This window comes from Urocitellus parryii, chromosome 9, assembly GCF_045843805.1.
Source record: "Urocitellus parryii isolate mUroPar1 chromosome 9, mUroPar1.hap1, whole genome shotgun sequence".
Classification (NCBI taxonomy): domain Eukaryota; kingdom Metazoa; phylum Chordata; class Mammalia; order Rodentia; family Sciuridae; genus Urocitellus; species Urocitellus parryii.
In genome coordinates this window covers 20,282,572-20,353,856 of record NC_135539.1, presented here as the reverse complement: position 1 = coordinate 20,353,856, position 71,285 = coordinate 20,282,572, and the positions used below count along the sequence as shown (strand labels likewise).

General features: G+C 43.7%; 2 protein-coding genes across 4 annotated transcripts; both read left to right on the top strand.

Moving 5' to 3' along the window:
- Window positions 1–32,570: 32,570 nt before the first annotated feature.
- LOC144256870 (sulfotransferase 1A1-like) lies at window positions 32,571–36,461 on the top strand. Of its 2 annotated transcripts, none has more exons than XM_077802602.1 (8): window positions 32,571–32,640; window positions 34,002–34,150; window positions 34,246–34,371; window positions 34,452–34,549; window positions 35,179–35,305; window positions 35,393–35,487; window positions 35,992–36,172; window positions 36,293–36,461. In XM_077802602.1, the coding sequence occupies exons 2-8, from the start codon at window positions 34,003–34,005 to the stop codon at window positions 36,403–36,405; spliced, it is 888 nt and encodes a 295-aa protein (XP_077658728.1). In that variant the 5' UTR covers window positions 32,571–32,640; window position 34,002; the 3' UTR covers window positions 36,406–36,461. The 2 variants fall into 2 exon arrangements, with proteins under 2 accessions (XP_077658728.1, XP_077658727.1); XM_077802601.1 differs by having other exon boundaries at window positions 32,572–32,640; window positions 33,967–34,150.
- A 3,613-nt stretch (window positions 36,462–40,074) lies between these two features.
- LOC144256872 (sulfotransferase 1A1-like) lies at window positions 40,075–66,756 on the top strand. 2 transcript variants are annotated; one of them, XM_077802610.1, is made up of 9 exons: window positions 40,075–40,151; window positions 62,853–62,933; window positions 64,293–64,441; window positions 64,537–64,662; window positions 64,743–64,840; window positions 65,470–65,596; window positions 65,684–65,778; window positions 66,283–66,463; window positions 66,587–66,756. In XM_077802610.1, the coding sequence occupies exons 3-9, from the start codon at window positions 64,294–64,296 to the stop codon at window positions 66,697–66,699; spliced, it is 888 nt and encodes a 295-aa protein (XP_077658736.1). In that variant the 5' UTR covers window positions 40,075–40,151; window positions 62,853–62,933; window position 64,293; the 3' UTR covers window positions 66,700–66,756. The 2 variants fall into 2 exon arrangements, with proteins under 2 accessions (XP_077658736.1, XP_077658735.1); XM_077802609.1 differs by lacking the exon at window positions 40,075–40,151 and adding an exon at window positions 41,090–41,176.
- Window positions 66,757–71,285: the final 4,529 nt, after the last annotated feature.

Genomic DNA, 71,285 nt, shown 5'->3' with positions numbered 1-71,285 from the left:
TTCTGTTTGACTGCTGAGTTACTGTTTACTCCTGTAAATTTATTTGATGCTTGGGAGGAAAGGTATTAGAAGGGAAGGGAAGAAGTCACTAAAGAGAATGAGAGTAAGCAGGTAGAATTCAAGGAAGGGGGAATAAGAAAATTGAAAAGAAATGAAAAGACAAAAGAAGAAAAAAAATAGGAAATAAAAAAGAAAAAAAATTTAAAATAATAAAGATTAAAAAAATAAAAATTAAAATTAGAAGAAAAAAAATTAAAAAAAAATTTAAAAAACAACAAGAAAGAAATATGAAAATGAAAAAAAACCCAAATCAAAAAAAAAGAAAAACAAACAAACAAACAAACAAACAAAAAACTAATAAATGCAGTCTTAGAGTTTGATTAACTTCTCTTCCAGTAGGTGGAGCTGTGCCCACCAGGCCAAGCTTCTCCTGTCAATACACGGGAACCAATCACTGTGCAGCAGTTCCTCCTCGCAGACTGGGCAAGTCTCCAATCCTTAGTGCCTAGGGCCTCCTCTTGTGTCTAGTCACTTCCCCACTTTTCCTCTAGCCAGGCCCCTCTCACTGGTGACGCTCACCACAATACTGGCTACACGCCAGGTCTGCTGCTCCCGGGAGCCCTGTTTTCATGAACTCCTGGGCACACTCTCCCTGTTTGCCATTCCCTCAGACCCTAAATTTGTAGAGCTTGGGGCTGAGAATCTTCAGCGAATTTTACTTGCCCTCCGGTAGCCACGCCCCCGGTAGCTGGAGTAAGAGACCTCAGTTGTCAGCACTGGTGGGAGCGGTAGCCGGGAATTCTGCACCGCGCGTCCCACGCCACGTCTGATTCCCTCGGTCTGGCTATCACTCTCACGGGAAAGCTGGAAGGGGCCCTTACGGGAGAGCTGGGAGGGGCCCTTAAGGTTTCCCGGATGTGTGGAGAGGGAAGGCTAGGGGATTACACACCTGTAGCTGCAGGTTTCAATGAAGTTATCTCCTCCACCACAGTCTGGTGACATCAGTTCTCTGCCATGGTGGTATCTCTTGCAAATGGCGACAGTTTGTTTCCCTTTGCCGGGTGACCAATGCAATGGGTGGGTCCTTACTGTCTCTCCCAAGCCCGGTTTCAAACCTGTGGCCACTACCTATGAAAGCTCGGTTGGCATTTACCTCCAAAGGATCAGAAGGGCTGACCAGTTGTTTCAGCAGGATGAATTAGTGCTGAGTCACAGCTGTTTGTCTGTGAGAAGCAGGCGAAGGGGAGTTTGAATTCAGCCGATCTGGGCTCAGTGTGTGTTCTGAGAGGCCCAGACTGTTCGCCCCAGATCCACGTCAGCTCAGCATTGCCTAGTGATCCTGAGCAAACATAATTTAGACTGTTTACGACTCCCTATGCCCACACAGCTGAAGAGGTCAGAGACTTGATCTCTCCGTGCCCACTGCCATGTTCTGTTCTTGAATTAACCTGTGAGTCACTTGAAGTTTTTCCCCTTTTAAGTGCCATTGAACAACACAGACAGGATTATCAGACAGTCAATTATTTTTTTCCTGCTATTTTCTGGGCTGGAGAAGAAATCAATGCCCCTACTGAAAAGACTGATTAGGTGAATATCTCAATCCATATCATCCTTGTTGAGGGGTCTGCGGCATAGGTGAACACCTCTTTCTTGTTGATCTTTTCCCCAAGCCCTCAGTGGGAATAAATCCTTGATTAAGTATTTGAGAAGTAACCACTTAATTAGGACTCATTAATAAAACTCCCATACTGCTAAATGTATCATGGTGCCATAAATTCACTGGCAAACTCTCAAGGACATGAGGTTTAAAAAGTCCATGTTGCCATCTTTATCTTCCCATCGGAGATACTAGGTACTCTGGGCAGGTTGAGAAGTGTGACCAATACTTTTTAAGTTAGCAGGAGCTGTATGTAATGCCCATCCTTTAGGCCAGTAGCTTGTTGAGATTATTGAAACATCTACACCAGTGTCAATGACCCATTTAAAGGTTTTTTTTTTTTTTTTTTTTTTTTTTGAGATCCAGTAGGGTCACTCATTGATTAACTAGTTGAGCTAAGGCTGCTCTGTATGAGGACCTGAAACTTTTATCACCTTGGGGCTCATCCAGCAAAACATTTCCTGTTGAATAATAAGGCAAAAGAAGAATTTGAGCTATGGTATTTTCTGAAGAAAGTTGAACAATTGAACTGTTTGAGCAATAACTTTAATTTCTCCCAGTAAATCACACCAAGTAATACTTAAAATTCTCTTAAAGTTATGCTGCATCTGTGCCATATGAGTCTGGCTGTGTCAGAGAGCAAAGGGCCCAAAACCCCTATGGGAATGGCCTGTTGCCCCATTTCTATGGACAGTATGAATTTGGAGGTGAGGAAGAGGTCCATGCCCATGGCTCCAGTCATGGCCCAGTAAAGATCTGGAATGAAGAGACATAAGGCTGGGGTGGAGTGAATGGCTGCTCCAGAATGGATGCCAGTGCCCTCATTATTTGATGGGGCTGGGGCTGGCCCAGCTTCCTGTTTACCAACTGCAGAAGGAATATCCAACCATTCACATCCATTTTCAATCTGCATTCCCTCACCCAATGCCTGCCTCATTGGCAGCATAGACAAATTCCTGGTTTATCTCTTTGTCCTGGTGGCTATCTGCAATCTCTGGCCATGTATCCTGGTTTGCCACAGTTAAAACACTGCCTTTTTGAATTTTTCCCTTTCAAAGGAGATTTTAAATGCTTCCTTTAGGGCTGCAGCTATCACCATGTCCTGCAAACACACAACTCAGCCTTTGTCTGAACAAAGGCAAATGAAATCTGACTCCGATCCTTTCTTTCCATGAGACTTTTTTTTTTATTAGCCTCCTGGAAGGTTTTATTAGCATTTTCAAAAGCCAGCTGTTTAACTAAAATCTCAGCAGCATTAGGGTCACCAATCATGCAATTTGCGGGTTGATAGAAATGTGCTACAAAATCAGAAAATAATTCATCCAGGCCCTGCTGAATCTGAGAAATGTCCAAAGTTTTGTCTCCTTTAGTGGTTAATTCTCTCTGTGCCCTTTTTGCATGTGCATGTCACACACACACACACACACACACACACACACACACACACACGTACTTATTTGTGAATAAGTTTGTAAGTAAAAATTTAGCTGTTGTCCTAATTCAGTACATTGTCCACTCTAGTCAGTATCTCCAGAGTAAAATCAACCCCGTGTTTTCTGTTAGTTTCTGGATGCTCAGCACAAAATTCCATCCAATTAGAGTTCCATTACAGATAATCTCCACCTGAAAGGCAGGCCTTAGCCAGTGTGATCCAATCATTAGGTAGTGAAGTCCCATTAGTTAGTTTCTAACAAATTGTAGGAGCGGGGATGTTGGGCAGTGAACAGAATAAGCAGTTCAGCTCTATTGGAGTTTTAAAAGGAAAAGGTAAATGTGCCCTAATTTGTCACTTAGGATCATTCAGATCAGATTGTTCAAAGATAGGTTATAGCTGAAAGCCAGCCATATCTTCTCCTGTTGCCCTTGCAGACTGAAGCCCTGCTGGAGTGGAGAAACCTTAGTAACACTGAATTTTAATTTTGTCCAAGGTGTGTGGTGATGTACAGGAGTAGAAATACTCATATTTATATTAGAGAGCTCACAAGATTATTCTATTTTTTCCTCTGATTCCTCCTCAGAATCTTCCCTAAATTCCCATTCAGCTTCCCTTCCCCCATCATTCAGAATTTCTCCATCTGACTCAATTGTCTCCTGCCCCTCCTCCTCCTCCTCCTTTTCTCACCACCCCCATCTCTGCATAGAGATACTAGGGAAGGTGGGGGTGGACAGGTAGAGCGGGCATACCTTTAACAGCATTTTAAAAACTAGCAATTAGATTAGCAGCTGGCCACTTCACATTGTCTCTATCTGGATCCAAACAATTTCATATTAAATTCACATTTTTTCTGAGTTATTGGTCATGCACCTGAATGTTTTGCCTTAGTCATACCAAGTGTGCAATTCTCTGCCAAGCCTCTCCCTTATATGCAAATCAAGATATGACTCTTCAGGAAATCACAGACAAGTTTCTATGATTCTAAGAATTGCATCAGTTGCACTTTCTTTACCAAGTTTCCTCATACTGCATTGAGGAAATGCTCTCTCTCTTTAGAATTAAAATTTCCCATGTTTAACATTGAGCTATTAAAAACTCATTCCTCTCCCCTTTTCTTTAAACTCCCTAACACATGTGTCTATTTGAGGAGTGTACAAACACCTGAAAATTCTCTGAGTTCCTAGCAGTGGTGTCCTGTTCAGGCACCTATTCTCACTGCTTACAGCACCTCAAATTCACAGTCATCAAATGCAGGTGGTGGGTTTGATTGTGAAAGTTATAAGAAATTGTAAGAAATAAAGACAAAAGTCATGAAAATAGGTAAAAAGCGGGGCCCAGTGGTCAGGCAGATGGGCTTGACCTCTAACAAAGAGGGAGAGTCCAACGTGCTTTATTATGAGGCAAAAAACATCAAAAGGACTCACTGTGAGAAAAACTTCTTGAAGGAAACAAAAGTGAAATCTAGCAGGAATGGGGTAACTGGAGCCTATCTACTTGTGCAATATCTTCTCTAGCTCTAGGCAGCTGGCACTTCAAGGCTATTGAGAAAATCCAAATTTCTTTAACCCCAGGGCAGCAGGAATTTGAATTCAAAGCTATTGAACCAATAAATTCCAAGCCAGGCACGGAATTTACCCCACTAACAATGTCCACCTGTAGATGGGCCTTTCTCTTAGCACCATTGCATTGAAAGATTCCCAAAAGTGGTGTCTCTCTTTCCAAGTCTATGGAGTTCAAAGCAATGATTCATCTGCTGCTCTTGACATAAATACTTTCAGTTCACATGACATAAAAGTTCAATTTAAATTAGGTAAACAGATGAAGTAAGTATGTCTTTAAAATCACTAACTCACAAGTTTTTCTCAGTGTTCAGATAATTAAGAGTGTTGCTTTCTATAAAATGTCTAGAAAATATCCATTTATTCTAGAATTTTTCTTTAACAAGAAAGAGATGGCTAGTACTTTTCACTACACCTGTCTTATGTTTTGGTTTTTACAATTAAAAATGAGAAAATTAGGTTTAACATCAATGGAATTAATCATAAATGTTAAGGAGACATCTGATTAATTTATAAAGTTAAAGTGCTAAAACAAACTGCTAAATATACAATCAAGTATTCTTAACTTCTTGAATTCCACTAGGTAATATAGTTAAACATTATGTATATTTTCATAAATGGGTAAATAGAAAAAGATTTAAGATTCCTTTGTGTCTGTATCTTCATTAAAACAAAGTTACTAAGATTTAAGATTCTATCAAACATATTTTATATATGAAGAGTATAAGAGGTTTCAGTTGGGTTTCAATTAAAGTATCATAAAAACATAAAAATGTTTCATCTTATTAAAGTGGAGAAATTTGTCTAAATTTAGATATTTCATAAGGGTTGTTTCAGAAGGTGAATTAAAAAAAGGATCAATAGCTAGGAAAGAGATATAAGAAGGTTGGAGGTATGGAAATATATTTGAGTATGGAAAGTAGAAGAAAAATATTTCTGGATGAGTAAGTTTTTGTGTGGTAAAGTAAAAGTTGTGGAATGTTTAAGTTGCAGGAGGTTTATAGAGGGTAAATTTCAAAAGGCTTGTGTGTAACTATATTGGTTATATGTGATTAGCACAATCAATTAAAGCTATTCAATGTTTTCCCCTAAGGTCAAATATTAATGTATAAACCAAAGTTTAATCCTCTATGGATTGAAGTAACAATGATTTCTTAACATATTAATCCAATCTTATCTATCAAGATAATCTCTTGTGTCTCTTAAGTTTTATTCTTTAGAGGAACTAGTCTAAAATAAATTAAGGTTTGTACAATCCTGGTTAAATGGCAAATGTTATTGTAGAGTATTACATTACATTACTGAGTTTAAATTTTTATTTAAAAGCTAAACTTGGTTAATCTTAAAACATCAGTGTAATTGTGATGCTATCACTGGCTTCTTCATAGGTATAATAAATGAATTTATATCATCCAAGTATACAAGTCTTTAAAGTATAAAGTTTAGAAGTACATTTTACCAAGCTGGTGTTCTTCAAAGTAAAGTTTTGGGATTATTAAAAAAATTATGTTTCTTGGGGCCGGGTTGTGGCTCAGTGGTAGAGTGATTGCCTAGCTTGCATGAGGCACTGGGTTCAATCCTCAGCACCACATATACATAAAATAAAGATATTCTGTCCACCTAAAACTAAAAAATAAATATCAAAAAATTATGGTTTTTTGGTTCATAGCTATTATACAATATCAAAATGTTTTTACTTTTGTTAATCTCATCTTGTATTTTTCTTGTAAACTTTAACTGTTATCTTTTAGTACCTTACAGAAGTATAACAGTCAATACAGGATGTAAGGCTAACTTCTAGTACTAATACATACCCCAATTAAACAAAAGGGTAAATAACTATAAAGTTATAGACATTAAAGGTAGAACCCAGTACTCTTACTTTGAGGCTGGTGAATCTGTCTTCCTGCATGTTTAAGACCAAAACTTAGAGACTAAAGTTAAGGAAATAAAAGGACCAAGAAAAAAATTAGCCAATATTTTGCTCTTGCCCTCTGAGTCATCTTGCACCCAGGGAACAAAGGGACTTCTCTAAGGGTTTTGCAACTCTGGGCCACATGACCTCCTGGTCAGGGAGATCAATGACACCCTAGAGAACAGAAAGCTGACCAGTGCACATGTTGCAGAGGAGAAGGAGCCATCCTTGATGCTTCCAAGGGAAGCCACATGGCAGATGGCACTAAAGAAGCTAAGAAGCTGCTCTCAAGTTCCCAAGAGTGACTCCTCAAGGGAACTTAGCTGACTCTTAATAATATACAGTGTTGAACCCACAATACAAAGAAAAGACCACCAACTCCAATTTTTAAACCAAATTAAAACAAGCTTATATTATGTACACAAGACAGATGGCCAGTGACTGCCTCACCCAAATGCAGGGCCAGATGACAGCATCTGGTAAGGGCAAAGTGGGTTTTATAATAAAAGTTACAAAGGCGAGTGTCTTGGGAACTTATAGTTAACAGGGTTCTGGCAAGCATAATACAAGGGCAGATAGCAGATTAATGATCTACATGGCTTGATATCTCAAGGTAGGAAGTAAACTCAGATTTCAACATCAGAATTAATGAGGATCAGCTGGCATTTCAGGGAGGGTTTTTATCTGGTCAGGGAAAGCCATGCAGGAATCTCAAGCAAATTTTTAAAATATCAAAGTATGGTCAGGCCAAATAGAAATCTTATTATTTTACAGTAAAACAGAAATGAAGTTTTCATGACTTTGTGATGAGATGGCTTCCAATCTTAAGATGGAATTAGGCTGGGTTCATCAATAGGAACAAGGTCAATTAGACAAGTTTAGTCTTAAACAAGTTATTATCAAAACAGAGTCATACCTGGGCATTTAAAAGAGAAGACTATAGTTCTTTTAATGTAATTCAAGATGTACACTTGTGTTTTATCTCCACCAAGAGTAAACAAATAAGACTGGAGGCAATAAAAGAGGGATTCTTAGACAAAATAACTATCAAAAGAGACTATCAGAGTCAAAATTTTTTTTAGTCAATAGTCAATTTATGGCCTACAAATCTTGCTAACCTCCTACACAGGTAATCTTGATCTGTGTTTGCTAGTAAGATTATCTAGCCCTAAGTAACAGAATAAAGGGATCTCTACTAAACACAGAGATTATGCCAATGAAAAGGTATTTTGTAAAAATCAGATGACACTAGATAGTTTAACTACATCTGTGACATTATAAAAACTAAGTGTTGTGTTGACATTCCTGATAACTTTGGCAATGTAACCAACATTCTTAAAGATTTACAGTCCCAAATAGAGGCCATGTTCTCAAGGCCTTATCTTGGGAAAATCTTCTCAGCTCTGTTACCTCCTGGGGAGAGAGTATCGGTTTCTATGATCATCACAATATTCATTGACATGTTCCAGATGCCACAATATTTATTTTGTATTAATAATATTCTAGTACTCATGTATTTTTTCTCTCATAGAAGCACCCACCTCTCAGATGACTTTACAACCTGTTGCTTCTAAGCCAGACTTTTGTCACAGACCCCTCAACTGACTCTAAACATTCCCAAGGGGGAAGCCCAAACTGTTTTCCCCAGGTCACCCCCTCTCAGCTCAAAGGAGCCAGAGTGGTCATCACTCATTTTCCCTTATACCACTAAGAGTTATGTCCTCAGAGGGAGGATTGAGGGTGGCGGTGGTGCAAGAGAACAGTCAGTATAGGTAATAAAGAATTGGTTCTGATCAGAAAGATGGAGGCTGATTCTAGAGGAAAGAAATGAAATGCTAATATCTCCTAAGCCCTTCCTCCCTCCTCCAATCTGTTGCCAAGGCTACCTGCCTCTATGGAATTGTTCTTCCCTGTAGGATAGTAAAAGTTGTTAATAAGCCCTCCTGGGGCTCCTTTCCTGCTCGTTTGGGCAGAAAGAAGGCTTCTTTCCCACCTTTTGGCCACCTTTTTGTCACTAGTCACATAAACAAGGGGAGAAGGAGGGTATGAGAACAAAGGAAACCTAAAACCTATAAATGGGGTGGAGGGCTGGGGTTGTGGCCTAGCAGTAGAGTGCTTGCCTACCTTGTGTGAGGCCCTGGGTTCAATCCTCAGCACCACATAAAAGAAAATACAGATTTTGTGTCCATCTACAACTAAAAAAAGTAAATATTTAAAAAATGGGTGGAATACCTATAAGATCCTTGCTTAGTGTCTGGATGGCCATCCTGAGTGACAACTGCCATCTTAAGAAAAAGTTTCACTTTCCCACCCAAGGGCCTTTCTGAGAAAGGCTCACCACTCCCTCATACCAACCCCACCCTTAACTGCCAGCATTAGGACCTGCCGCCTGCCCCATAAAAGTCTTAGAACCCAAGCCTGTTTTGCCTCTCTCTGTCTGTGGAGAGATGGCCTTTATATGTCAGCTCTGACAAATAAACTCCCATGTGTATCTCTGCTTGGTCTCTGTCTTTCATTTCTTGCTCACCCATCTCCCAATTCCTTGTGTTCCTTTCAATATGCCCCTTCATTGGACACCCAGCTCTAGGTCCCCTTCTCTGTGGAGAAATCTATCTCTGTTTTATTCTTTAAGTAAAACTTGCTTTATTCACTTGCCTCAGCATTCCTCGGGTGTTCAATCTTCAGCACCTGGGGAAATGGGAATCTGCCCTGATTGATTGTCATCACTATCATAACTAGCTGTAAACTAACTATTCATCCTGGGGAGACCTTCAGAGCCTTTCCCTGTCTAATCTGGACCTCACCATGTACACAGAGGGGAGTTACTTTATGGAACAAGGAGAATGCAAGGCTGGATATGCCATGATGACTTTACATGATATTTTAGAGGTACAATCTTTGTCCCCAGGCACAGGTGCACAGCGTGCAGCATTGATAGCCCTAAGGAGAGCACTTGAGACCAGCAAACAACAGAGAGATAATGTTTACATGGTCTCTAAATATGCCTACCTAATCCTGCATGCAAATGCAGCAATTTGGAAAGAGAGTGTATTTCAAACAGCTATGGAAATGTCCATAAAAAACTATGAACAGATCTTAAGACTGTTAGAAACTGTTAATTTACCTAAAGAGGTAGCAGTAATCCACTGCCAAGGGCATCAAAAAGGAATAGATGAGATATCAGAAGGCAATAGATGAGCAGATATACAGGCCAAAGAGGCTGCTAAGGGAACTATACATCAGTCAACGACATTAGCCCCTCTACTATGAACAGGCCTTCCCCCAGAGGTAAGACCTCAATATTCCCAGGAGGAGACATAACAGGCCTTACCTATGGGAAACAGTCTCTTGCCTTCTGGGTGGATTCAGATGGAAGAAAATATCCTTTTCTTACCTGCTAACTGTCAATGGAAGATTTTACACACCCTACATCAATATTTCCATTTGGGAGAAGAAAACACTCTCAAATTAACTCAGGGGATATTTGAAGGAAAAATATACCAAAGACAATCCATCAAGTATTCAAAGCCTGTGAGTGATGCCAGAGAAATAACCCACTTAACTCAACCAAAAGCCTGCAGGAATACAAAAGGCAGGACAATTTCTTAGGGAGGACTGGCAACTTGATTTTACCCACAGGTGTAACAGTGGTCAATTCCAATATCTATTGGTTAGGGTAGATACTTCTACTGGATGGACTGAGGCCTGCCCCTCCCAAACTGAACAGGAAGGAGAAGTAGTAAAAGCCATGTTACAGGAAATAATTCTCTGATGTGGACACATCATTGTCACAGCCTCCAGAGTGACAATGGGGCAACTTTCAAGGCAACTGTCACTCAGGGAATATCTAAAATCCTAGGCATGAAATACCATGTCCATTTTGTGTGGAGACCTCAAAATCCTCAGGAAAGGTAGAAAAGGTTAATAATATTTTAAAGAGACATCTGAGAAAACTCACTCAAGAAACCCACTATTCGTGGCCTAAGCCCCCTCACTCAGAATCAGAAACACCCCAAGAAAACCAGCCCAGTTTTATTCTCATGTAAAAGTGCATTCCTAAAGAATGATATTTTTAAAAAATATTTTCTTAGTTGTAAATGAGCTTTATTTATTCATATGAAGTGCTGAGACTTGAACCCAGTGCCTCACACATGCTAGGCAAGTGCTCTACCACTGAGCCACTGTCCCAGCCCAAGAATGATATTCTTAAAGATCAGGGAACTGCAGATCTGATGGCTCATGTCACAAAGCTGGCCAAGTTTCAAGCTGAAATCTATAGATATCCTATATCTGAGCCACTTACTTCTTTATCTTTGTGTGAAGGATCTATGTTAGGGTCAAGATTATACCTTCAAATTCCCCCAATTCAGACCCTATTTGGAAGACACTTTTCCCTGTAATTTTATCTATCTCCTCTGCAGTGAAAGTGTTTAAACAGAGAACTGGATCCACCACTCTCAGGTAAAATTCTGGCATCCTGGATCAACTCCCAGAGAAACTTGTCCTTCCCAAGGAACTGAGGAATGATACTCATACACTCTACTAGAAGACCTGAAATATCTCTTCCACAAAGACAATGGTGATATGTGAACTTTTCCCCCCATCTCTTTCTTTATTATTTTAGACACATTTACTGAAATTAACTGTTTTCTAGATTGGGCTCAAAAGTATGCCACTAGGTTGATGAAAGATAATTGCTGGATATGTGGACTATTACAACCTTTTTCGGAACTTCTGAACTACGTTGGTGGGTACCCCTCTTACAATGAAGTGACTGGATAAAATTACAATCCCTAATGTTATAACAAAAAGAAGAGAGACACTCTTTACAAACTACTACTCATACTGATATTAAATTATGGCCTGTAAATGAGATTTTACCACAGCCAGGTTATGGAAAAAAACAAACAAACTTTAGAACAAACCAATCTTCAGGCCATTACAACTGTTAAATCACATTTAAGTCCATCCACCTTTCACTTTCCACCCTCACTGCCAATATGTCAAAGGTATATGGATGGTTACTGTCATATTTGGGATGAATATATGTGACTCGCACCCACCATAGGAAATCTCAACCAAAAAGCCTCACTCTGTTGGGAACAAAGTAACCACAACTATGATAAATGACCTAATGCTACTTGGGAATTAGGATGGACTCCGGAGTCACTAAGCCAACATATTGTGATTTTACAGGCCAATGGTTGGTTTGGGACTTAAGGGGTTCTCTAGATCTGAAATTAGATGGCCAGCATTCAAGGGGACCCAATGGATGTGTGGAATTCATTTATGGCCCCAGATTCTCCTAGGCTTCATAGGGAGATGTACTATTGGGTAGCCCTGGATGTTAGGGAGATGGACACTAAGTACAGGACAGCAGGCAAATCTCCCCAATCCAGAAATAGGTGGGGACCATCTGTTTTTCATTGGTATGATCATTTAGCTTCACTGTTTATTCCACAGATTGGCTTAGAAGATGTAATGTGGCACATGGAAACCCTAACCAGTTATACTAAAGCTGCCACCCATGAGTTTGAGGAAAGTATTTCTCTCCTTAACATAGTGTAGCACTTGCCCAGTTTCTGTTCTGGCTACTAAAAGGCTCAAGGTTACTCCAGTTAACCTGGGTTAATTGGGCTGTGCAAAATAACCACACAAGAGACACAAATACCTTTTTCTTTGGGGTTGCTGTGATGGTTCCTCTGACCTTAAGGGTCCGCAGGAAGAGAGAGAGCGTGAGAGCACGTGCTGACCCCTTTTATTGAGGAGAAACTATTCAAATGAGCCAAGGGGTCCGGCTTCAGGGGGCTGAGTCTATCTTCATGATGTCCTCTGTCAGCAGATTGACTGGGTAGGCCATACCCAAGGGCACAGTAAGAGAAGGGGACACACACAAGGCACTTCCATGGAAGATTCTATTCTAAACAGGGCAAGGGGTTATATTACAAAGCAACAGGTGAGCATAGCTTCACCCATGGGGCTGTAGCAAGACACACCCATGCACGAGACACCGTCCCTCAAATCCAAGAAGGGTGGGGAAAGCTCTGCCACATTTCTGTGACTGAGCACCTCAGCATCCAGCCAAGGAGTGTGACTCAGTCATGTGAAGGGTTGGTCTCCCACAAGCATTTAAGAGGAAAGCCATCTTACAAAACTGAATGGCTTTGTATGTCCTCACTATAGCCCAAAGTGGCACTTGTGCCATTATTAGAACTGAACGCTGTATTTACATTCCCAATGATTCTGGCAATGCAACTAACATCCTTAAAGATTTTCATTCCCAGATAGAGGCCATGTCCTCACCAGCCTTGTCCTGGGAACAACTTCTTAGTTCCTGGTTCTATAGTAGCTCTTGGTGGAAGACATTGTTAATCTGTCTTCACTATCATGCTCATTGGCATGTTCACATGCTGCAGCATTTATTTTTGCATTAATTCATTTCAGTACTCATATCTTATTTTACTCACAGATTACTTGATTCTAAAATGAGCTCAATCTGTTGCTTCCAAACCAGACTTTTACTGGTGTCCTAAAAAGGACCTGATTCCTAAAAGGGAAACCTGAACTGTTAGTCCCAGGTCTCCCCCTCTCAGCTCAAAGCCACCAGAGCAGTCATGTCCATTTCCCCTTACAGCAGCAAGGGTTCCCTACAATTTGAGTAGGGGGTGAAGCAAGAACAAAGGACAGGCAGTTAGTGTAGATAGGTGACTGGGCCAGGAGGATGGAAGCTGATTCAAAGGGAATTGAATGTTAATACCTTCAGGGCACTTCCCCCTTCACCTCACAGTGGCCAAGGTCACCTGCAGGAAATCTTTTTTTTTTTTTTTTGGTTCTGGGAATTGAAATGGGGCACTCAACCACTGAGCCACATCCCCATCCCTATTTTGTATTTTATTTAGAGACAGGATCTCACTGAGTTGCTTAGCACCTCACTGTTGCTGAGGCTGGCTTTGAACTCATGATCCTCTTGCCTCAGTCTCCCCAGCCACTGGGATTACAGGCACACGCCACTGTGCCTGACAGGAAATCTTAATGAGTATTCCCTGGGTGGCTCCCTTTCTGCCTTTCTGGTTAGACAATGGAAAATGGGGAGAGGTACCCCTGGATCATTCCCTTCATGCCTTTTGGTCCCATGAGCAGGGTAGAAGGGAGGGGCATGAGAAGTAAGAAATCTGGAAACTGTGGGAGGACAAGATTCATGCACTTCAATGGATACCCACTCTGGGTCTCCTGCTCCCTTGGGAGCAGTCTGTTTGTTCTGTCCTTTTAAATAAAATTTCTGCACTTGCCTTGACATTTCTCAGATGTTCAAACTTCAACAAGGGGGAACAGGACTTGGACTTCCAAAAATGGTCTCACCTTCTCTAAGACATCTTAACAGCCTCTCTATAGTTCTTCCTTGTTCTGGTTTCCTCTATTTATTCATTTAATTATTTTTGAAGTACTAGGATTGAAGCCAAGGGCCCTCTCCTGCTGCCATGCATCCCCAGCCTTTTTAGTTTTAAATTTTGAGAAAGAGTTTGGCCAGGCTGGCCTAGAACATACAATCGTCTTACCCTGAGATCCCACGTTACAGGGATGTGATACCAGGCCTGGCCCCAAAGAGTCCTTAATTCTTATTGTTGTTCCCCACATCATAAATTTTATTATTTTGTCATCAGTCTCTCTACTATTGGCTGTGGCCATCACAGACAATTAACTGTTCAGTCACTCAGGGAAATTCTCAGGGAGTTAGAAATAAAACACAGACACACAATTTTGCTTTAAACCAAGCCCTGGGATGGCTCCTCTTGCTCTCTTCCTCAAACTCCCCAGCTGGGGAACTTGAATCTATATGAGAGGCTATTGAGAGAGATCAAGCATGCTTTGGAGTGGGCTTTTATTGGGGAACTCTAAATTCTAGGGAAAATCCCATTCAATGAAAGTCAAGAGGGGAAGTGTTGCAAGGACAGATGAGGTGATTGGGTCCCTGGGGTTGTGGAAAGACACACCTCTACATAAAGACACTGTCCCTCGAACCCAAGAAGGGCAGGGCAGTCTAGCAGCATGGCTGCAACCTGATGCCTCAATCACCCAGCCGGGGAGTGAGTCAGTCATATGCGAGGTTGGTCTCCCACATATTCCCCCTCCTTTCTTTGAAAAAGCAGGTGATGATTTACTCTCTCAAGTGCCCAAATTCTTGCTTTGAAGGCTCGCCATCCTATAATTATAACACAAAAGAGAATTAACAGCAGAGAGAACAATGCAAAAATATGCCATGCAGAGTGTTTAAGAATGTTTCTGGGGTTAAAGCCATTTAATTCTTTTAATATTTGACTAGCTAAAGAAGAAGGACCTGAAAAATCAGCTTTATTATTCTGTATATCCTGAATATGATGATGGAGCTCCAAAAGATCCAAGCTGTTATTATTATTTTGCAAAATACCCAATAAAAAGTTTTTAACCTCCTCCCAATCCCATAGGGAGGTATTGTATTTGGCAGCTGTAACACACACATGTTTATAACTCATATGACATTTAAGTATTTTTTTAAACTTTAAAGCTGAAAGCTCATTACCTATATTTATGACAGTTGCCTCTAAGGCATTTAGCTTAGTCTCAATCCTTTCATCAATATTTATTTGATTCTGAAGAGCCTTGGAAATATTCTGAGCCAAATTATTAAGAAAATTAGCATGTTGAATATTTTGAGATATAGCCACCGAAGCTGTGACTGTTGAAGCAATAAAGGAAACCAAGGCAACAACTCCTACTATTATCCAATGGCACATTTAGGTCTTGCTAGCTGGGCATGTATTTGTTGTAAAACTTGTAAACCAGCATCAGTGTACCATGGCTCTGAAATATTAGCTGGCAATAAGACAAAAGAGGGCTGATGAAGTACCAGCACTCCTTTTCCTCTATTATATCTGGTAACATAATTAGTTAGATTACATTTGTTACATGTTACAATATATCTATCATTTACCCATTTAACTGTTACATTTCCAACAATTAACATAAAGAGATTGAACACAGGCTAATAAGCCATAGCAAGAACCTTCCTTACAGCTCTTGCCAACAAATTCTAGTAAAGACTTGTCTGTAAAATGTAAAAATTCTGAGGCAGGAATTAAGTGCCAAACATCTTTTTGTATACCACCTCCACCGCAGGTCAAAATATTGCTAACAAATCCTTCAGGGGTCATAACAGTACTTTTGCATAATTGTCTTTTATCAATTTCTGGAGACCAGTCTTGTATATACCCGCTATTTTTAGACACCTTATAGTGTACTGGAAAAGTATTTACACAATCTATCCATCTAGGAAAAGTGTCAATTTTAATTGCAGAACTGTTAGGATGGTGAGGTATTTGTGGAGGTTCTGCAGAAATGACTGGTTTGTTATGAGAAAGTCCCATTTTAATAATTGATCTAGTATAAGGTTTTAAGTCTCCATTAATAGCATGATTAATTCGTCTAGGTCTCCCAATTGCTGTCATTTCCTCAAATGATACTTTTAGACAATCAGCATGTTTATCATGGGACCAACACAAAGGTAATTGGGCACTGTAGCCAGAATAATTAAATCCAGTCACATGATTGGGAGTAATATGAGTGTCTGTAAATCCTCCCCTCATAAATGAGTCATTAGTAAATACTGGGATGGATTCTCTGGTCCACACAGCTGGGTGTACTAAAGGTGGATCTGGAAAATATGTCCAGTAAGTGTCTACTTGACTCCCTTTTACCTGACAGCCCATTAGGGCTATTACTGCTGCAAGCATCATCATTGGGGTCTTATCTCTCCCAAGGAGTCGAATCATTCATGTAGCTTGTGCTGTTAGTTTTCTTAGGTCCTTCCATGAGATCTGCTTTTCCACTGGATCTTCTTGAGTCATCTTCTTTTGAGATCTCTTCCTGTTGAGGGAAGGCTTCTCTGGGTTGATCTTCAGTTGTTTGAATCTTGGTTCTGTTTCCTCCATGTCTGATTGCATGTCCAGGCACCCAAATAGGATGAAAAGCACCTTCTGGAAAAATACAAGCATGACCTCTGCCCCACATAATCACTGGATCTTGTTCTTTCCATTGACCAGTCTGTAAGTCTTTCCACCAAACTTGGCCTAAGGGGCCTGTTGTTGTGGAAAACATATGTCGCTCAGTTGCAGTGTGACCTTCTGAGTCACAATTTAAAAAATTTAGAACAGAGCATGATTGAGGTTACTTTGGGGAGTCATAGTCTTATCTTCCCTTATTAGTTTTTGTAATTGCAGCTTAATAGGTAAATGAGCTCATTCCATAATGGCTTGATCTTGGGGGTTATAAGGAATACCTACTTTATGGTCAATCTGAAACTCTTGGCAAAATTGTTGAAAAGAAGAGCTTACATAAGCCAGTGCATTATCCATTTTAATCTGCAAAGGATATCTTAATACTGCAAAAGCAGCTAAATAGTGAGAAATAACATGCTGAGCATTTTATTTTGTATGAGCTGTAGCAAAGATAAATCTAGAATAAGTATCTACTATTACATGGACATAACACTGTTTACCAAATTGAGGAATGTGAGTTATGTCCATTTGCCATAATTAATTTGGTTTTAATCCACTGCAAAGATGGAGTATGTATAACACACTGATGGCAAAGATGGAGTGTGTATAACACACTGATGGCAAAGATGGAGTGTGTATAACACACTTGGGGCAGTGACTTACAGTTTGACGAGCTTGTTCTCTGGTAATATTAATTTTTCAATGTAAACTAGAAGCATTTTGATGATGTAAAGAATATGTGGCTTGTAAACAATCATGTGAAGACATTTGCTGATAAACAGCTACTAGTTTATCAATTTTATCATTACCTGATGTCAGAGGCCCTGAAAGATTAGGATAAGCCCATATGTGGCCTATAAAACATGTGTGCTTTCACATTTGCACCACCCTTTGCAGGATACAGAATAAGTTAAATAACTTTTGTGATGATGTATATCCAATAACTGAAGTTTCAATATTTTTGGTAACTCCGACTGCATCTAAACTATCAGAATAAATATTAATAGGCTCACTTGTGAAATAGTTTAAAGCACAAATGAGAGCTTGTAGTTCTGCTCATTGAGCAGAAGCATACAAGGTTTGTATTACCTCTGTATGAACATGACTATAAAAACCTGCTTTACCTGAACTTGAGCCATCAGTGAACACTGTTAGAGCACCATCTATTGGTTGTGCACGTACAATCCTTGGAAAAATAAGTGGCATTATTAATGCAAATTGAATAATTTTATCATGAGGATAGTGACTTTCTATCTGACCAGGAAAATCAGCAAAAGCTATTTTCCATAAATTAGAAGCTTGGAAAAGCCAATTACTCTGCTTAGCAGAAAATGGAATGATTATAATATCAGGTTCTGATCCGACCAGTTGTAAAACTCTTGTTCTCCCCTTTATTACTAATTGAGTAATAGAATCATGAAAAGGAATTAATGTCTTTTGGGGAGAGTGGGCTAAATGAATCCACTCAACAACTCCCAATGTTTGCCATATCGCTCCTGTAGGGGCATGAGCAATTGGAAATATTAATAAATATACCAGCTCTTGAGAATTAATTCTAGTAAGCTGTGTATTCTTAATCACAATTTCAACCTTTTTTTAAAAGCTGCTCTAGCCTCTGTTGTCAGCTGATGAGAAGAAGTTGGAGAAGGATCTCCTTGCAATTTCTGGAATAAAAAACTTAAGTCAGAAGTAGTTAGCTTTAAGGATGGCCTTAGCCAATTAATATCTCCTAATAATTTTTGAAAATCATTAAGGATGTGTAACTCCTTAACTCTTATCTGTAAGTTTTGAGGACAAATTGTACCTCCTTCAGATACATGGCCCAAACATTGAAAAGGGGGCATCTTTTGTACCTTTTGAGGTGCAATGCACAAACCCATTGCTGTAAGTAAAGTCTCTAATTGGGCAAAACTTTTTGAAAGTACATCTGGATTAGCATGAGATAGTAATATATCATCCATGAGATGAATAATATATGCATCATATTTGCCCGAGCCACAAAATTTTGACATAAAGTTGGACTATTATGCACTCCCTGAGGCAATACTTTCCAGAAATATCTTTTAACTGATTCTTTAAAATTAATTGCTGGGACACTGAAAGCAAATTTCTCACAATCCTCAGGATGTAATTTTATAGAACAAAGAAATATTTTAGATCTATTACCATTAAGCTATAGTCAAAAGGAATATCTGTGGGAGAAGGAAGTCCAGACTATAATGCTCCCATAGGCTGAATTGCATGATTTATCACCTTTGCATCCTGTAATAAACTCCAACTACCTGACTTTTTCTTAATAACAAAAATGGGTGTGTTCCAATGGCTAAGTGGTGGTTCTATATCACCAGCTTGAAACTGTTCCTCAACCAACATATGAACTATTTTAAGCTTCTCCTCTGATAGGAGCCATTGAGAAACCCATATTGTCTCTCCTGGGAACCAAGTGATCTTTTCTGCTGTCTTGGGTCAGGGAGACTCTCAAGGCCCCTGCTAAAAATTTTGGTCAGGAACATTTGCTGATCTCTCTCAAGGAGACTGGTTTATAAGTAGATGTTCATCCTGTAAACTCCTTTCACTATCCTAGGAAGAAACCCTTGATTAAATTCCTCAAGTAACCTCATAGAATTTGGAGTTATTAATAATAATCCTAATTTGCTTAGTACATCCCTTCCCCATAAGTTTACTGCTAAAGAATCTAACACATATGGCTTAAAAACTACACTATTTCCATCTTTGTCCTCCCAGCAAAGATACTGGGCACTCCGGGCAGGCTGTGAAATCTGTCCTGTTCCTTCTAAATTGGCTGGCGCTATATGTAAAGTCCAGGTTTGGGGCCAAAATCAGAGAGACAAGACTGACTGATCAGTTGTGTCTACAACTCCTTCGAATTTTTTATGATTAATTTTAAATTCCAGTAGGGGGCGCTCCTGTTCCACCGCACAACCAGCACGCTGGCTTCATACAAGAGGTTCGTAGCATAGAAGTTAACTAGTGAGATCAAAATAAACACACAAAACTCAATTTACCTTTTTCTTTGACCAGGTCTGAGACGGCCCTCCCTCTGGCTCTTGCCTCGAGCCACCTGTTGGGGCAGTGAGGTTTACACAGGACTAGCAGGAGAGAGAGAGAGATAGAGAGATAGAGAGATAGAGAGATAGAGAGAGAGAGAGAGAGAGAGAGAGAGAGAGAATGCCTTTTATTGGGGAACAAGAAATTCAGGGAAAATTCCATCCAATGAAGATCGAGGGGTACAGCATTCCAAGGTCAGGGTCAGTGATTGGTCTCAGGGTCAATGGTCAGTCACACCCCCACACAGAAGGGCTCTCGCACCTAGAGAGGGTGGGGATTAGTTTGACACAGTTTAGCCAGAATGCCTCACACCCAATCAGGGAGATGCCCAATCACATGCGAGAATGGCTTCCCACATATTCCCCCTTTTTTCTCTTAAAAATCAGGTGGTGGATCACTCTTTTGAGTTTCTGCATTCTTGTTCCAAAGACTCGCCATCCTATAATTACAACACAAAAAAGAATTAACAGCAAAGAGATCAATCCAATAATGTTCCAGGCCGAATGTATAAGAATATTTCCAGGGTTAAATCCATTTAACTCCTTCAATATTTGATTAGCCAAAGAAGAAGGATCTGAAAAATCAGCTCTATTATTTTGAATGTCTTGGATATAGTGATGAAGTTCCAAAAGACCCAAGCTATTATTATAATTTTGACAAATACCTAACAAATGGTTTTCAACCTTCTCCCAATCCCAGAGAGAAGCATTGTACTTGGCAGCTGTAACACACACATATTTATAATTTGCATGGCATTTAAGCCTTTCTTTAAATTTTAAAGCCGAAAGTTCATTACTTATGTCTATAACAGTCACCTCTAAGGTGTTTAATTTAGTCTCAATCCTTTCATCAATATTTATTTGATTATGCAGATCCTTGGAAGTATTTTGAGCTAAATTATTAAGAAATTTTGCATGTTGAATATTTTGAGACAATGTCAGAGATGCAGAAACAGTGGATGCAATGAAGGAAACTAATGCCAAAACACCAACAATTATAATTCCAATAGCACGATTAGATCTTGCTAGCTGGGCATGAATTTGCTGCAAGACTTGTAAACCAGCATCAGCATACCATGGCTCTGAAATATTAGCAGGTAATAAAACAGAAGAGGGCTGATGAAGTATCAGCACTCCTTTTCTCTCCATTATACCTAGTAATACAATTGGTTAGGTTACATTTGTTACATGTGACAAATATCTGTCATCTATCCATTTAATTTTTACATTTCCAATAATTAAAACATAAGGAGATTGGACTCAGGTTCGTAAGCCATAGCAAGATCCCTCCTTACAGTTCTTGGCAACAAATTTTGGTAAAGGCTTGCCTATAAAATGTAAGAATTCTGAGGCAGCAATTAAGCGCCAAACATCTTTTTGAATACCACCCTCACTGTCAAAATATTACTAACAAATCCTGCAGGTGCCATAGCAGAATCTTTTCGTAATTGTCTCTTATCAATTTTTGGAGACCAGTCTAAAATACCCATTATCTTAAGACTATCTTTTGTTGTACAGGAAAAGTATTTACACAATCCATCCATCTAGGAAAGGTGCCAATATCAATTGTAGAACTATTTGAACAGTGGGGTATCCATGGATGTTTTGAAGAAATGACTGGTTTGTTATGGGAAAGTCCCATCTTAATTACTGATCTAGTATAAGGATTTAAGTCTCCATAATTAGAATAATTAGTCAGTCTAGGTCTACCAATCGCTGTTTTTTCCTCAAATGATACTTTCAGACAGCCAGCATGTTTATCGTGGGACCAACACAAAGGTAATTGGGCACTGTAGCCAGAATAATTAAATCTAGTCACATGATTGGGAGTAATATGAGTATCTGTAAATCCTCCCATCATGAATGAGTCATTAGTAAACACTGGAATAGATTCTCCAGTCCACACAGCTGGGTATACCAGGGGTGGATCTGGGAAATATGTCCAGTAAATGTCTGCTTGGTTCCCCTTTACCTGACAGCCCAGCAGGGCAATTACTGTCACTACCATCAAGACTGGGGTCCTGTTCTTTCCTAGGAGTCGAATTATTCGGGAAGCCTGTGTTATTAGCTTCTTCACGTCTTCCCATGAAATCAGCATTTTAGCTGGGTCAGTCTGGTTTCTCTTCATCTTTTTCTGATATCTCTTCCTTTTCACTCGGGGTTTCTCCAGGTTGATCTTCAGTCGCTTGAATCTTGGTTCTATCTCTTCCATGTCTGATTGCGCATTCAGGCACCCAGATAGAATGAAAAACACCTTCTGGGAAGATACAAGCATGACCTCTGCCCCACATAATCACTGGGTCTGGGCCTTTCCATTGACCAGTCTGTAAATCTTTCCACAAAACTTTGCCTAAAGGACCTGTTACTGTGGGAGACATTTGTCTCTCAGCCGCAGAGTGACCTTCTATGTCACAGTTTGAAAAATTTAAAATGAACAAAGCATGATTGAGGCCATTTTGGGGAGTCATAAACCTATTCTCCCCTTTTAATTTTTGTAATTGAAGCTTAATAGATAAATGATCTCGTTCCACAACGGCTTGACCTTGAGGGTTATAAGGAATTCCTGTTTTATGATTAATTTGAAACTCTTGGCAAAATTGTTGAAAAGAGAGCTTACATAAGCTGGTGCATTATCTGTTTTAATCTGTATAGGGCACCCTAACACAGCAAAGTCTGCTAGGCAATGAGAAATTACATGTTGAGTATTTTCCTTTGTACATGTTGTGGCAAAAATAAATCTGGAATATGTATCAACTATGACATGTACATAACATTGCTTACCAAATTGAGGAATATGAGTTACATCCATTTGCCATATTTGATTTGGTTTTAACCCACAGGGATTTACCCCTGATGGTGGAGATGGAGTGTGAATAACACACTTAGGGCATTGACTTACAAATTGACGAGCTTGTTCTCTGGTAATATTAAATTTTTTATGTAAGCTAGAAGCATTTTGATGATGCAAAGAATGGGAAGCTTGTGTACAGTCATATGAAGACATCTGTTGACAAATAGTTACTAATTTATCAATCTTGTCATTACCTGAAACTAAAGGTCCTGGAAGATTAGTGTGAGCCCGTATGTGTCCTATGAAACATGGATATTTTCGCATTTGTACTGCCTTTTGTAAATTATGCAATAATTCAAATAACTCTTGTGATGAAGTATACCCAATAACTGAAGTTTCAATATTTTTTGTAACTCCAACTGCATATAAGCTGTCAGAAAAATATTAATAGGCTCATTTGCAAAGTAATTTAAGGCACAAATCAGAACTTGAAGCTCTGCTCTTTGGGCAGAAGTATATGAAGTTTGCATTACCTCTGTGTGAACACGATTATAAAAACCTGCTTTACCTGCGCTTGAACCATCAGTGAACACTAATAGAGCTTAATCAAAAGGTTGGCATGCACAATCTTTGGAAAAATAAGTGATGTTAATGATATAAATTAAATAATCTTATCACGAGGGTAATGAGTATCTATCTGGCCAGGAAAATCAGCAAAAGTTATCTGCCATAAGCTAGAAGTCTGAAAAAGCCAATTATTTTGTTGAACAGAAAATGAAATAATTATGATATCAGGCTCAGATCCAATAAATTGTAAAATCCTTGTTCTACCTTTAATGACTAATTGAGCAATAGAGTCATGAAAAGGAATCAGTGTTTTTTGAGGTGAGTGGGATAAATAAATCCACTCAATAACTCCCAATCTTTGCCATATGGCTCCTGTTGGGGTATGCTCAGTTGGAAATATTAATAAATACACTATTTCTCTAGGATCAACTCTAGTAAGTTGTGCACTTTTAATTGCATTTTCAACCCTTTTTAAGGCTGTTCTAGCCTCTAAGGTCAGCTGACGTGGAGAGGTTGGAGAAGGATTTCCTTGTAATATCTGAAATAAAGGACTTAATTCAGAAGTAGTTAGTTTTAAGGATGGCCTCAGCCAATTAATATCTCCTAATAGTTTTTCAAAATCATTAAGGGTTTGTACGGAAACTGTTTGTTCTGCTCTGGTAAAATAAAAATGGCGTCCCCCATGGTCGGCCCGATGACATCAAATTGTGCAACCATCATCTACTTCCTCATTCTCGGGCGGGGGGGGGGGGGGGGGGGGAGGGCTGACGGGAAGTCTGTGTTCCAGCCAGGCCGAAATGATGACAAGAAAGCAGGCTCATCCGCGCCATCTTGATTGGCCAAGTGGGGTTGAGTTCTGCAATATCTATTATCAACAGTAGATGGAGCCCTGAACTTAAAATGATGAGTGCGACATTCTCTTGCAAAATGATTGTTTTTGCCACAGAGATGACATTTTCCGCGGGGTTTTCATACCAATTCCTGCGTTTGTAGGGTTTGTTTCAGGGCCATGGCTAGCGTTACTGTCTGCAAATGAGTGGAATCAATCTCAGAACACAAGCGGATAAACTCAGAAAGTGTTCCTTTTTTACCATGTGGTCTGAGAACATCCTGACAATATTTATTCGCATTTTCAAATGCCAATTGCTTAACAATAAACTCGTAAGCTCCTGGGTCTCCAATAGACCTATTTGCTGTCTGATATAAACGTGCTACAAAATCAGAATAAGGCTCACTGGCACCTTGTTTGACTCTGGTAAGAACTAAATTGGACTGGTCCTTGGAGATTATTTGTTTCCAGGCACGTTGAGCAGAGTCAGTTATCTGATCACACACTGCAAATTCATAATTTAACTGTCTTTCCAAATCAGCAAACTCACCCGTTCCTAAAAAAATTTCTACTGGGGTCTGCAAATTTTGTCTTCTATTCTTTTCTGCTTGTTCAGTACAAAATCAGCCCAATAAGACCGCCAAAGTAAAAAATCTCCGCCACTCAAACAAGATCTGGCTAATGAAATCCAATCACTCCGTGGAAGTGGTTGTGAGGATATGGTATCAATCAAATTTTGTACAAAAGTGAATTTGGACCATAAGTCTCACAAGCACTCTTCAATTCCTTAATAGTCTTAAATGGAATTACAGCATGAACTCGAACCCTTTGGTCCTGGTCATTAAACTGCTCAAAAACTGGGAAAAGTTGAAAACCGCTAATGTCCTCTCCGGCCTCCTGTGCTTTCTTAATACCTCCCTGGAACGGGGTAAGAAAAGTCATTGTTAATTCAGAGTACCTGTTAAATTTTCTCCTTTTAGCAGATAATGGCCGAATTCTAATAGCCTGGGCAGGCGGTGTTAAATGCAATCTGTTAAAATTTCTCTGTAATTCCTGAATTCCAATGTCTGATTCCTCTTACTCAGACTGAGACTCCTGGGAAGAATCTCCACTGTCGCCAGTTTGAAATTGGGCTTCTAAGCCACGTGGTAGAGAAGGGCTTTGTGCCACTCTAGGAATTACTTCTGGATTTTCCTCTCTAGGAGGATTGTCTATCTCTTCCGGAGGACTCTCTATGACTGGGGATGATTCCTCTCTATGACCCTGACTTCCTCTGGGCTATTCTGATCTTGTTCCTGCAAGGTCAAAGTCACAGTCCTAACTTTCGGTTTAGCCCTGAGAGCTTTTGTTTTTTAAAGGGCTCAAGGGAAAAAAAATTAACTTAGCCTCAGGCAGATTTTCCATTTGAATAGACTTAATAGCTCTCTGAATGCCTTTCAATAGATCTTCAGGGGGCCAGGAAATATGGCTCATGTATTAAAAAAGACAAATTTCTAAGGCTGTCCAAGTTTTTTGAATATTTTCGATGCCTCCAGGTAATTCATTAGAAAGGCAATTTTTTTGTAATTTCCTCTCTAATTTCTCCCAAGTATGTAAATTTGGGGATTCTTGGTCACAAAACCAAGGGCAAAATTCACCTACAACCTTTAAGAATTGTAATAACTAAGTCTTTTTTATCTGTTTTCCTTTGTGATTAATTATAGTGTCTAGAATAGTCAAATACATCTCCATATCAGTAGAAGTAGAATTTCCCATTTTAATTAATTTAACGTCTCATTCCTTCAGTACCTCCAGGTACTTTTGTGACCCCAAATTGTCACCAATTCCTTTATCTTTTTATCGTTCTCCCACTCAATCTAATTGAACTAAAATGCCCCACATTGGGCGCCAATCCTGCCGTGTGACCAGCACACTGGCTTCATACAAGAGGTTCGTAGCATAACTAGTGAGATCAAAATAAACATACAAAACTCAATTTACCTTTTCCTTTGACCAGGTCTGAGATGGCCCTCCCTCTGGCTCCTGCCTTGAGCCACCCAGTGGGGCAGCAAGGTTTACACAGGACTAGCAGGAGAGAGAGAGAGAGAGAGAGAGAGCATGCCAGGGAGTGGCCTTTTATTGGGGAACAAGAAATTCAGGGGAAAATTCCATCCAATGAAGGTCGAAGGGGACAGCATTCCAAGGTCAGGGTCAGTGATTGGTCTCAGGGTCAATGGTCAGTCACACCCCCACACAGAAGGGCTCTGGAACCTAGAGAGGGTGGGGATTAGTTCAACACAGTTTAGCCAGAATGCCTCACACCCAATCAAGGAGGTGCCCAATTACATATGAGAATGTCTTCCCACATCCAGTGGCCTAGGAGTTGAGGTTTTATTGGTGGAATTACTATGAGCTATGGCATTCTTAGTAGAAAGCCGGATGGCATAGTCCAATTTTACAGTAACTGTTATTTCTCCTCTAAAATAAAAATCAATAATTCCCGGTAATACTTGGATTGCCTCTTTTAAATTGTTACGTTTCAAAATTAATCCTATACTTCCTGCAGGCATTGGCCCATAAACTCTGGTAGGAATCTAACTCGGTCCCATTTCAGGTGTTAAATCAATCACCATTGTTGGTCGTGAGAGTATGGCCTGGGAGCACCTTGCTGGTAAAAATGGCAGCTTGCCATGGCTGGCTCTGATGATATCAAGACCTGTGACCTCTCTCCCTTCCCCTCATTTCCGTGCCTGGGGAGAGGCCCCCCTGAGAAGTTTTTTGATTTGCTATTAGCAGGAAGTGAAGACCAAGATGGAGGAAGGACAAAGCCATATTGATCTATCTCTTTCCATGTCACTTGGCCTCTCACCCTGTAATGGCACGGGCACATACCGGGAAAGGCCCTTGACTTGTGGTGCTGAGACACAGTCTCGCACAAAATGACCATTTCTCCCACAATTAAAATACGGCCCGCGGGATTGGCATACCTGCAGCTGCAGATGAAATGCTTGCTTTAAAGCGGCGGTGAGTTTAAAACCTTGTAATTGAGTTGGGCCAACATCTGAACAAAGGCAAATGAATTCTGAAACTGTCCCTTTTTTCCCATGGGACCTGAGGACATCCTGATAAAGTTTATTTGCATTTTCAAATGCTAGCTATTAACAATAAATTCACAAGCAACTGGGTTTCCTATTGATCTATTAGCCGTGTGATATAGGCGGTCCAAAATGTCTGAATATAGCTCCTCGGCACCTTGTTTTATGTTAGTTAAAACTAAACTGGACTAGTCCCAGGAATTAATTGGTTGCCATGTGCATTTGGAGCATGTGGTTATCTGGTCATAAACTGCAAATTCATAATTCAACTGTTTATCCAAGTTCGGATATTCACCCTTCCCCATAAGCATTTTGTCAATATTTTGCCTTCCGTTTCTTTCTGCTTGCTCCATACAAAAATCTAACCAATATGATTTCCCAAGGAGGAAGTCTCCACCACTCAAACAGGACCATGCGATAGACGCCCAATCACTGGCTGGGAGGGGTTGATGACATACTGACTCAAGCAAGCCTTGTACAAATGGTGAATTAGGGCCATAAACATCACAAGCATTTTTTAACTCCTTTACAGTTTTGAAGGGAATAACAGCATGTACACGAACATGCTGATCTTGCTTGTTACCTATTCAAAGGGGGAAAAACAGAAACCTGGTAATATCTTCTCCCACTTCCTGCGCTCTCCTGAACCCACGTTGTAATGGTGTAAGGAAAGTCATTGTGAGTTCAGAGTACCTATTAAAATTTGTTCTCCCAACTGGAAGTGGCAAAATCTGTATAGCTGGCGCAGGTCCCACTAGACATAATCTATTAAAATTTCCTGATAATTCCAGGATTTTATTGTCTGATTGGCCTCCCTCTGTCTGGGATTCCTCATCACTATCTTGATTTCACTTCCCAAAGGTTGAGGGGGACTGTCTATTCTGTAGGGACCTCCTCTTGGCTTTCCTGGGTAGGGCATTTCTCTAAGTGACTAATCTGGTCTAGTTCAGTTGAGGCTAACCACTCAGCCTTTGGTCTTGCCCTGAGGTTTTCCACCTGATGGGTGATTTGAATGGAATTTGATACTGTTCTCAGCCTCTTTAAAAGAAGAGAGATTCTTTTTTGAAGAATTAACCTCAGCAGTTTTTCAAATTCTATAGATTTGATGACTCTTTGAAACCCTTTCAGCAGGTACTCTGGGGGGTACAGACTTTGATCTAAGTCATCAAAAAAGGTATATTTCTAATGCATTCCAAACTTTCTGAATATTATCTTTTGTACTTTTAGATAATTTGGCAGAGAGACAGGCTTTATATAATTTTCTTCCTAATCTCTTCCAAGTACATAAATCTGGTAATTCTTGTTCACAAAAACTTGCTGTTTTTAGAAACTGTGATAGCTGGCTTTTTTAAAAACTTGTTTTCATTTCTGATTAATTAGAGTCTCCAATATAGTCAAATACATGTCCTTATCTGTTGAAACTGAATTTCCCATTATTAATCTTTAACTTCCTTGGCTGAAAACTGTCTGCTACCTCCATGACCCTACAAAAATTTCATGGCCTAATAAATCTTTTTTTTTCCTCTTTTATTTTTTTATTAGTTGCTCAAAACATTACAGTGATCTTGACATATCATACATTTGATTCAAAAGGGGTATGAATTCTTATTTTTCCACATGTACAGATTGCATGATCATATTGGTTATACAGCCACGTTTATACATACAGCCATACTAGTGCCTGTTGTATTCTGCTGCCCTTCCTATCCTCCCCTCCCCCCCCCCATCACCTCTCTCTACCCCCATCTATTGTAACACATTTCTCCCTCTCTCTCTTTTTTTCTTCCCCCTCACACCATCTTCTATGTAATTTTGCATAACAATGAGGGTCTTCTTCCATCTTCCCTGCAATTCCCCTTCTCTCTGTCATTCCCTCCCACCTCTCCCTGTTTAATGGTAATCTTCTCATGCTCTTCCTCCCTGCTCTGTTTTGAGTCTCCCCCTTCATATCAAAGAAGACATTTGGCATTTGTTTGTTAGGGATTGGCTAGCTTCACTTAGCATAATCTGCTCTAATGTCATCCATTTCCCTGAAAAAGCCATGATCTTGTTATTTTTTAGTGCTGAGTAAAATTCCATTGTGTATACATGCCACTTTTTTTTATCCATTCATCTATTGAAGAGCATCTGGGTTGGTTCCACAGTCTAGCTATTGTGAATTGTGCTGCTATGAACATTGATGTAGCTGTGTCCCTGTAGTATGCTCTTTTAAGGTCTTTTGGGTATAGTCCAAGAAGGGGAATAGCTGGGTCAATGGTGGTTCCATTCCCAGCATTCCAAGGAATCTCCATACTGCTTTCCAAATTGGCTGTACCAATTTGCAGTCCCACCAGCAATGTGCAAGTGTACCCTTTTCGCCACATCCTTACCAGCACTTGTTATTGTTTGACTTCATAATGGCTGCCTTTCTTACTGGAGTGAGATGGTATCTTAGGGTGGTTTTAATTTGCATTTCTCTGATTGCTGGAGATGGTGAGCCTTTTTTCATGTATTTGTTAATTGATTGTATATCCTCCTCTGAGAAGTTCAGATCCTTGGCCCATTTGTTGATTGGGTTATTTGTTTTCTTGTTATTTAATTTTTTGAGTTTTTTGTATGCTCTGGAGATTAGAGCTCTATCTGAATTGTGAGGGGTAAAAATTTGTTCCCAGGATGTAGGCTCCCTATTTATGTCTCTTATTGTTTCTCTTACTGAAAAAAAAGTTTTTAGTTTGAATACGTCACTCAGGGAAATTCTCAGGGAGTTAGAAATAAAACACAGACACACAATTTTGCTTTAAACCCAAGCTCTGGGATGGCTGCTCTTGCTCTCTGCCTCAACCTTCCCAGTGGGGGAGATTGGATCTACATGGGAGAGGAGAGAGAGAGAGAGAGAGAGAGAGAGAGAGAGCGAGAGAGAGAGCGCACTCTTTGGAGTGGGCTTTTATTGGGGAACTCTAAATTCTCAGAAAAATCCTGTCCAACGAAGGTCAAGTAGGGCAATGTTTTAAGGTCAAGTGAGGTGACTGGATCCCTGGGGTTGTGGAGAGGCATGCCTCTACATGAAGACACCATCTCTGGACCCAAGTGAAAGGGTAAAGTTTCTAAGCTGGAAAGCTTGAATGTAAAAGATTAGGTATTATTTAGTTCCTCTGTTACACCCAGAACTTGGAATTCCTGAAATAGTTAAAACAACGCCCTACTGGCCATTTAGCCTAGGGCCCTGAGCAGTTTTCACAGGGCCCGACCAATCAGTTTGAATGTGTAACCCGCTTACCAATCACCCCTGCCCTACCTGTTCCCGCCAATCACGTCTCAGAGTTGTTGTTCAATTTCCCCACGCCTCATGATGATTTGTTCTGATGTATGCAAAGCCCACCGCCCTCTCCAAAAAGTGTACTTAAGCTCCACCTGACCTCCGTTCTGGGCTCTGAGCAGCTCTCCCTTCTTAAGTGGGCACAGAGTCCCAGCACGCTGGAACGGATCCCTAATAAACTCCCCCCCCTGCGATTGCATGAAGTGAGTCTGTTGTGTGGTCTCTCCCCTCCGACGCTTCGCTGCACCCCAACACAAGAATGGCAGGGCAGTCTAGCAGTATGGCTGCTGTCTGATGCCTCAATTGCCCAGCCAGGGAGTGACTCTGTGTCATGGGAGGTTGGTCTCCCACATTCCACTCTTCACATTCAATTCCAGGAGGGCAGTTCTTGTTTGCACTTTTAGAATAGAGTCCACCTCAGGGCAGAGGTTCAATCAATGCAGAATTGACATGGAAGCCTGGCTTCCACTGAGCTCTCAGGAAGTGTAAATAACATATTTCCTGCCATCCTTTCCTTATCTGCCACCACTGACTATCCCCTGTGTTGCCACATCCTGGCTGTCCCCTAAAGACTCATGTGATCTGCCTGGCAGAGGAGTTCCTGAGAAAGAGCCAGGGCAGCTTCTGCCCCTGAGGGCCAATGTCCTAGGTGAATGCTATCCTCTTTCTAGTCTTGCCTAACTCTGGAGAGAGGGTGCCCAGTGGTCCAGTCCCGGCTGGGGCAGCTGAATCTTTGGCACCCAGAGCAAGGGCTGCAGGGAGCTTGACAAGCTGACTCTGTATCATTTGCTACCAAGAGCACCCTTGGCAGCTATGAGAACTCACTGTTGTGGGAGTCAATTGGCTGTGCCAGGTGGGCACTGAGGAAGATGGCTTGGAACTAGAAGAGGTGAGAGGTTATTTTGGCCACACCCTCCCTACCCACATTCATCCCCTAGGCTGCCTTTGACCATGCTCCTATCTCCACAGGAATACTGGACAGACACGCAGGAAACCTCAGCCTCCCCATCCCTACCCTGTGACTTTTCTCAACATCTTTTATTTTTGGTACTGGGTATTGAACCTAGGGGCACTCAACCACTAAGTCACATCCCCAGAACATTTTATATTTTATTTAGAGACAGCATCTCACTAAGTTGTGTTACCACTGTTGACCGGTGACGAGTTCTTGCTCCCCGATGTTGAAGAATAACACCAAAGAAGCACGCCGAGGCAAGGTCAGAGTAGAGATTAGAAATTTATTAAAGGACAGAAGAAAAGACTTCTCCCGGAGGAAGAAGGGGACCCAGAAGGTGGAATCCGTGGAAGTGCAGTTGTCTCCCCTTTTTATAGTTCTTTCAGTGATGGAATGTAGGTTGGAAGGCCCGAGGGGTAGACACAGGTGGGCCAAGGAAGTAGTCTGAGCAGGAAGGACTTCATTATCACTTCTTGGTGATGGGCTATCTCCAAATCTGCTGGGGGCTATTCATTAATACTTCTTCCAGGTGGACTTTGGCCTAGGGCCTCTTCAGGACTTCATTAACATTCCATGAGTTGTCCTGTTTTCCTTGAGTCATTCCCAGCATGGCCTCCATTTTAGATTTCACTCGGTATTAGACCCGATTTACCTAACTACACTGACTACCTAACTTTAAATCTGGCTTCAGTTGCTTAGGGCCTTACTAAGTTGCTGAGGCTGTCTTTGAACTCGAAATCCTCCTGACTCAGCCTCCTGAGACACTGGATTACAGGTGTGTGCCACCATACCCAGTCCTACAACTTTTCTTTACTACTCCCCTCCACCACAGATGGGACAGTTTTTATTTGAGTGCAATGAAAAAAGTTTTGTGTCAAGGGAAACTTTGGTATTGCAGGGAGACCACTGTCAATGGGACAGAAATGGGAGGAGAGACCACTGGCCCAAACATGTGGCCAGCCTCTCGCCTACCTGGAAGCCCCCTCTGCCTTGCTTTGTCCAGCTTGGCACTGAGGACACATTATTCTAGGGAGGCTCAAGAGACTCCCACCTTCAGTGTCCAGCTAGAATTTGATTGTAATCCAAATAGATAAAGGCAGAGAAGGTGGGGAGCTCTCCCTCCTTGTGACCCTGTAATCTTCCTGTCCAGCCTCCTCAGCCCAGGGAAAGAAAAGCACCTGTGGGCTGTGCTCCACCAGCCATGAGCCACGATCCTTGAGGTCCTACAGGAGCCATGAAGCAGGGTCTACTCCAAGGCTAGTAGGCTCTGGCATCCTTGTCTTTCCCATCCCATGCTGCCTCAAAACAGCCCTCCTTGCTCTGCTCCGCCCCCAGTCCTTTGGCACCGCCCACTCAGCACTCTGGACTTGCCCTGGTTTTCAGAATCTGCAGATCCCAGAATACCAGAGGCTGCTCTGGCCTGAGCCCTTGGTGTCCAGACACTTGCCTGGAGCCAGCAGAAAGGTGAGCTGACCTGCACCCCATCTTTCCCCCCTCTGCTCTCCCTCTTTGACATGGTCCATTAGAAAAAGCTGTGTGTTGCCTCTCCTGAAGGCATGCATGTAGGGAGCACTTCAGGAACCCCATTACAGCTGAGAACACATGTGACCCCCGGGCTCTTTCTCCTTATTTCACTCCTTTGGTTTTCTATGTGAAACCCATGTGTTGAGTTTTATGAAAGGTGTGTGTCTGGGCCTGAAGCAGGGGCACAGTGACATCCCCACTTCTCAAACCCTACCCTTTTTTGAGGGCACCATTTCCAGTGCTGCCTCCTCATCCCTTCCACTTTGGACCTAAAACCTCTGCTCAGAGAACAGAGCCACACTCCCCACTCCACACGTACATATACCTCCTGCATGCCCACAAGACCAGGACCTTGAGAGGCCAGGTGAATGCCAGAGTTGGGGTGGCTGGGCCAGACCCCCGTTGTCCTGCCCAGCTCCTGATTCCAACGTCTTCCAAGTGCTCCTAATGCTTGAACAGGTCCCTTGTCTGGGACTAGTACCCTTTCTGTTCATTCCCTAGGCACACCCCCATCTCAAAAGGACAAATCCAGCCTGTCTGGGTCCCCTCTTCTCTTCTGCTGAGTCATCAGAATTTTGCTCATTCACATGCAAATGTGGCTTCCCAGCAAGTTCCCCTGCTCAATTGTCATGTTAGTCTTGGAGCCCAGAGGGAGCTGGACTGGACAAATGGGATTTGTGCTGAAGCTGGCCTAGTGTGTTTCTGGATGTAAAGGGCCCCTGGAGCTCTGGAAGGGAATCAGCTCAGAGAGGAGCCCCTTGAGTGTAGGCTGTGACATGAGCACAAGTTAGTCAGAGCAGCAAGCTGGCCAATGAGCAATTAGGCTGGGCAGGCTGGGCAAGGACAGTCAGTGGTCTCAGTGGTAGAGCTCTTAGCTACCAGGTAGGAACCCTGGGTTCCATCCTTTGTCCCATAAACCTTCCAAACAAAACAAACAAAATAAAAGAGACAGACAATGGAGGAATTTCTCATATGCTGAGGTACTTGCTAGGATTTTCTGGAAAGATTCCACAACTGTTTCTGAACTGTAGCTCCAGAGATGGCTTCTATGACTCTGGGCTGTGCCAGGGCACTAGGGTCCTGGAAAGCTCTGCAGGTGAGCAGCAGGTGCAGTCTGAGCTGTGAACCACTGCACTGGGGATAGACCTGCCTTCTAATCCAGCTGCCACTTACTAGCTTAGTGAGCTTGGGCAAGTACAGGACCTCCTAAAGCCTCAGTATCTCAGAGCAACCATCCAGCAAATGCTGTTTTGTGATGGGACTCAGAGAAGCACACCAGGCACTGGTCCCTGACTCGGCAGCATGGAGCTGGTCCAGGATATCTACCGCCAGCCGCTGGTCAATGTGAAGGGGGTTTCGCTGATCAAGTACATTGGAGAGATGGTGGAGCCAATTCAGAGCTTCCAGGCCTGGCCCGATGACCTGCTCATCAGCTCCTATCCCAAGTCTGGTAAGTGAGGAGAGCCCATTGGGGCTGCAGGGTCCACCTTGATCTTCAGGGCCTGGCCCTCCATTCTGGTCACTTCTGTTTCTCTCTCTTTCCAGGTTGCACATGGGTAACTGAGATCATGGAAATGATCTACCAGGATGGTAACCTAGAGAAGTGTCAACGGGCACCAATTTATGAACGGGTGCCTACCCTTGAGTTGAAATGGCCAGGGCTTTCCACAGGTGAGTGGTAGGATTCTGGGCGAGGTGACCTTAGAGGAGTGGGCTCCAGCTCATCACATCTTCTCCTGCCTGCACCTTAGGTATGGACATTTTGAAAGATACACCTGCCCCTCGGCTCCTCAGAACACATTTGCAACTGGCCCTGCTTCCCCAAAGTTTTCTGGATCAGAAGGTGAAGGTGAGTGGCAGGGGACTCACTAGGCCATTCCAGCTTTGTCTCTACTCAAGTGGAAAGACAACCTGTCCTCACTGTGGTGGGCAAAACATGAGGAGAGTGAGTCTCTTCAGTTCAGACCTGAGCACAGGGGAGCCCTGCGGCTCAGAGGCTCACAGAGGAGCTGGAGGGTCCTTGCCTGCCTTCTTCTCCATCTGGGTGTGTGGGGTAATTCAAGGGGTGAGATTAGTATGAAGTAAGGCTCCAGAGACCAGCCAGGGTTTTCACACCAGAGCTCAGTTCAGGGACTGAGGCTGTGGCTGGGTGATAGAGCACTTGCCTAACACATGTGAAGCACTGGGTTTGATTCTCAGCACCACTTACATCAATAGATAAATAAATAAATAAAGGTATTGTGTCCATCTACAACTAAAAATATTTTTTAAAAATCTAATTTCTGATCCCAGCTGCCATAGCCATCCCTGAGGTCTCCAGCAAGTCAGCCTCAAGGCCTCAGTGAGTTCCCTTGTCAAGCTGAGAAGGAACTCCCCCTATGGGTGCTGTGAATGGGGCCAGGCAGGGAGGAGGGAGGCAGTCCTGGGGTGTGCACGTGGGGTGGTGTCGCTGGCAGTGGGTGTCGTCTGTCCCTGCAGGTGATCTATGTTGCCCGCAACGCAAAGGACGTGGCTGTCTCTTTTTACAACTTCTACAAAATGGCCAAGGGACACCCTGAACCTGGCACCTGGGACAACTTCCTGGAGAAGTTCATGGATGGACAAGGTGAGTCCCAATCTGGAGGAAGGAGAGGGATGGAACTGAGGAAGCCCACTTAAAACTCATACCAATTGGACGGTTCTCCTTCCCCAGTGTCCTTTGGGTCATGGTACCAGCACGTGCTGGAGTGGGGGAAGCTGAGCCGCACCCACCCTGTGCTCTACCTCTTCTATGAAGACCTGAAGGAGGTGAGACCGCAGTCTAACACTTCTCTGCATGTCCTATCTCGGGGACAGGAACATCAGGGCACCTGCCCAGGCCCTCAGGACCCTCCCCATTGGTAGGCCCACCCAGTCCAGGATCCCCCACACTCTTCCCATTCCTGGCCACAGAGCCAGCTCAGCTCAGGACCCAGCTCAGGCCTTATCTCCTAGCACCTGGGTCAGCTACACACGTGGTCACAGATGAGCAGTTTGTTGTTGTCATGTCTTCCTGCCTGGGGCCACAGTTCTAAAGGAAGACTGTCCCTGCCCTCTCTCCTAAGGCACCAAGCAGGGCTCACTCCAGGACCCTAAGGCTGAGAGCTAGTCTTTTTGCTCCAGGGAAAGAGGCCCAGAGTGAAGAGTTAGGGCTGGGAGGTTTCCAAGTGGAAGGGGCCAGCTCCTTGCTTGTGACACCAGAGAGGGGACTTCCCTTGTGTTTGCACTGTAAGTAATCCAGGCCCCCTCTAATGAGCCTGTCTCTTGTTTCAGAACCCCAAAAGGGAGATTAAAAAGATCCTGGAGTTTCTGGGGCGCTCCCTGTCAGAGGAGATGGTAGATCACATCGTCCAGCACACATCCTTTGAGGAGATGAAGAAGAATCCCATGACTAACTACACCACCATGCCAACTGAGATAATGGATCACAACATTTCTCCCTTCATGAGGAAAGGTGGGTGCTGGCCATGGTGGGTGGATGCAGAAGGGAGGGTGGAAGCAGCTGCCAGAGCCTTCCCTGAGCCACTGGGGGCCACCTGTGTGGGGGGACTCAGACCCATATTTCCCTCCCCAGGCATCGTGGGGGACTGGAAATCTGTCTTCACTGTGGCCCAGAATGAGCACTTTGACGCCCACTATGCCAAGAAGATGGCAGGCTGCAAGCTCAAGTTCCGCTGGCAGCTCTGAGTGGTGTCGTGGGGAGCCACTGCAGGGGGAGCATGGGCACAAGCCTGATCTATGACCTCAGGAATAAAACGTGATGTGTCAATCAAGACTCTCTCCTGGAATCCAGGAGGAAACCTGAGACAAAGTAAATCCCACTGGGACCAAGTAGGGACCTTGGCCCCGCAGCCTGTGGTGTCCACCAGCCCTGCCTGGGTGGGAAAGAGGGTGTGCAGAGGGATGGCCCAGGGACATGAGAGAAGGGGAAGAACACTGGATCCTGTAAGATGCTCTGTTGCCTCTCCCTCTAGTCTCCCAGACAACTTCCCTTATTTTTGGACTTCCTAGAAGCCACCACATACCTCTGGGTTACCCTGAGTGGAGGGGAGCAGCCATCTGCATAGGAGGTGTCTTCAAACAGGATGGAGTTTTCATCTGGGGCCTGTAGGATGCAGATAGGACCAGGTCCCCTTCCTACTCCTTGCTGTCCAGAGCTGGTCCTCAGTGAAGGTGGCCTAGGGCAGAAGACAAAGAGCAGTGGGAAGGAAGGATGAGATGAGACTCCATCCCAAAGGGTCATGCTAAAATGGCAAGGTGTCTGGTGCCATTCAGGACCCCTGAGTTAAGAAGATGAAACACAACCCAGAGGGTCACAGGCTGGTACAGGGGGAATGGTGTTCAGCCTGAATTAGGTTACATGGGACCCAGGTCACATGGGTCAGTACCAGCAAGAGGGGTGAAAGCAGGAGTCAGGAGGTCTGGGCACGGGCACCCAGCTTGCACTATCTGACTGCCCACATGAGGAAGGACAGACAGGCAGAGCAGCCTGCTCCCCAGGGGGCAGGCTCAGGCTCAGGCTTGCAGCAGGGATTCACATGGTCCTTGAAGTTGTGAGGCCATGAGAGGAGAAAAGGGAAGAATTGCAAGATGATCCCGTGCCCTGTCTGGGGTCCTGGTGTCATGGTGGGCCTCTCAGTGGAGGCTGCCTTACTGTCTGTGGTCAGGGCACTGTATGTATCAGGGCACTGGAGAAGCAGGTGGTCCAGATATGTAAGACAGCAGGAGCTGGCCCTCTGGATAAGGCCTCGGGGTCTTTCTTGGGGATGGCTTTCCACTGGGGCTGAGGGATGATGCACCTGTTACTCAGGATGTGTGTCCTGAGGGGAGACCAAATTAGCCCAGGGCCAAGGGGGGTCCACTTGTCAGGAGACTGGCCATCCCATTCCCAGCTGGACACTCACTCTTTGCCTTCTTCAACAAGTCATCTACCTCATACCTGTGGGAGACCGGAAGGAGAACACCAGGTGTAGCCAGGTACCCACTGCAAGCCAGGAGCCAGAAAGAGAAAGGAGATGGCGGTTGGGAAATTGGCCTGAGGAGCCCAGTGCCTCCCACACCTCCCTGCCCAGGTGCCCTCTGGGGAACCTTTTCTGCCACTGTGCAGACAGGCTGAGAAATGTCAACTGAGAGGGTGTGGTGAGCAAGGTACAGCTGAGGCAGTGGGGGGTGTCCACTCAATTGTTCGTGGTGTGGCTGTAATTGACCATCTCTGCCCAGATCCATTGCTCATCCCCTCCCTCAGCCTTGACCCACGTAGCAACCTTGTCTGCATATTTGGCCACATAGTCCCCTGAGGCTGGAGTATCCCTACATGGAGTAGGAGCCAGTGAATGGAAGGAGCCTCATTCTGGGCCTGGATATCAGGTCCTCTCCCTGCTGCTGCCCTCACTTGTCACCAGATTTCCTGATCTACAGAAACAAGTTCATGGCCAATGGCTGCAGTGAGGTCATCAGCACCCCTCTGTGCATGGTCTTCCAAGGAGACTCCAAGTCATGTACAGACCCAGGGATCTTGACTGCTATGGGGCGGAGGCACGCCCTTGAGGCCCCAGGGAGGGGCACCTGCCCCCCAGCACCCTGGCCTGTGCTGTCAGAGGAGCTCAGCAGGGAGCCCCCACCTCCCCAGTTACCACCAAGTGTCCAGCCCCTTCCCTGCCCATCCACGAGATGTCCAAGTTGGGACCCTGACAAGCTAAAAAGCCAGAGTGATGAGGTATGGGGACAGTTGTCACCCTTGAGGGGAGGAGCTAGAAAGTTGCCAAAGGGTGGTTTGGAGCTGCAGTCACCTCTGTCTCCTGACCTGGGCACCGTTGACCTGAGTGTGCTGGGTGAGCAAAGTCTGCAGGGAGCCTTACCCTTCTGGGCACTTTTCTGATCATCTATGTGGTAATTCAACCAAAAGTTGAGAATCAATTATTCAGTGTGAACCTTTGGCCTCTCAGGCATGGCTCCACGCACTCCTCCATTGTCTAAGTCACACACTGGGGTCAGGTCACAGTGGAGTAAAACACCAGGTACTTACAGTGTAGGTATTGAGTGAGTCCTAATTTGGCAAAATTTGAATATAGACAACCCAAAGGAGTTTTGGGGTGTCAGGAGGACTCGGTGTTTCCCATGACCTTCTGGAATCCTCGGGGATGGGTGGAAGCAGAAAAAGGCCTCCTAGATTCTGACTGCGTCACCTGAGGAATGGTAAGGGCCAGGTGCGGGTTGAGGTGTCCCGGCAACCCGTCTGGGGCCCAAGCAGATCAGAATGGCTCACAAGAGGACTGGGGTGTCTCCACAGTTCCCGGGGCCTTGAACAAAATGGGTGGGGTCTCTGGCATGTGTGTGACTTACAGATAGACCCTCCTGGGTAGAGAGGGGCTGGATGGTCAGGGGAAATGAGGGAACTTACCCCACTCCTTTTGTCAAGGAGGAAGGGAGAGGGAAAGAAGGAGCAACTTAGGAATTTCCTGGTTTATTTGAAGGGGAGGGTGGACCTCAATCCCCTAAGGGAGAGGCACAAAAAGCCCTCCCAGGTTTCAGCAGAAGTTGTAAGGTCAGATGTCCCGGCTGGCAGGACACATCAATGAGGGCGTCGAACCTAGGGGGGGAGGAATGAAGGGACAAGAGACATGAGGGATGACAGCAAGATAGGAGTTCTGATCAAGCTGCAAATTTTTATTGTTCACACAGAGGTATTTATATGCTGGGGATGGGGAGGCATTTGCTGGATGCCTGCAGAAGGTGAGATAACCGCAGGATGTTTCAGGAAGACAGATGGCCACAGGATGTCTCCCAGGGGGCTGTTTCTTGTAAATGTCAGGCTGTTCTTTGAAGGAGAACTTCCTTCTAGCCCCTGACAGTCAGGCACCAGTGACCAAAAGGAGGCAGATGAAAAGGCTGCTGCACAAGGTCTCACCCAGAGGAGACTCTCCAGTCCAACAGAACAGGTCCATGGGAGTCAAGCTCAGGCTCAGCTGGATTGGAATTTTATCGGGCTTAGGGAAGGATGGGAGGGCTTGGGACAGGAAAGGGAGGTTTTTAGAGTCCCTTGTCCTCCTGGGGTTGGTCAGAGGATCTTTCTGAGATCCATGTCTGTGGGGAGCCATTCTCACACGTGACTGGGCAACTCCCGGTTTGGGTCTGAGGCTCTCTGGCTAAACTGTGTCAGAGCTTTCCTGGTGAGAGAGCCTGTCTGTGTGGGGGTGTGACTTGACCACTGACCCTGGGGCCAATCACTGACCCTGACCTTGGAGTGCTGCCCCCCTCAACCTTCATTGGATGGAATTCTCCCATGAATTTATTGTTCCCCAATAAAAGGCTACTCTCTTGCGTGTTCTCTCTCTCTCTCTCCTGCTAGCCCTGAGTAATCCTTGCTGCCCTGCCGGGCAGTTAGAGGTGGGAACCAGAGAGGGGAGCCGTCTTGGACCTGGTCACAGAAAAAGGTAACTGAGTCTGTGTGTTTATTTCAATCTCACTATCTAACTTTTATGCCAAGAACCTTTTTAATGAAACCAGTGCGCTGGTCGCATGGTGGAATTTGGCGCCCATGAGGGGCATTCTAGATTAGCTAGATTGAGTGGGAGCACACTATAAAGATAAAGATAAAGGAAGTGGTGACAATTTAGAGTCACAAAAGTACCTGGAGATATTGAAGGAAAGAGATGTTAAATTAATTAAAATGGGAAATTCAACTTCTACGGATAAGGAAATGTATCTGACTATTTTAGACAGTATAATTAATCAGAAAGGAAAACAGATAAAGAAAACTCAGTTATTACAATTCTTAAAGATTGTAGGCGAATTTTGCCCTTGGTTTTGTGAACAAGAGTCCCCAAATTTACTTACTTGGGAGAAACTAGGAAGGAAGTTACAAAAAGTTTGTCTTTCTAATGAATTACCTGGAGGTATAGAAAATATTCAAAAAACTTGAAATTTGTCTTTTTGAATATATGGGCCAGAGTTCGTGGCCCCCTGAAGATCTATTAAAAGGCATTCAGAGAGCTATTAGGTCTATTCAAATGGAAAATCTGCCTGAGGCTAAGTTAATTTCCTTTCCCTTGAGCCATTTAAAAACAAAGGCTCTAGGGGCTAAACCGAAATTTAGGAATATGACTTTAAACTTGCAGGATCAGGCTAGCCCACAGGGAAGTTATAGAGAGGAAGATCATAGAGAAGAAACCTCCGCAGTCCTAGAAAGTCCTCTGGAAGAGGTAGAGGATCTTCCTGGGGAGGAAAATCCGGAAGAGATTCTTAGAGAGGCACAGAGTTCTTTTCCACCACGTGGCTTAGAAGCCCAATTTCAAAATGGCGACAGCGCAGATTCTATCCATGACTCACAGTCTGAGGGAGAAGAATCAGATGTTGAAATTCAGGACTTACAGAGAAATTTTAACAAGCTTCGTTTAACACTGTCTGCCCAGGCTATTCGAATTCGGCCAGTACCTGCTAAAAGGACAACATTTAACAGGTACTCTGAATTAACAATGACTTTTCTTACCCTGTTCCAGGGAGGTATTAAGAAGGCTCAAGAAGTGGGGGAAGATACTAGCAGTTTTCAACTTTTTCCAGTTTTTGAGCAAGTTAATGAGCAAGATCAGAGAGTTAGAGTTCATGCTGTAATCCCATTTAAAACCATTAAGGAACTAAAAAGTGCATGTGAGATGTATGGTCCGAATACGCCTTTTGTACAGAGCCTGATAGATAATATTTGCTCGCAGCCCCTCCCACCTAGTGATTGGATTTCATTAGCTAGATCTTGTTTGAGTGGAGATTTCTTACTTTGGCTTTCTTATTGGACTGATTTTTGTACTGAACAGGCAGAAAGAAATAGAAGACAGAATTTACAGACTCCAGTAGAAATGTTTTTAGGAACAGGTGAATTTGCTGATTTAGAAAGCCAGTTAAATTATGAATTTGTAGTATACGATCAAATAACTGATTGTGCGAAACGTGCCTGGAAGCAGATTATCTTTAAAGACCAATCCAATTTAGTTCTTACCCAAATCAGGCAAAGTGCCAGTGAACTGTACTCAGATTTCATAGCCCGATTGTACCAGACCAAAAACAGGTCGATCGGGGACCCCGGGGCGTGCGAGTTTATTGTTAAGCAATTGGCATTTGAAAGTGCAAATAAATATTGTCAGGATGTTCTTAGGCCGCACTGTAAAAAAGGGACAGTTTCTGAGTTTATCTGCTTATGTTCTGAGATAGACTCTGCCCATTTGCAGACAGTAGCCCTAGTAGTGGCACTAAAGGAAACGTTAAAGCCGCAAGAATTAGTACGAAAGCCCCGCGGGAGATGCTATGTTTTCGGGAAAAATAACCATTTTGTGCGCGAATGTCGCATGCACAATTTTAAGTTCAGGGCTCCATCTACTGGTGATAATAGATATTGCAGGACTCAACCCCACGTGGCGGATCAAGATGGCGCGGATGAGCCTGCCTTCTTGTCATCATTTCCACCTGGCCAGAACACAAACTTCCAGGAGGCCCTCCCCACAGGCCAAGAATGAGGAAGTAGGTGATGGTCACGCAATGTGATGTCATCGCAACAACCATGGGGGCCACCATCTTTAATTTTACCAGAATGGAACAAACAGTTTCCGTACAAACCCCTAATGATTTTCAAGGCTTTTAAGAGATATTAATTGGCTGAGGCTGTAAGGGTCCAGCAAAACGTCGGAGTAAGAGACCACAAGAGACTGTCTTATGCAACAGCAGAAGGGTGGGTTTATTTGGAGACCAGCATGCTGGGGCCTGAGCTCTCTATAGCAAAGAGAGATAGAGCCCTGAGAACAGCTTGAGCAGAGCTTATATAGTTTCCCTGGAGAGGGCAGCGAGAGAAGTTACATTTCGTAGTTTGGCAGTTGGGGACAGCTCATTCTGGGAACAAGATTAGCAGACAGTCCACAGTTAGGGACAGCACATTCTGGGAACAAGATTATCAGACAGTTCTTAAGATTTCAACAGTGTTTTGTTAAGCATATAGAGAAACGGAGTGACAAGTACCTATTTTATTAACCTTTCATTTTCCACTTCTTCTTCTGGCTATTTTTAATCATAAAAGTGATCATTGGGGGGTTTCACATTCTGTGTCTGCTAGCGGGGTATATTGTTGTCTGATTATTATAAGTTTGATTTGTCTAATTTTGGGATTGGAGAAAGGAAACTACACGGTTGAGCAAACAGGGTCCTAGAGTTAGCAACAATATAAGAATTATTAAAGGACCGGTCAGGGCTGATAAAAGCATAGTTAACCAGGGGGACTGTGTGAACCAAGACTCATACCACCCTTTTTGGGCCTTTCTCTCTCGCTGACGCTCTTCAAGGCGTCTTCTTAATTTACTCATAGATTTTTTTACAACTCCAGTATGGTTGGCATAAAAACAACATTTTTTTCCTTAATGTAGCACAAAGGCCCTCTTCTCTCAAGAAGAGGAGGTCCAACCCTCGCCTGTTCTGTAAAACAACTTCAGAGAGAGAGATTAAAGATTCCTGCAAAGCTGTGATGGAGGTTTCTAATATGTTTAAGTTTTGGTCCATTGCTGTTTTTAATTGGGTCATTTGTTGTGTCCCACGGACCAGGGCAGTGGTCCCTGTGCCCACTCCTGCAGCAATTCCCATTCCTAATAAGATGGCTAAAGTGAGGGATACAGGTTCCCGGTGGAACCGGGTTGTATGCCCCCCTATTTGATCTTTAAATGAATCTGCGTCATGATAGAGCACTCTGGGAAACATCTGCACCATTACATAATTAATCACATCTGTTGACCATTTTATAAAAACATAAATAATGTTTAAGTATATAGAATTATACTGTTGTAGGGACGGACAAGGCAAGGCACCTAAGATAGCACTGAAGACAGGGAAACAGTCCTATCTGGTTGCAACCGGATTCAGAGGGCATTGCTTCTGTTGTAATCAATTAATCCCCTGAACCCCAAGTTTAGGTAGTTTTAGAATTTTGTACTCAACATGTAAGGGAAGGGGCTCAGAAGTTCACAGTCTGCAGAAGTTCACAAAAAGCAGTTTTTTTTCTCTGTTCTGGGCAAGTTAACTTTTCAAGGACACCTGGGAGGGGGAGAATTTTTTTTTTTATTGCCAGCTGTTACCATGGAGCCCAGTTGATAACTTTTTTATCTTAGAAATGTAACCATTTTTGTGAAGCCCCAGCTCAAGGCCAGAGGCCCTGTTCACATATTTTGTGAAAAACTAGTAAGGGGGTGTCTAGCTTAGGAGTGCTGATTTTTCCAGCCAGTGGCCAAGTAGAACAGGGCAACATGAAAAGAGGAAATTTATCTATACTGAACTCTTTTATAGGGACTCTTTTGCTGAAAGTCCTAAAGTCAGCCATGGTGAAGACTTTTGGAGAAGGTCAGTTAAGACTTTTCTGTGGGCCTGGTACAGAGGGGGAGGACGGGGAAGGCGGTGCTGAGAGCAGCTCCGTGGATCTGAGAATGAGGAAGGAGAGATGTAAAAGAATAATGGGAAAGGGGTTTGGGATTTTCCTAGCAACAAAAACTTGAGTAGTAGAACAGGTAGAGCAGAAGGGAAGACTGGAGTGAGTATCCCAAAAAGCCTGTGAGGGACTTTAAATTTTTAGTAACCTGTTTTTAGTAATGATAAATTAATTTTAAAGGCCATTTTTATTACATTTTGGATAGGGGCTTGAGGGTTTTTTTAGTTGGTTTGAGTTTTGGGTTAGCTGGTAAGAGGACCTGGTGGGACTTGGTGTGGGCACTGACAGGAGAAGAGAGGAGTGAATGGGTGGAGAGATACCTCAGTACCTGTTACTTCAGCAAGGGGGCAATGGTCTGAGAACTGGCGGAGGTTTGGGTTCCATCAGGTAGCCCCTGTATGTTTACATCCTTATGACTTACAGAAGAAGTCGGTTTTTCCCCCACACAGCCGTGACTGTTTGTGGATTTGATAGTCCGCCGGGCAAACATAGTAATCTAGGTTAGCCAACCTACATCTGGCTCGCGTGTCCCCACATCCATAATGTTTGTTTCTATTATCTATGCTACGGAAGGGATTTAATGGAATTTTAGTGGGATCCTCTTCATCAGGGATACCGAATAAGAAAGACCTATAGCCAACTGACAAATGTCTGGGTGGAGAGATGGCCACCAGGTCCCTAAGGGGGCTGTATGCGAGATAGACCATACTTCCTGTCTGAACGGGCTGATGAGGGTTAGGACTACTGGTGGTTAAGGGGAGAATCCATAGCCCTACACTTCGAATACGCAATTTGAGAGGGTTACCAGTCTTTTCCAGTTTCTTGGGAACAAGATTATCAGACAGTTCTTAAGATTTCAACAGTGTTTTGTTAAGCATATAGAGAACGGGGTGACAAGTACCTATTTTATTAACCTTTCATTAATTGGCTGAGGCCATCCTTAAAACTAACTACTTCTGATTTAAGTCCTTTATTTCAGATATTACAAGGAAATCCTACTCCAACCTCTCCACGTCAGCTGACCTTAGAGGCTAAAACAGCTTTAAGAAAAGTTGAACATGCCATTAAAAATGCACAGTTTACTAGAGTTGATCCTAAAGAAATAGTGTATTTATTAATATTTCCAACTGAGCACACCCCAACAGAAGCCATACGGCAAAGATTAGGAGTTATTGAGTGGATTTATTTATCCCACTCCCCTCAAAAAACATTAATTCCTTTTCATGATTCCATAGCTCAATTAGTAATTAAGGGCAGAACTAGGATTTTACAATTAATTGGATCTGAGCCTGATATCATAATTATTCCATTTTCTGTTCAACAGACTAATTGGCTTTTTCAAACTTCTAGCTTATGGCAGATAGCCTTTGCTGATTTTCCTGGCCAGATAGATAGCCATTACCCTGGTGATAAGATTATACAATTTGCATTATTAACGTCACTTATTTTTCCAAAGATTGTACGTGCACATCCTATAGGTGAAGCTTTATTGGTGTTCACTGATGGTTCAAGCTCAGGTAAAGCAGGTTTTTATGATCGTGTTCACACAGAGGTAATGCAAACTTCTTATACTTCTGCCCAAAGAGCTGAGCTTCAAGCTCTGATTTGTGCCTTAGATTACTTTTCAAATGAGCCTATTAATATTTATTCTGACAGCTTATATGCAGTCGGAGTTACTAAAAATATTGAAACTTCAGTTATTGGATATACTTCATCACAAGAGTTATTTGAACTATTTCATAATTTACAGAAGGCAGTGCTAATGCGAAAATAGCCATGTTTCATAGGACACATACGGGCTCACACTAATCTTCCAGGACCTTTAGTTTCAGGTAATGACAAAATTGATAAATTAGTAATTTTGTCAACAGATGTCTTCATATGACTGTGCACAAGCTTCCCATTCTTTTCATCATCAAAATGCTTCCAGCTTACGTAAAAAAATTAATATTACCAGAGAACAAGCTTGTCAAATTGAAAGCCAATGCCCTAAGTGTGTTATTCACACTCCATCTCTGCCATCAGGGGTAAATCCCCGTGGATTAAAACCAAATCAAATATGGCAAATGGATGTAACTCATATTCCTCAATTTGGTAAGCAATGTTATGTGCATGTCATAGTGGACACTTATTCCACATTTATTTTTGGCACAGCACGTACTAAGGAAAATACTCAACATGTAATTTCTCATTGCCTAGCAGCCTTTGCTGTGCTAGGGTGCCCTATGCAGATTAAAACAGATAATGCACCAGCTTACGTAAGCTCTTCTTTTCAACAATTTTGCCAAGAGTTTCAAATTAATCATAAATCAGGAATTGCTTATAACCCCCAAGGTCAAACCATTGTGGAACACGCTCATTTATCTATTAATCTCCAATTACAAAAATTAAAAGGGGGGGATAGGATTATGACTCCCCAAAATAGCCTCAATCATGCTTTGTTCATTTTAAATTTTTTAAACTGACGCTGAAGGTCACACTGTGGCTGAGAGACAAATGTCTCCCTCAGTAACAGGCCCTTTAGGCAGTGTTTTGAGGAAAGATTTACAGACTGGTCAATGGAAAGGCCCAGACCCAGTGACTATGTGGGGCAGAGGTCATGCTTATATCTTCCCAGAAAGTGCTTTTCGTCCTATCTGGGTGCCTGAACGCACAATCAGAAATGGAAGAGATAGAACCGAGATTCAAGTGACTGAAGATTGACCGGGAGGAGCCCCTATCCAAAAGGAAGTGATATCGGAAAAAGACGAAGAGAAACCAGACTGGCCCAGCTGAAAAGCTGATTTCATGGGAAGACGTGAAGAAGCTAACAACACAGGCTTCCCGAATAATTTGACACCTACGAGAGAACAGGACCCCAGTGATGATGGTAGCAACAGTAATTGCCCTGCTGGGCTGTCAGGTAAAGGGGAGCCAAGCAGACAATTACTGGAAATATTTCCCAGATCCACCCCTGGTACACCCAGCTGTGTGGACTGGAGAATCTATTCCAGTGTTTACTAATGACTCATTCATGATGGGAGGATTTACAGATACTCATATTACTCCCAATCATGTGACTAGATTTAATTATTCTGGCTACAGTGCCCAATTACCTTTGTGTTGGTCCCATGATAAACATGTTGGCTGTCTGAAAGTATCATTTGAGGAAAAGACAGCGATTGGTAGACCTAGACTAACAAATAATTCTATTTATGGAGACTTAGAACCTTATACTTGATCAGTAATTAAGATGGGACTTTCCCATAGCAAGCCAGTCATTTCTGCAGAACCTCCACGGATACCCCACTGTCCAAATAGTTCTACAATTGAGATTGGCACCTTTCCTAGATGGATGGATTGTGTAAATACTTTTCCTGTACAACACAAGGTGTCTAGAGATAGTGGGTATATTTTAGACTGGTCTCCAAAAATTGATAAGAGACAATTACGAAGAAATTCTGTTATGCACCTGCAGGATTTGTTAGTAATATTTTGACTTATAGTGAAGGTGGTATTCAAAAGGATATTTGGCACTTAATTGCTGCCTCAGAATTCTTACATTTTACAGACAAGCCTTTACCAAAATTTGTTGGCAAGAACCGTAAGGAGGGATCTTGCTATGGCTTACGAGCCTGTGTCCAGTCTCCTTATGTTTTAATTATTGGAAATGTAAAAGTTAAATGGATAGATGATAGATATATTGTTACTTGTAACAAATGTAACCTAACCAATTGTATTACTAGGTATAATGGAGGAAAAGGAGTGCTGATACTTCATCAGCCCACTTTTGTTTTATTACCTGCAAATATTTCAGAGCCATGGTATGCTGATACTGGTTTACAAGTCTTGCAGCAAATTCATGCCCAGCTAGCAAGACCTAAATGTGCTATTGGAATTATAATTGTTGGTGTTTTGGCGTTAGTCTCTTTTATTGCCTCCACTGTCTCTGCATCTCTGACATTGTCTCAAAATATTCAGCATGCAAAATTTCTTAATAATTTAGCTCAAAATACTTCCAAGGCTCTGCGTAATCAAGTAATTATTGATGAAAGGATTGAAACTAAATTAAATGCCTTAGATGTGACTGTTATAGACATAGGTAATGAACTTTCAGCTTTAAAATTTAAAGAAAGTCTTAAAACCATGCAAATTATAAATATGTGTGTGTTACAGCTGCCAAGTACAATGCTTCTCTCTGGGATTGGGAGAAGGTTAAAAACCATTTGTTAGGTATTTGGCAAAATAGTAATAATAGCTTGGATATTCTGAAACTTCATCACTATATCCAAGACATTCAAAATAATAGAGCTGATTTTTCAGATCCTTCTTCTTTGGCTAACCAAATATTGAAGGAGTTGAATGGATTCAACCCTGGAAATATTCTTAAACACTTAGCCTGGTACATTATTGGATTATTCTCTTTGCTGTTAATTATCTTTTGTGTTGTAATTACAGGATGGCGAGTCTTCAGAACAAGAATACAGAAACTCCAAAGAGTGAACCATCGCCTCATTTTTAAGAAAAGAAAGGGGGAATATGTGGGGAGCCATTCTCACACGTGACTGGGCAACTCCCAGTTTGGGTCTGAGGCACTCTGGCTAAACTGTGTCAGAGCTTTCCCGACCCTCTCCTGGTGCGAGAGCCTGTCCGTGTGAGGGTGTGACTTGACCACTGACCCTGTGGCCAATCACTAACCCTGACCTTGGAGTTCTGCCCCCCTCAACCTTCATTAGATGGAATTCTCCCATGAATTTATTGTTCCCCAATAAAAGGCTACTCCCTGGCGTTCTCTCTCTCTCTCTCTCTCTCTCTCCTGCAAGCCCTGAGTAATCCTTGCTGCCCTACTGGGTGGTTCGAGGTGGGAGCCAGAGGGGGAGCCTTCTCGGACCTGGTCATAGAAAAATTTAACTGAGTCTGTGTGTTTATTTCAATCTCACTAGCTAACTTTTATGCCAAGAACCTCTTTAATGAAACCAGTGTGCTGGTTGCATGGTGGAATCATGTCCTTCCAGGATTGCTCAGGAGACCCCACTGATTAACAGGTAGTTCACTGCTTGTGTGTCAGTGCCTGATTGGTTGTTCTTTTGCACGTGTGGGTTGCCTGGTGCTTTGTTACCTTGGCTACCTCAAACCAACCTAACAAGCACAAAGACCCCCTCTTCAATCCCTGATTTTTGCAATCAATCAGAAAGATTTCAGATACATCAGTCAGAATAACAGGAATGAGTTTATTGAAGGTATCAGAAGAGGGAATGGGGATAATCTCAAGGGAGAGAGTGGGTCCTCTCAGAGAGGAGAGGGGACAACATGCCTCTCCTGCACTCCAGTTTTATTGGGTATCCCAGAGAAGTTTCCAGAGAGTCCTGCCCAGGTCCACATCTTGGCTTCTGAGGGACAGTAGGGTGACTTCAGACTCACATCTTTACTGTCATGGCAATTCTAGGTCACTTGGCTCTTGTTGAGTGGTCCTAATTGGATTCTTTTCTTACACAGCGGAGCACAACTTTTCATTTCTCTGGTTGTTCTAATTGAATTCTTAACCATATGTTCTTATGGATTTTTATGGTTAGGAGAAACTATCCTTATCTCCCAGAGTTTTGGGATCCAGTCACAAAAAGTCTCCCCCTTGAGTCTAACTTGGGTTCCTCTTATCAACATTATTTTTGAAAGCAAAAATAATTGAAAAGTGGAGAGACATGGATGGATTAGCAATGCTTTTTGTTAAGCAGAGGAGGGACATGTGTCCAAGAGAGAAAATGTCAGAGGGCAAAGGGCTACAACAAGGGTCTGAGTTATTAATAGGGTTTAGAAAAACAAGGTCATGGGATGTGTTGGTCAGTACTTTTGGTAGGCTCGCATTGGATTTGTTTGCATTTCCCCACCCCAGGCAGGATCCTATGGCAGGCAGTGGCTTTCCTTGTCTCTGCGACCTGCACGGGTGTTAGCACTCACAATTGATGGGCCCTTACCCTGTATCTTCCCACTGCAGTGTGTGTTCTTCTGTCTTTTGTATTTTCCCTTGGTAATGTGTGGGCACTTTAAAAGTGAGTTTTAATGGCAGACACCAGTGTTACTATCAGATCTTAAGACAGTCTGCTTTTGCACCCAAGTCAGATTGTTAAGGGAAAAAGGACTGATGGTGGTGCCCCATTTGGCACAGTGTCTAGAGTCTTGTGTCTGCAGCAGCTGAGTTACAGCTATTTTGACCCCTGTAGGACAAGAATGCAATGAAGAGGCTCCATAAAAATTGTTTGAGCACCTTTTAAAAACAGCAGAAAAACAAAATTTGCCTCCCTAGAAGTAGAAAATCCTCTGTATCAAGTTTCACCATGAAAAATTTTTCCTTTTTCCTCTCACTCTCCAAACTTTGATTCCTATATCCTAGTATATAAATTCCAAAGAATCTTTACCTAAATATATTTTAAGATATAAAAATTTAAAAAAACAAGGAAAAAATCCATAAAAGTGCCTTTCCCATGGGAGAGGACTGAACTTAGCAATGTATCTCATTATTCACCTTAATAATGCTTTACTTTAGCCCGCCACCTGCACCAGCTTCATGAATGAAGGTTTGAGATGTGAGAAACTGCTAGGAAGTTTTAAATTAAAGAGACAATACTCTAATTACCTTTAAACCAGCTCCAGGATGACTCCTCCTAGCTCCAGCCTCCAGCCACCTATTGTGATAGTGAGGTTTACTGAAAAGGCTAGTGAGAGAATGAGAACATGCCAGGGAGTGGAATTTTATTGGGGAACAAAAAATTCTGGGGAAAATTCCATCCAATGAAGATTAAGGGGGGCAGCATGCCAAGGACAGGGGTGACAATTGGATCTTCAGGGTAGTGGTCAGACACTCCTCCACATGGACAAGCCCTCGGACCTGAGAAGGGTGGGGAAAGCTCTGGACACAAAATGTGCCTAAGTGCCTCTTGCCCAGCCAGGAAGGTAACTCAAATCACGTGCAAGGATGACCTCCCACATATTTCCCCTTTTTTCTTTAAAAAAAAATAGTGATGATTTACTTTCTTGAGTCTCTGCACTATTGCTCTGAAGACTCACCATCCTATAATTACAACACAAAAAAGAATTAACAGCAAAGAGAACAATGCAATAATGTACCAGGCTGAGTGTTTAAGAATGTTTCCAGGGATTTAAATCCATTTAATTCCTTTAATATTTGATTAGCTAAAGAAGAAGGATCTGAAAAATCAGCTCTGTTATTTTGAATATCTTGGATATGATGATGGAGTTCCAAAATATCCAAGCTATTATTATTATTTTGTCAAATACCTAACAAATAGTTTTTAACCTTCTCCCAATCCCAAAGAGAAGAATTGAACTTGGCAGCTATAATACACACAATTTTATAATTTGCATGGCATTTAAGCCTTTCTTTAAACTTTAAAGCTGAAAGTTCATTACCTATATTTATAACAGTTGCCTCTAAGGCGTTTAACTTAGTCTCAATCCTTTCATCAATATTTACTTGATTGTGCTGGGCCTTGGAAGTATTTTGGGCTAAATTATTAAGAAATTTTGCATGTTGAATATTTTGAGATAAAGTCATTGAAGCTGTGACTGTGGATGCAATGAAAGAAACCAAGGCTATAACTCCCACAATTATAATTCCAATGGCATGTCTAGGTCTTCCTATCTGAGTATGGATTTGCTGAAGACCTGAAAACCAGCATCAGTGTACCATGGCTCTGAAATATTAGCAGGCAATAAAACAAAAGAGGACTGATGAAGTACCAGCACTCCTTTTTCTCTATTATATCTAGTAATACAATTGGTTAGGTTACATTTGTTACATGTTACAAGATATCTGTCATCTATCCATTTAACTTTGACATTTCCAATGATTAAAACGTAAGGAGATTGGACTCAGGCTTGTAAGCCATAACAAGAACCTTCCTTACAGCTCTTGCCCACAAATTTTGGTAAAGGCTTGTCTGTAAAATGTAAGAATTCTGAGGCAGCAATTAAGCGCCAAACATCTTTTTGAATACCACCTTTGCTGTAGGTCAAAATATTGCTAACAAATCCTGCAGGTGTCATAGCAGAACTTTTTTGTATTTGTCTTTTGTCAATATTTAGAGACCAGTCTAAAATATACCCACTATCTTTAGACACCATATGTTGCACTGGAAATGTATTTACACAATCTATCAAACTAGGAAAGGTGCCAATCTCAATTGTAGAACTATTAGGACAATGAGGTATTCATAAAGGTTTTGCAGAAATGACTGGTTTGTTATGGGGAAGTCCCATTTTGATCACTGATCTAGTATAAGGTTTTAAGTCTCCATCAATAGTACAATTAATCAGTCTAGGTCTCCCAATGACTGTCTTTTCCTCAAATGATACTCTGAGACAGCTAGCATGTTTATCATAGGACCAACACAAAGGTAATTGGGCACTGTAGCCAGAATAATTAAATCTAGTCACATGATTGGGAGTAATATGAGTATCTGTAAATCCTCCCATCATGAATGAGTCATTAGTAAACACTGGAATAGATTCTCCAGTCCACACAGCTGGGTGTACCAGGGGTGGATCTGGGAAATATGTCCAGTAAATGTCTGCTTGGCTCCCCTTTACCTCACAGCCCAGCAGGGCAATTACTGTCGCTACCATCAAGACTGGGGTCCTATTCTTTCCTAGGAATCGAATTATTCGGGAAGCCTGTGTTGTTAGCTTCTTCACATCTTCCCATGAAATCAGCTTTTCAGCTGGGCCAGTCTGGTTTGTCTTCGTCTTTTTCCGATATCTCTTCCTTTTGAATTGGGGCTTCTCCGGGTCGATCTTCAGTCGCTTGAATCTTGGTTCTATCTCTTCCATGTCTGATTGCACATTCAGGCACCCAGATAGAATGAAAAGCACCTTCTGGAAAGATACAAGCATGACCTCTGCCCCACATAATCACTGGGTCTGGGCCTTTCCATTGACCAATCTGTAAATCTTTCCACAAAACTTTGCCTAAAGGACCTGTTACTGTGGGAGACATTTGTCTCTCAGCCACAGAGTGACCTTCTATGTCACAGTTTGAAAAATTTAAAATGAACAAAACATGATTGAGGCTATTTTGGGGAGTCATAAACCTATTCTCCCCTTTTAATTTTTGTAATTGAAGATTAATAGATAAATGAGCGTGTTCCACAATGGTTTGACCTTGGGGGTTATAAGCAATTCCTGATTTATGATTAATTTGAAACTCTTGGCAAAATTGTTGAATAGAAGAGCTTACATAAGCTGGTGCATTATCTGTTTTAATCTGTATAGGGCACCCTAGCACAGCAAAGGCTGCTAGGCAATGAGAAATTACATTTTGAGTATTTTCCTTTGTACGTGCTGTGCCAAAAATAAATCTGGAATATGTATCAACTATGACATGTACATAACATTGCTTACCAAATTGAGGAATATGAGTTACATCCATTTGCCATATTTGATTTGGTTTTAACCCACAGGGATTTACCCCTGATGGTGGAGATGGAGTGTGAATAACACACTTAGGGCATTGTCTTACAATTTGACAAGCTTGTTCTCTGGTAATATTAAATTTTGTTATGTAAGCTAGAAGCATTTTGATGATGCAAAGAATGGGAAGCTTGTGCAATTATATGAAGACATCTGTTGAAAATAGTTACTAATTTATCAATCTTGTCATTACCTGAAAGTAAAGGTCCTGGAAGATTAGTGTGAGCCCGTATGTGTCCTATGAAACATGGCTATTTTCGCAATTGTACTGCCTTTTGTAAATTATGAAACAATTCAAATAACTCTTGTGATGAAGTATACCCAATAACTGAAGTTTCAATATTTTTAGTAACTCCGACTGCATATAAGGTGTCAGAATAAATATTAATAGGCTTATTTGCAAAGTAATTAAAGGCACAAATCAGAACTTGAAGCTCTGCTCTTTGGGCAGAAGTATATGAAGTTTGCATTACCTCTGTGTGAACACGATCATAAAAACCTGCTTTACCTGAGCTTGCACCATCAGTGAACACCGTGGAGGTTCATCAAAAGGTTGGCATGCACAATCTTTGGAAAAATAAGTGATGTTAATGAATTAAATTGAATAATCTTATCACGAGGGTAATGACTATCTATCTGGCCAGGAAAATAAGCAAAAGCTATCTGACATAATCTAGAAGTTTGAAAAAGCCAATTATTTTGTTGAACAGAAAATGGAATAATTATGATATCAGGCTCAGATCCAATTAATTGTAAAATTCTTGTTCTAACTTTAATGACTAATTGAGCAATAGAGTCATGAAAAGGAATCAATGTTTTTTGAGGTGGTGGGCTAAAAAAATCCACTCAATAACTCCCAATCTTTGCCATATGGCTCCTGTTGGGGTATGCTCAGTTGGAAATATTAATAAATACACTATTTCTCTAGGATCAACTCTAGTAAGTTGTGCACTTTTAATTGCATTTTCAACCCTTTTTTAGGCTGTTCTAGCCTCTAAGGTCAGCTGACATGGAGAGGTTGGAGAAGGATTTCCTTGTAATATTTGTAAAAAAGGACTTAATTCAGAAGTAGTTAGTTTTAAGGATGGCCTCAGCCAATTAATATCTCCTAATAGTTTTTGAAAATCATTAAGGGTTTGTACAGAAACTGTTTGTTCTGCTCTGGTAAAATAAAAATGGTAGTCCCCATGGTGGGCCTGATGATGTCAAATTGCACTACCACCATCTACTTCCTCATTCTCAGGCGGGGGGCGACCAGAAGTTTGTGTTCCAGTCAGGCGGAAATGATGACAAGAAGGGGGGCTCATCTGCGCCATCTTGATCTGCCACGTGGGGTTGAGGCCTGCAATATCTATTATCAACAGTAGATGGAGGGCTGGAGATGTGGCTCAGCGGTAGCGCGCTCGCCTGGCATGCCCGGGTTCGATCCTCAGCACCACATACCAACAAGGATGTTGTGTCCGCCGAGAACTAAAAAATAAATATTAAAAAAATTCTCTCTTTCTCTCTCTCTCTCTCCTCTCTCACTCTCTCTTTAAAAAAAAAAAACAGTAGATGGAGCCCTAAACTTAAAATTACCAGTGCAACATTCTTGTGCAAAATAATTGTTTTTGCCACAGAGATAACATTTTCCGCGGGGTTTTCGTACCAATTCCTGTGGTTGTCGGGTTTGTTTCAGGGCCATGGCTAGCGTTACTGTCTGCAAATGGGTGGAATCAATCTCAGAACACAAGCGGATAAACTCAGAAACTGTTCCTTTTTTACGATGGGGTCTTAAAACATCCTGACAATATTTATTCGCATTTTCAAATGCCAATTGCTCAACAGTAAACTCACAAGCTCCTGGTTCTCCAATAGACCTATTTGCTGTCTGATATAAACGTGCTACAAAATCAGAATAAGGCTCACTGGCACCTTGTTTGACTCTGGTAAGAACTAAATTGGACTGGTCCTTGGAGATTATTTGTTTCCAGGCACGTTTAGCACAGTCAGTTATCTGATCATACACTGCAAATTCATAATTTAACTGTCTTTCCAAATCAGCAAATTCACCCGTTCCCAAAAACATTTCTACTGTGGTCTGCAAATTTTGTCTTCTATTCTGTTCTGCTTGTTCAGTACAAAAATCAGCCCCCAAAGACCACCAAAGTAAAAAATCTCCGCTACTCAAACAAGATCTGGCTAATGAAATCCAATCACTTGGTGGAAGTGGTTGTGAGGATATGGTATCAATCAAATTTTGTACAAAAGTGAATTTGGACCATAAGTCTCACAAGCACTCTTCAATTCCTTAATAGTCTTAAATGGAATTACAGCATGAACTCGAACCCTTTGGTCCTGGTCATTAAACTGCTCAAAAACTGGGAAAAGTTGAAAACCCGCTAATGTCCTCTCCGGCCTCCTGCTCTTTCTTAATACCTCGCTGGAACGGGGTAAAAAAAGTCATTGTTAATTCAGAGTACCTGTTAAATTTTCTCCTTTTAGCAGACAATGGCTGAATTCTAATAGCCTGGGCAGTCGGTGTTAAACGCAGTCTGTTAAAATTTCTCCGTAATTCCTGAATTTCAGTCTGATTCCTCTTCCTCAGACTGCAACTCGTGGGAAGAATCTCCACCATCGCCATTTTGAAATTGGGTTTCTAAGCCACGTGGTGGAGAAGGGCTTTGTGCCTCTCTAGGAATTACTTCCGGATTTTCCTCTCCAGGAGGATTGTCTATCTCTTCCTGAGGACTCTCTATGATTGCGGATGTTTCCTCTCTATGACCCTGACTTCTATGATCTTCCTCTGGGAAATCCTGATCTTGTTCCTGCAAGCTCAGTCACATTCCTAACTTTCGGTTTAGCCCCAAGAGCTTTCGGTATTAAATGGCTCAGGAAAAGAAATTAACTTAGCCTCAGGCAGATTTTCCATTTGAATAGACTTAATAGCTCTCTGAATGCCTTTCAATAGATCTTCATGGGACCACAAACTATGGCCCATGTATTCAAAAAGACAAATTTCTAAGGCTGTCTAAGTTTTTTGAATATTTTTGATGCCTCCAGGTAATTCATTAGAAAGGCAATTTTTTTGTAATTTCCTCTCTAATTTCTCCCAAGTATGTAAATTTGGGGATTCTTGGTCACAAAATAAAGGGGAAAATTCACCTACAATCTTTAAGAATTGTAATAACTGAGTCTTTTTTTAATCTGTTTTCCTTTGTGATTAATTATAGTGTCTAGAATAGTCAAATGCATCTCCTTATCAGTAGAAGTTGAATTTCCCATTTTAATTAATTTAACGTCTCATTCCTTCAGTACCTCCAGGTACTTTTGTGACCCCAAATTGTCACCAATTCCTTTATCTTTATAGTGTGCTCCCACTCAATCTAGTTGAACTAAAATGCCCCACGTTGGGCGCCAATTCTGCTGTGCGACCAGCACGCTGGCTTCATACAAGAGGTTCATAGCATAGAAGTTAACTAGTGAGATCAAAATAAACATGCAAAACTCAATTTACCTTTTCCTTTGACCAGGTCTGAGACAGCCCTCCCTCTGGCTCCTGCCTGGAGCCACCCGGAGGGCAGCAAGGTTTACACAGGAGTAGCAGGAGAGAGAGAGAGAGAGAGAGAGAGCACGCCAGGGAGTGGCCTTTTATTGGGGAACAAGAAATTCAGGGGAAAATTCCATCCAATGAAGGTTGAAGGGGACAGCATTTCATGGTCAGGGTCAGTGATTGGTCTCAGGGTCAATGGTCAGTCACACCTCCACACGGAAGGGCTCTCGCACCTAGAGAGGGTGGGGATTAGTTCAACACAGTTTTGCCAGAACACCTCACACCCAATCAGGGAGGTGCCCAATCATGTGTGAGAATAGCTTCCCACATCCAGTGGCCTAGGAGTTGAGGTTTTATTGGCAGAATTACTATGAGCTATGGCATTCTTAGTAGAAAGCCGAATGGCATAGTCCAATTTTATAGTAACTGTTATTTTTCCTCTAAAATAAAAGTCAATAACTCCCAGTAATACTTGGATTGCCTCTTTTAAATTGTTATGTTTCAAAATTAATCCTATATTTCCTGCAGGCAGTGGCCCATAAACTCTGGTAGGAATCTAACTCGGTCCCATTTCAGGTGTTAAATCAATCACCATTGTTGGTCGTGAGAGTATGGCCTGGGCGCACCTTGCTGGTAAAAATGGCAGCTCGCCATGACCGGCTCTAATGATGTCAAGACCTGTGACCTCTCTCCCTTCCCCTCATTTCCAGGCCTGGGGAGAGGCCCCCCTGAGAAGTTTTTTAGCAGGAAGTGAAGACCAAGATGGAGGCAGGACAAAGCCATATTGATCTATCTCCTCCCCTGTCACTTGGCCTCTCACCCTGTAATGGCACGGGCACATACCGGGAAAGGCCCTTGACTTGTGGTGCTGAGACACAGTCTCACACAAAATGACCATTTCTTCCACAATTAAAATACGGCCCGCGGGATTGGAATACCTGTGGCTGCAGATGAAATGCTTGCTTTAAAGCGGTGGTGAGTGTAAAACCTTGTAATTGAGGCGGCCAATATCCGAACAAAGGCGAATGAATTCTGAAACTGTCCCTTTTTTCCAATGGGACCTGAGAACATCCTGATAAAGTTTATTTGCATTTTCAAATGCTAGCTGCTTAACAATAAATTCACAAGCAACTGGATCACCTATTGATCTATTAGGTGTTTGATATAGGTGGTCCACAAAATCTGAATAAAGCTCCTCAGCACCTTGTTTTATGTTAGTTAAAACTAAACTGGACTGGTCCCAGGAATTAATTGGTTGCCACGTGCATTTGGAGCATGTGGTAATCTGGTCATAAACTGCAAATTCATAATTCAACTGTTTTTCCAAGTTCGGATATTCACCCGTCCCCATAAGCATTTCTAAGGGGGTTTCAATATTTTGCCTTCGGTTTCTTTCTGCTTGCTCCATACAAAAATCTAACCAATAAGATTTCCCAAGGAGGAAGTCTCCACCACTCAAACACGACCATGCAATAGATGCCCAATAGCTGGCTGGGAGGGGTTGATGAGATACTGACTCAAGCAAGCTTTGTACAAATTAGGGCCATAAACATCACACGCATTTTTTAACTCCTTTACAGTTTTGAAGGGAATTACAGCTTGTACACGAACACGCTGATCTTGCTTGTTACCTATTCAAAGGGGGAAAAACTGAAACCTGGTAATATTTTCTCCCACTTCCTGCGCTCTCCTGAACCCACGTTGTAATGGTGTAAGGAAAGTCATTGTGAGTTCAGAGTACCTATTAAAATGTGTTCTCCCAACTGGAAGTGGCAAAATCTGTATAGCTGGTGCAGGTCCCACTAGACCTAATCTATGAAAATTTCCTGAGAATTCCTGGATTTTATCATCTGATTGGCCTTCCTCTGTCTGGGATTCCTCATCTGTGTCCTCATTGCTATCTTGATTTCATTTCCCAAAGCTTCCAGGGGGACTGTCTATCTTTCTAGGGACCTCCTCTAGGCTTTTCTGGGGAGGATGTTTCTCTAAGTAACTAATCAGGTCTAGTTCAGTTGAGGCTAACCACTCAGCCTTTGGTCTTGCCCTGAGGTTATCTGCCTGATGGGTGATTTGAATGGAATTTGATTCTGTTCTCAGCCTCCTTAAAAGAAGATTCTTTTTGAAGAATTAGCCTCAGCAGTTTTTCAAATTCTATAGATTTGATGACTCTTTGAAACCCTTTCAGCAGGTACTCTGGGGGGCACAGACATTAATCTAAGTCATCAAATAAGGCATATTTCTAACACATTCCAAACTTTCTGAATATTATCTTTTGTACTTTTAGATAATTTGGCAGAGAGACAGGCTTTATATAATTTTCTTCCTAATCTCTTCCAAGTACATAAATCTGGTAATTCTTGTTCACAAAAACTTGCTAACTGTTTTTAGAAACTGTGATAGCTGGCTTTTTTAAAAACTTGTTTTCATTTCTGATTAATTAGAGTCTCCAATATAGTCAAATACATGTCCTTATCTGTTGAAACTGAATTTCCCATTATTAATCTTTAACTTCCTTGGCTGAAAACTGTCTGCTACCTCCATGACCCTACAAAAATTTTCATGGCCCAATAAATCTTTTTTTTTCTCTTTTATTTTTTTATTAGTTGCTCAAAACATTACAGTGATCTTGACATATCATACATTTGATTCAAAAGGGGTATGAATTCTTATTTTTCCACATGTACAGATTGCATGATCATATTTGTTATACAGCCACGTTTATACATACAGCCATACTAGTGCCTGTTGTATTCTGCTGCCCTTCCTATCCTCCCCTCCCCTCCCCTCCCATCACCTCTCTCTACCCCCATCTATTGTAACACATTTCTCCCTCTCTCTCTTTTTTTCTTCCCCCTCACACCATCTTCTATGTAATTTTGCATAACAATGAGGGTCTTCTTCCATCTTCCCTGCAATTCCCCTTCTCTCTGTCATTCCCTCCCACCTCTCCCTGTTTAATGGTAATCTTCTCATGCTCTTCCTCCCTGCTCTGTTTTGAGTCTCCCCCTTTCTATCAAAGAAGACATTTGGCATTTATTTGTTAGGGATTGGCTAGCTTCACTTAGCATAATCTGCTCTAATGCCATCCATTTCCCTGCAAATGCCATGATCTTGTTATTTTTTAGTGCTGAGTAAAATTCCATTGTGTATAAATGCCACTTTTTTTTATCCATTCGTCTATTGAAGAGCATCTGGGTTGGTTCCACAGTCTAGCTATTGTGAATTGTGCTGCTATGAACATTGATGTAGCTGTGTCCCTGTAGTATGCTCTTTTAAGGTCTTTTGGGTATAGTCCAAGAAGGGGAATAGCTGGGTCAATGGTGGTTCCATTCCCAGCATTCCATACTGCTTTCCAAATTGGCTGTACCAATTTGCAGTCCCACCAGCAATGTGCAAGTGTACCCTTTTCGCCACATCCTTACCAGCACTTGTTATTGTTTGACTTCATAATGGCTGCCTTTCTTACTGGAGTGAGATGGTATCTTAGGGTGGTTTTAATTTGCATTTCTCTGATTGCTGGAGATGGTGAGCATTTTTTCATGTATTTGTTAATTGATTGTATATCCTTCTCTGAGAAGTGTCTGTTCAGATCCTTGGCCCACTTGTTGAATTGGGTTATTTGTTTTCTTGTTGTTTAATTTTTTGAGTTCTTTGTATACTTTGGAGATAAGAGCTCTATCTAAAGTGTGAGGGGTAAAAATTTGTTCCCAGAATGTAGGCTCCCTATTTACCTCTCTTAAGGTTTCTCTTGCTGAGAAAAAAGTTTTTAGTTTGAATACGTCACTCAAGGAAATTCTCAGGGAGTTAGAAATAAAACACAGACACACAATTTTGCTTTAAACCCAAGCTCTGGGATGGTTCCTCTTGCTCCCTGCCTCAACCTTCCCAGTGGGGGAGTTTGGATCTACATGAGAGGAGAGAGAGAGAGAGAGAGAGAGAGAGAGAGAGAGAGAGAGAGAGAAAGAGAGAACACTTTGGTGTGGGCTTTTATTGGGGAACTCTAAATTCTGGGGAAAATCCTGTCCAATGAAGGTCAAGGAGGGCAATGTTTTAAGGACAGGTGAGGTGACTGGATCCCTGGGGTTGTGGAGAGACATGCCTCTACATGAAGACACAATCCCTGGAACCCAAGAATGGCAGGGCAGTCTAGCAGCATGGCTCCTGCCTGACGCCTCAATTGCCCAGCCAGGGAGTGACTCGGTGTCATGGGAGGTTGGTCTCCCACATTCCACTCTTCACATTCAATTCCAGGAGGGCAGTTCTTGTTTGCACTTTTAGAATAGAGTCCACCTCAGGGCAGAGGAACAATCAATGCAGAATTGACATGGAAGCCTGGCTTCCACTGAGCTCTCAGGAAGTGTAAATAACATATTTCCTGCCATCCTTTCCTTATCTGCCACCACTGACTATCCCCTGTGTTGCCACATCCTGGCTGTCCCCTAAAGACTCATGTGATCTGCCTGGCAGAGGAGTTCCTGAGGAAGAGCCAGGGCAGCTTCTGCCCCTGAGGGCCAATGTCCTAGGTGAATGCTATCCTCTTTCTAGTCTTGCCTAACTCTGGAGAGAGGGTGCCCAGTGGTCCAGTCCAGGCTGGGGCAGCTGAATCCTTTGCACCCAGAGAGTTTGACAAGCTGACTCTGTATCATTTGCTACCAAGAGCACCCTTGGCAGCTATGAGAACTCACTGTTGTGGGAGTCAATTGGCTGTGCCACGTGGGCACTGAGGGAGATGGCTTGGAACTAGAAGAGGTGAGAGGTTATTTTGGCCACACCCTCCCTACCCACATTCATCCCCTAGGCTGCCTTTGACCATGCTCCTATCTCCACAGGAATACAGGACAGACATGCAGGAAACCTCAGCCTCCCCAACCCTGACCTTGTGACTTTTCTCAATATCTTTTATTTTTGGTACTGGGTATTGAACCCAGGGACACTCAACCACTAAGTCACATCCCCAGAACTTTTTATATTTTATTTAGAGACAGCATCTCACTAAGTTGCTTAGGGACTCACTAAGTTGCTGAGGCTGTCTTTGAACTCGAAATCCTCCTGACTCAGCCTCCTGAGCCACCGGATTACAGGTGTGTGCCACCATGCCCAACCCTACAACTTTTCTTTACCACTCCCCTCCACCACAGATGGGACAGTTTTTATTTGAGTGCAATGAAAAAAGTTTTGTGTCATGGGAAACTTATGGTATCTGCAGGGAGGCCACTGTCAAGGGGACAGAAATGGGAGGAGAGACCACTGGTCCAAACATGTGGCCAGCCTCTCGCCTACCTGGAAGCCCCCTCTGCCTTGCTTTGTCCAGCTTGGCACTGAGGACACATTATTCTAGGGAGGCTCAGGAGACTCCCACCTTCAGTGTCCAGCTAGAATTTGATTGTAATCCAAATAGATAAAGGCAGAGAAGGTGGGGAGCTCTCCCTCCTTGTGACCCTGTAATCTTCCTGTCCAGCCTCCTCAGCCCAGGGAAAGAAAAGCACCTGTGGGCTGTGCTCCACCAGCCATGAGCCACAGTCCTTGAGGTCCTACAGGAGCCATGAAGCAGGATCTACTCCAAGGCTAGTAGGCTCTGGCATCCTTGTCTTTCCCATCCCATGCTGCCTCAAAACAGCCCTCCTTGCTCTGCTCCGCCCCCAGTCCCTTGGCACCGCCCACTCAGCACTCTGGATGTACCCTGGTTTTCAGAATCTGCAGATCCCAGAATACCAGAGGCTGCTCTGGCCTGAGCCCTTGGTGTCCAGACACTTGCCTGGAGCCAGCAGAAAGGTGAGCTGACCTGCACCCTATCTTTCCCCTCTGCTCTCCCTCTTTGACATGGTCCATTAAAAAAAGCTGTGTGTTGCCTCTCCTGAAGGCATGCATGTAGGGAGCACTTCAGGAACCAGATTACAGCTGAGAACACATGTGACCCCCGGGCTCTTTCTCCTCATTTCACTCCTTTGGTTTTCTATGTGAAACCCATGTGTTGAGTTTTATGAAAGGTGTGTGTCTGGGCCTGAAGCAGGGGCACAGTGACATCCCCACTTCTCAAACCCTACCCTTTTTTGAGGGCACCATTTCCAGTGCTGCCTCCTCATCCCTTCCACTTTGGACCTAAAACCTCTGCTCAGAGAACAGAGCCACACTCCCCACTCCACACCTACATATACCTCCTGCATGCCCACAAGACCAGGACCTTGAGAGGCCAGGTGAATGCCAGAGTTGGGGTAGCTGGGCCAGACCCCCGTTGTCCTGCCCAGCTCCTGATTCCAACGTCTTCCAAGTGCTACTAATGCTTGAACAGGTCCCTTGTCTGGGACTACTACCCTTTCTGTTCATTCCCTAAGGACACCCCCATCTCAAAAGGACAAATCCAGCCTGTCTGGGTCCCCCTCTTCTCTTCTGCTGAGTCATCAGAATTTTGCTCATTCACATGCAAATGTGGCTTCCCAGCAAGTTCCCCTGCTCAATTGTCATGTTAGTCTTGGAGCCCAGAGGGAGCTGGACTGGACAAATGGGATTTGTGCTGAAGCTGGCCTAGTGTGTTTCTGGATGTAAAGGGCCCCTGGAGCTCTGGAAGGGAATCAGCTCAGAGAGGAGCCCCTTGAGTGTAGGCTGTGACATGAGCACAAAGTACTCAGAGCAGCAAGCTGGCCAAGGAGCAATTAGGCCAGGAAGGCTGGGCAAGCACTGTCAGTTGTCTCTGTGGTAGAGCTCTTAGCTAGCAGGTAGGAACTCTGGGTTCCATCCTTAGTACCATAAATCTTCAAAACAAAACAAACAAAATAAAGAAGACAGACAAGGGAGGAATTTCTCATATGATGAAGTACTTGCTAGGATTTTCTAGAAAGATTCCAGAACTGTTTCTGCACTGTAGCTCCAGAGATGGCTTCTATGGCTCTGGGCTGTTCCAGGGCACTAGGGTCCTGGAAAGCTCTGCAGGTGAGCAGCAGGTGCAGCCTGAGCTGTGAACCACTGCACTGGGGATAGACCTGCCTTCTAATCCAGCTGCCACTTACTAGCTTAGTGAGCTTGGGCAAATACAGGACCTCCTGAAGCCTCAGTATCTCAAAGCAACCATCCAGCAAATGCTGTTTTGTGATGGGACTCAGGAAGCACACCAGGCACTGGTCCCTGACTCAGCAGCATGGAGCTGGTCCAGGATATCTACCGCCAGCCGCTGGTCAATGTGAAGGGGGTTTCGCTGATCAAGTACATTGGAGAGATGGTGGAGCCAATTCAGAGCTTCCAGGCCTGGCCCGATGACCTGCTCATCAGCACCTACCCCAAGTCTGGTAAGTGAGAAGAGCCCATTGGGGTTGCAGGGTCCTCCTTGATCAGCAGGGCCTGGCCCTCCACTCTGGTCACTTCTGTTTTTCTCTCTTTCCAGGTACCACATGGGTAACTGAGATCATGGAAATGATCTACCAGGATGGTAACCTAGAGAAGTGTCACCGGGCCCCAACTTATGAACGGGTGCCTGTCCTTGAGTTGAAATGGCCAGGGCTTTCCACAGGTGAGTGGTAGGATTCTGGGCGAGGTGACCTTAGAGGAGTGGGCTCCAGCTCATCACATCTTCTCCTGCCTGCACCTTAGGTATGGACATTTTGAAAGAAACACCTGCCCCTCGGCTCCTCAGAACACACTTGCAACTGGCCCTGCTTCCCCAAAGTTTTCTGGATCAGAAGGTGAAGGTGAGTGGCAGGGCACTCACTAGGCCATTCAGCTTTGTCTCTACTCAAGTGGAAAGACAACCTGTCCTCACTGTGGTGGGCAAAACATGAGGAGAGTGAGTCTCTTCAGTTCAGACCTGAGCACAGGGGAGCCCTGCGGCTCAGAGGCTCACAGAGGAGCTGGAGGGTCCTTGCCTGCCTTCTTCTCCATCTGGGTGTGTGGGGTAATTCAAGGGGTGAGATTAGTAGGAAGTAAGGCTCCAGAGACCAGCCAGGGTTTTCACACCAGAGCTGAGTTCAGGGACTGAGGCTGTGGCTGGGTGATAGAGCACTTGACTAACACATGTGAAGCACTGGGTTTGATTCTCAGTACCACTTACATCAATAGATAAATAAATAAATAGATAAATAAATAAATAAAGGTATTGTGTCCATCTACAACTAAAAATATTTTTTAAAAATCTAAGTTCAGATCCCAGCTGCCACAACCATCCCTGAGGTCTCCAGCAAGTCAGCCTCAAGGCCTCAGTGTGTTCCCTTGTCAAGCTGAGAAGGAACTCCCCCTGTGGGTGCTGTGAAGGGGGCCGGGCAGGCAGGAGGGCAGGCAGTCCTGGGGTGTGCACGTGAGGTGGTGTCGTGTGTCCCTGCAGGTGATCTATGTTGCCCGCAACGGAAAGGACGTGGCTGTCTCCTATTACAACTTCTACAAAATGGCCAAGGGACACCCTGAACCTGGCACCTGGGACAACTTCCTAGAGAAGTTCATGGATGGACAAGGTGGGCCCCAATCTGGAGGAAGGAGAGGGATGGAGCTGAGGACGGCCACCTAAAACTCATACCAATTGGACGGTTCTCCTTCCCCAGTGTCCTTTGGGTCATGGTACCAGCACGTGCTGGAGTGGGGGAAGCTGAGCCGCTCCCACCCTGTGCTCTACCTCTTCTATGAAGACCTGAAGGAGGTGAGACCGCAGTCTAACACTTCTCTGCATGTCCTATCTCGGGGACAGGAACATCAGGGCACCTGCCCAGGCCCTCAGGACCCTCCCCATTGGTAGGCCCACCCAGTCCAGGATCCCCCACACTCTTCCCATTCCTGGCCACAGAGCCAGCTCAGCTCAGGACCCAGCTCAGGCCTTATCTCCTAGCACCTGGGTCAGCTACACACGTGGTCACAGATGAGCAGTTTGTTGTTGTCATGTCTTCCTGCCTGGGGCCACAGTTCTAAAGGAAGACTGTCCCTGCCCTCTCTCCTAAGGCACCAAGCAGGGCTCACTCCAGGACCCTAAGGCTGAGAGCTAGTCTTTTTGCTCCAGGGAAAGAGGCCCAGAGTGAAGAGTTAGGGCTGGGAGGTTTCCAAGTGGAAGGGGCCAGCTCCTTGCTTGTGACACCAGAGAGGGGACTTCCCTTGTGTTTGCACTGTAAGTAATCCAGGCCCCCTCTAATGAGCCTGTCTCTTGTTTCAGAACCCCAAAAGGGAGATTAAAAAGATCCTGGAGTTTCTGGGGCGCTCCCTGTCAGAGGAGATGGTAGATCACATCGTCCAGCACACATCCTTCGAGGAGATGAAGAAGAATCCCATGACTAACTACACCACCATGCCAACTGAGATAATGGATCACAACATTTCTCCCTTCATGAGGAAAGGTGGGTGCTGGCCAGGGTGGGTGTCTGGAGAAGGGAGGGTGGAAGCAGTTGCCAGAGCTGACTGCCCTGAGCCACGTGGGGCCACCTGTGTGGGGGGACTCAGACCCATTTTTCCCTCCCCAGGCATCGTGGGGGACTGGAAATCTGTCTTCACTGTGGCCCAGAATGAGCGCTTTGATGCCCACTATGCTGAGAAGATGGCAGGCTGCAAGCTCAAGTTCCGCTGGCAGCTCTGAGTGGTGTCATGGGGAGCCACTGCAGGGGGAGCATGGGCACAAGCCTGACCTATGACCTCAGGAATAAAACGTGATGTGTCCAACAAGAGGCTCTCTTGGAATCCAGGAGGAAACCTGAGACAAAGTAAATCCCACTGGGACCAAGTAGGGACCTTGGCCCCGCAGCCTGCGGTGTCCACCAGCCCTGCCTGGGTGGGAAAGAGGGTGTGCAGAGGGATGGCCCAGGGACATGAGAGAAGGGGAAGAACACTGGATCCTGTAAGATGCTCTGTTGCCTCCTCCCTCTAGTCTCCCAGACAACTTCCCGTATTTTTGGACTTCCTAGAAGCCACCACATACCTCTGGGTTACCCTGAGTGGAGGGGAACAGCCATCTGCATAGGAGGTGTCTTCAAACAGGATGGAGTTTTCATCTGGGGCCTGTAGGATGCAGATAGGACCAGGATCCCTTCCTACTCCCTGCTGTCCAGAGCTGGTCCTCAGTGAAGGTGGCCTAGGGCAGAAGACAAAGAGCAGTGGGAAGGAAGGATGAGATGAGACTCCGTCCCAAAGGGTCATCCTAAAATGGCAAGGTGTCTGGTGCCATTCAGGACCCCTGAGTTAAGAAGATGAAACACAACCCAGAGGGTCACAGGCTGGTACAGGGGGAATTGTGTTCAGCCTGAATTAGGTTAATGGGACCCAGGTCACATGGGTCAGTACCAGCAAGAGGGGTGAAAGCAGGAGTCAGGAGGTCTGGGCACGGGCACCCAGCTTGCACTATCTGACTGCCCAGATGAGGAAGGACAGACAGGCAGAGCAGCCTGCTCCCCGGGGGGCAGGCTCAGGCTCAGGCTTGCAGCAGGGATTCACAAGGTCCTTGAAGTTGTGAGGCCATGAGAAGAGAAAAGGGAAAGAATTGCAAGATGATCCCGTGCCCTGTCTGGGGTCCTGGTGTCATGGTGGGCCTCTCAGTGGAGGCTGCCTTACTGTCTGTGGTCAGGGCACTGTATGTATCAGGGCACTGGAGAAGCAGGTGGTCCAGATATGTAAGACAGCAGGAGCTGGCCCTCTGGATAAGGCCTCGGGGTCTTTCTTGGGGATGGCTTTCCACTGGGGCTGAGGGATGATGCACCTGTTACTCAGGATGTGTGTCCTGAGGGGAGACCAAATTAGCCCAGGGCCAAGGGGGGTCCACTTGTCAGGAGACTGGCCACCCCATTCCCAGCCGGACACTCACTCTTTGCCTTCTTCATCAAGTCATCTACTTCATACCTGTGGGAGACCGGAAGGAGAACACCAGGTGTAGCCAGGTACCCACTGCAAGCCAGGAGCCAGAAAGAGAAAGAAGAGGAGATGGAGGGTAGGAAATTGGCCTGAGGAGCCCAGTGCCTCCCACACCTCCCTGCCCAGGTGCCCTCTGGGGAACCTCTTCTCCCACTGTCCAGCCAGGCTGAAAAATGTCAAGTGAGAGGGTGTGGTGAGCAAGGTACAGCTGAGGCAGTGGGGGGTGTCCACCCAATTGTTCGTGGTGTGGCTGTAATTGACCATCTCTGCCAGGATCCACTGCTCATCCCCTTCCTCAGCCTTGACCCACGAATCGACCTTGTCTGCATATTTGGCCACATAGTCCCCTGAGGCTGGAGTATCCCCACATGGAGTAGGAGCCAGTGAGTGGAAGGAGCCTCATTCTGGGCCTGGACTTCAGGTCCTCTCCCTGCTGCTGCCCTCACTTGTCACCAGACTTCCTGATCTACAGAGAAAAGTTCATGGCCAACGGCTGCAGTGAGGTCATCAGCACCCCTCTGTGCATGGTCTTCCAAGGAGACTCCAAGTCATGTACAGACCCAGGGATCTTGACTGCTATGGGGCGGAGGCACGCCCTTGAGGCCCCAGGGAGGGGCACCTGCCCCCCAGCACCCTGGCCTGTGCTGTCAGAGGAGCTCAGCAGGGAGCCCCCACCTCCCCAGTTACCACCAAGTGTCCAGCCCCTTCCCTGCCCATCCACGAGATGTCCAAGTTGGGACCCTGACAAGCTAAAAAGCCAGAGTGATGAGGTATGGGGACAGTTGTCACCCTTGAGGGGAGGAGCTAGAAAGTTGCCAAAGGGTGGTTTGGAGCTGCAGTCACCTCTGTCTCCTGACCTGGGCACCATTGGCCTGAGTGTGCTGCGTCAGCAAAATCTGCAGGGAGCATTACACTTCTGGGCACTTTTCTGATCATCTATGTGGTAATTCAACCAAAAGTTGAGAATCAATTATTCAATGTGAACCTTTGGCCTCCCAGGCACGGCTCCACGCACTCCTCAACTTCAAACAACACCAAACTGGCAAAAAAGACAAAATGTAGTCATGGGTCACCAGATCTTCCTAAATTCTTCCTAGATGTGCATCATTGGACAATCATGTAGTTGTGAGAATTATTTTGGTACTGAGGATTTCACCCAGGGGTGCTTGAGAATCGTCCTGGCCACTTTCTTATATTTTAATTTGAAACAGGCTCTCACTAAGTTGCTTAGGACCTCGCTAAGTTGCTGAGTTTGGCTTTGAACATGTGATCCTACTGCCTCAGCCTGCCATGTCGCTGGGATTGTAGACTTGGGCCACTGCACCCACCTCCATGTTGCCTCTTGAGGGAAACAAAAGATGAAGTAAACATGAGTTCATGGTGCAGGCTGCTGCTGGTGTCACAGGGTGTACTGCTTTCCTGTATATTTTTTCATAAAGAGACTACACTCTGATGATCAGAAGTGAAGTATAGTGAGTAGCTAAATTGTAGCACAATCTCTTACTATCATCAAGTATGCTGCACTGTACACAATTGCACGTGCTCTACTTTTATACCACCGGCCACACAGTAGGTTTATTTACACTATCACCACCACACACATGTAGTGTGTTGCACTAGGATGTTGACATGGCTGTGGTGTCACTGGGTGAGAGGAGTTTTCAAGCTCCATGAAGGGCATTCTATGTGGCCATCCTTGGGTGAACTGTCCTTATGCAGCCCAGGACTGTCCTCAGGCTTTCTTGCTCTAGTTATCCCCGAGACAGAGGTGATAATGGCCCACACCTTCTGGTTCTCTCTTCTTCTGTGACCCAGGGCCTGTGCCTCCCTCCTTCCTCCCACCACCCACCCTGCTTCTTGCTGTAGGGGGAAGCTGGGGGCTTGGCAGGGCCCCACCCTGTGTCCTGAAGCAAGGCCCACATGTGGCTGCCACCCAGCTGCTGCCTTCCAGGCCCACAGATGCCATTGCCCCGGCTCCCCTGCCTGTCTTGCCAAAGTGGGCAGACCCCTCGGCCCTTGGTCTTGTCTCCTTACCAGTTTGGTTTTGTTTGAAGTTGAGGGGTGCATGGAGCCATGCCTGAGAGGCCAAAGGTCCACACTGAATGATTGATTATCAACTTTTGGGTGAATTACCACATAGATGATTAGAGAAGTGCCCAGAAGGGTAAGGCTCCCTGCAGACTTTGCTGACCCAGCACACTCAGGCCAACGGTGCCCAGGTCAGGAGTCAGAGGTGACTGCAGCTCCAAACCACCCTTTGGCAACTTTCTACCTCATCCCCTCAAGGGTGACCACTGTCCCCACACCTCATCACCCTGGCAGTTTAGCTTGTCAAGGTCCCAAAACACGCCTAATGCATGCTAGGAATGCTGAACCAAAGGATAAACACAAGAATGTGAACTTTTGTAAAAAAAAATAAAAACAATCTTAGAACCAAAGGAACAGCCCGGCCTGGTTTAAGGATGAGCAAAGTGAGGCACAAGCAGGAGACAGGCTCCCAGAAGGGCAGATCCTGGGTCATGGCTAATTGTCCACTGCATTGTGCTGCTGCCTCTGGGGGTCCTGCCTGGGCCTGGCCTCTGGGAGAGAAGGACCTGGCAGGAATGGTCCTGTGAAGAGGGGTCTTGGGAGTAGGTTTTGCTGCCCAACTTAGGAGTGACCCCCCTAAGCTAGGACAACACAGGGCTCTTTGGGATGGGTGTCTGGGCCACAGCAGGGCTTGGTTCATACCGTACAGTCTACCACACGGCCTGCGCAGTGGTTTCATTAATGAGGTTCTAGGCATAAAGTTAGTTAGACGAGATCGAAATAAAAACACAAGACTCAATTACCTTAATTCTATTGCCAGGTCCGAGACGGCTCCCCTCTCTGGTTCGCTCCTCTAGCCGCCCAGCAGGGCAGCAAGGATTACTCAGGGCTAGCAGGAGAGAGAGAGCGAGCACGCCGGGGAGTAGCCTTTTATTAGGGAACCAGAGATTCAGGGGAGAATTCCATCCAATGAAGGTTGAGGGGGGGCTGCACTCCAAGGTCAGGGTCAGCGATTGGGTCCCCGGGGTCAGTGGTCAGGCACACCCCCACACGGATGGGCTCTCTCATCAGGAGAGGGACGGGAAAAACTTCGACATGTGCCAAAGTGCCTCAGACCCTCAACGGGAGGCACCCGATCACGTGTGAGAATGGCTCCCAACAGTACAGGGATGACCAAAGACCCATTCCTTGCCCTTTTCTCATTATCTACCTTGATAGGTAATGCTGGGGGCAGGTGTGCAAATGTCCCTGAATAGCCACTTGGTCTCACCCTGTCTGCAAGCTACGTGACTG

What these genes read in the sequence shown, in the direction of transcription:
- LOC144256870 (XM_077802602.1), top strand. Translation starts at nt 34,003, where the DNA reads ATGGAGCTGGTCCAGGATATCTACCGCCAGCCGCTGGTCAATGTGAAG. An exon ending in TTCTGGATCAGAAGGTGAAG is followed by an intron (nt 34,550 to 35,178) that starts GTGAGTGGCAGG and finishes CTGTCCCTGCAG; the next exon opens with GTGATCTATGTTGCCCGCAA. An exon ending in TTCTCCCTTCATGAGGAAAG is followed by an intron (nt 36,173 to 36,292) that starts GTGGGTGCTGGC and finishes TTCCCTCCCCAG; the next exon opens with GCATCGTGGGGGACTGGAAA.
- LOC144256872 (XM_077802610.1), top strand. Translation starts at nt 64,294, where the DNA reads ATGGAGCTGGTCCAGGATATCTACCGCCAGCCGCTGGTCAATGTGAAG. An exon ending in TTCTGGATCAGAAGGTGAAG is followed by an intron (nt 64,841 to 65,469) that starts GTGAGTGGCAGG and finishes GTGTCCCTGCAG; the next exon opens with GTGATCTATGTTGCCCGCAA. An exon ending in TTCTCCCTTCATGAGGAAAG is followed by an intron (nt 66,464 to 66,586) that starts GTGGGTGCTGGC and finishes TTCCCTCCCCAG; the next exon opens with GCATCGTGGGGGACTGGAAA.